General features: G+C 53.8%; 3 protein-coding genes across 4 annotated transcripts; all 3 read right to left on the bottom strand.

Annotated features, from left to right (window-relative positions):
- Positions 1 to 14959: 14959 nt before the first annotated feature.
- On the bottom strand, positions 14960 to 16319 carry LOC124512899 (somatotropin). Its single transcript, XM_047080539.1, has 4 exons — positions 16155 to 16319; positions 15827 to 15943; positions 15506 to 15667; positions 14960 to 15230 (listed from the first exon to the last, which is right to left on the bottom strand). The coding sequence occupies exons 1-4, from the start codon at positions 16236 to 16238 to the stop codon at positions 15030 to 15032; spliced, it is 564 nt and encodes a 187-aa protein (XP_046936495.1). The 5' UTR covers positions 16239 to 16319; the 3' UTR covers positions 14960 to 15029.
- Positions 16320 to 24797: 8478 nt separating this feature from the next.
- Positions 24798 to 28161, bottom strand: CD79B (CD79b molecule). Of its 2 annotated transcripts, none has more exons than XM_047081622.1 (6): positions 28036 to 28161; positions 27307 to 27354; positions 26167 to 26469; positions 25824 to 25942; positions 25509 to 25550; positions 24798 to 25397 (listed from the first exon to the last, which is right to left on the bottom strand). In XM_047081622.1, exons 1-6 carry the CDS (start codon positions 28100 to 28102, stop codon positions 25299 to 25301), a joined length of 678 nt encoding a protein of 225 aa, XP_046937578.1. In that variant the 5' UTR covers positions 28103 to 28161; the 3' UTR covers positions 24798 to 25298. The 2 variants fall into 2 exon arrangements, with proteins under 2 accessions (XP_046937578.1, XP_046937579.1); XM_047081623.1 differs by having other exon boundaries at positions 27307 to 27351; positions 28036 to 28159.
- A 6488-nt stretch (positions 28162 to 34649) lies between these two features.
- SCN4A (sodium voltage-gated channel alpha subunit 4) lies at positions 34650 to 60943 on the bottom strand. The gene is made up of 24 exons (XM_047080532.1): positions 60671 to 60943; positions 60462 to 60580; positions 60234 to 60323; positions 59823 to 59951; positions 59258 to 59349; positions 57373 to 57669; positions 56444 to 56507; positions 56062 to 56203; positions 55073 to 55282; positions 54304 to 54457; positions 52214 to 52452; positions 50302 to 50475; positions 49211 to 49567; positions 44223 to 44711; positions 42198 to 42330; positions 41405 to 41559; positions 40700 to 40873; positions 40453 to 40575; positions 38877 to 39155; positions 38553 to 38606; positions 38147 to 38284; positions 37543 to 37647; positions 36642 to 36912; positions 34650 to 35875 (listed from the first exon to the last, which is right to left on the bottom strand). Exons 1-24 carry the CDS (start codon positions 60941 to 60943, stop codon positions 34650 to 34652), a joined length of 5487 nt encoding a protein of 1828 aa, XP_046936488.1.
- Between the last annotated feature and the right edge of the window lie 7926 nt (positions 60944 to 68869).

Genomic DNA, 68869 nt, shown 5'->3' with positions numbered 1-68869 from the left:
CAGTCAACGCAAGGGACTTGCCCCTCAACAGTCACATTTCTTGGCTATGACTTTAGCCACCTTCGATGGGCAGAAGAAGAGCCAGAAGACTGACTTGTCTTATGTAGGGCAGGGTTGGCAGAAAGCTGACACAGTTGATTGGATGGTTTAAGAGTAACGGTCACCTCGTATCACCAGCTTTCTGTCCTATACCATTTCTTTCTGGAGAGGTGAGTAGCCTTCTCTCATCAAGCCCACCTTTTTCTCTTAAAGAGCCACCCGAGCAGGTGATCCTGGAGCTGCAGCCTGCATGGGTAGCCATGGATGAAGCCTTCACAGTGAAGTGCCATGTGCCCAGTGTAGCACCCCTGGAGAACCTCACCCTTACCCTTCTCCAGGGTAACCAGGAACTACACAGAAAGGACTTTATGAACTTGGCTGTGGCCTCCCAAAGAGCTGAGATCACCATCAATGTCAAAGCCCAAAGGGAAGATGATAGGTGCAATTTCTCCTGCCGTGCAGAACTGGACTTGAGTTCACATGGTGGAGGGCTCTTTCACAGTAGCTCAGCCATCAAGGTACTCCGGATCTTTGGTGAGTCAGAGCCCAGGTATGGAAGGATCCTGAGGCTCAGTTTCTTTATCTTACCTTGGCCTTTTGGGACTAAGTTCCCACAGAGTTTAGGATTAGGGTGTGAGAGTAATTGAGCCCCATCTTTACCTGGGCTCTAATCTTACCCTGGGGGACAGAGAGCTTTAAGCCACACTCCCTTCCTAAATTGTGGGGTCCTATATAGCACATGATTTATCATGGCTTTTCTCCTTTCTTTCCTTTTCTTCATTTTTTGGCAGAATTCTCTGAGAGTCCCCAAATCTGGGTCTCCTCACTTTTGGAGATTGGGATGGCAGAGGCTGTGAGCTGCGAGTTGGCTAGGGTGTTCCCCGCCAGAGAGGTAATGTTCCACATGTTCCTGGGAGACCAAGAGCTGAGCCTGTTTGTCTCCTGGAAGGGAGACACAGCATGGGCCAATGCCACAGTCCGGGCCATGGAGACTGGTGATCAGGAGCTGTCTTGCCTTGTATCTCTGGGTCCAATGGAACAGAAAACAAGAGAGCCAGTGCATGTCTATAGTAAGTGAGCTGCCTCTTCCCTTCCTCACGAGGGTTCTCTGCCACTGAAACTTCCACAGTAAATCCTTGGTGGTTCCACTGCAAATATCCCTGTTAACCTTTCCTCGGTACACTCTCATGTGATCTTTCTCTGATGAGTGCAGGCAGGTTGGAGACATGCATTGAGACAGTAGTTGTGTTCAGCCTTCACCGTTTCTTGTGGCCATCTTACTTACAGAGTGATTATAGGTCCTTCAGCTTGTTTCTGGGAACAACTTTTTGAGGTGGGGAGGAAATTTATAAGATGAAAACCCATCTTGCTGTCCTTGCCACAGAGGCAATAGCCAAATGTATGGACACTGCATTTGTCATAAGAAGAGCTCTCAAATTCCCAAATCTCACTGCTCTTGCCATTCAGCACAGAAGCAGTAGGGTATCCAAAGTTTTCCCTGTCTTATCTGCCTAGATACCATACCATCAGAAGCAAGAGTATAGAACTGGCTGAGAATTTTGAGAAATATGTTTGATTCTCTCTTTCCTTTTCTTATAGGCTTCCCTCCACCAATCCTAGAGATAGAAGAATTATACCCATTGGCAGGGACAGACATTAATGTGACCTGTTTGGGGCATGTGTTAACATCACCCAGCCCTACTCTTCGGCTTAAGGGAGCCCCAGATCTCCCTGCCCCTGGGGAACCTGCCTGGCTTTTACTTACCACCAGGGAGGAAGATAACGGCCGAAATTTCTCCTGTGAGGCCTCTTTGGAGGTTCAGGGTCAGCGGTTGAGCAAAACCACTGCGGTCCAGCTCCATGTCTTATGTGAGTAGAGGCCTGATCTTTCTTGTCAAAACAAGGATTATTATTAGTCTCTCATCTCCAGAGTTCTTGGCCAGCAACTTCATTATTAGAGTTGCTACATTTTTCTCATGAAAATAAAACATCAAAGGGTGAAATAAAATTAAAGCTCCCCAAGCTTACATTATCCCCAGGAAAGTAAGCTGAGAGAAACATGAGGGGGACCTGGGAACGGAAAAGAGAATGCAGGGTGATTAGCTGGTATTAGTTGAGGGTTGATGGCTGAGAACACAGGAAGTGATAGTTGGAGTTTGTGCTGAGGAGGGAAATTTTCATATAAAAATCTGTGTTTTTGAAAAGTAGAGAATCCCTCATCTCTGGGTTCGCCCCTACCCATCTCCTCACTCACTGAGAAGCAAAGATGGGAAGCAGGGAAGCCAGCATTGATAGGACAGGCCAGATCATTGAGTCTGAATCCATTAAGATGCCTTTGCTGCATCTCTGACTCCTTGCCCCTAGAAAATGGAAGACAGAAGAGTGCCCCAAAGCAGGCAACAGTGCTCCTTCCCTTGGGAAGTAAAGCTGTCAGGTGGGAGGGACACAGCTTTTGGATTAGGGGAGAGGAAGCTAAGCATCTCAGTGAGGAAGGAATGTGGCACACTGAGCTCAGCTCCTTGGGGGACTCTCTTTTCCAGACAAGCCCCGGTTAGAGGAATCTGACTGCCCTGGCAACCAGACGTGGGTGAAAGGGACAGAGCAGCTGCTTGCCTGCGTCCCAAAGGGAAACCCAGCTCCAACCTTGGTGTGTACCTGGAATGGAGTGATATTCAACTTTGAAGTGCCACGGAAAGCAACCCAGAACCACACAGGAACCTACTGCTGCACAGCCTCTAACCAACTGGGCTCTGTCAGCAAAGACATTGCTGTCATCGTTCGAGGTGACTGTGGCTTTCCTGCTGCCAGGCCTAGGATGGAAATGCCCAAGGGGTTTGGGATTCTTACCCAAATAGGGAAAGAAGAAAAATTTCAGTGGGTAGGGAAGGGTGAGACTGAGAGGTGGGCATGGTAAGCTGGAGAGGGGGGGATTCTCTTGCCCTCTTGACCCTCCCAATTCTCTGTCTTCTGTGCTTGGGCAGGACTGGATGAAGGAATCAGCTCCACCATCTTTGTCATCATTATTGTCGCTCTTGGAGTGGGTGTAATCACCATAGCACTGTATTTGAACTACCGGCCTTGCAAAATAGAGAGGCGGAAATTGCCCTATAGGCAGAAAGAGAAGAACAAAGAGGAGGAAAGCCAGTTTGCTGTTCAGCAAGCAGAAAAATGCAATGCACATAATTGTTAAATGGAAACAGCTATTTGTTTGAAAGCAACCTCTACTCCTGGGGTTTCCTAAGGGAGGAAAGTGGGGGAGGAAAAAGGAAGAGACATTACCCTTTGTGTTCTACAGTCCCATAAAACAGTGTTTCAGACCCCCATGTCCCTTGTATCTCATCCATCCACAAGCTCAGCTCCTCTGAGTTCATTCTAGTCACCAGAATTTCAGTCTCAGTGTCCAGCTAGTGAGAGGGCCTCTTGCTTCTTACTGTGTGCTGAATCAGTCCGCTCACTCCCAAAAGAAAGCCCTTTGCTTTCAACATCAGACTGAAGAGATAGAAATATCTCAGAAATGCAACTCATTTCTCATGGTTTCTTCATGACTAAGTGGGAACCAGTTTTTTAGTCCACAGAGGACTTCAAAGGGAGTACCAAACAAAGAGATAGGAATCAGAACCTATTCCTACCTACACATTCCCCTGATCCCCTAACCTGAGGTTCTGGAGTGCCGGCTCCCAGAGCTGAGTTTGATGACACCATTAGGGGTCAGTAGCTGGCTTCAACTCACTAGAGGAGTGTAAAAGTCATAAACTCCACATTGGGTCAGACAAGCAGCTTACCTAGCCCCAGAAGTGGAAGTTAGAGTTCTTCCATTAAATTGCCCTCATAGGTTAAGGGCTCCAAACATCTCTGAATTCATTTTCATAATCCATTATAAAGTGATCATCTGTGAGTTCACATTTGACATATTAATTTTTTTTCTCCATATAGGCTCTAAGGCTAGAGTTCCAATGGTTATTCTCCCTTCCCATAAAGAAGTACATATTTTTGTATGTCTGAAAACTATTTCCTTTAAGCTTTGGGACAACTCCTGCTGTGACAATGTTCACCATATGATTTCATGATTCAGCTTCCTTCTCTGTTCTTTGGAAAAAATATATTCACCCCACAGAAGACATGAAAAATCATAAAACCAGATCTTTTCTCCTAAATCAGTCATGTATGGGTCACTGAAATGTTGGATATGGTAAAAAAAAATAAAAGTGATTTTACAATATCTGAAAGTATTTCTTTTCTGTGTCATTTTTGAAAACTTTTATTAAGCCACATGGTTGCATTTTGAGTACAGTTTCTAAGAAAAGAATGTCAAGTCGGTAGCACAAACAACTAGCCCAGGGCAGGTGGTGTGTTGGCTCAGGGCAGCAGCCTATTTGACCTGCCCTTGAAACTAAAGTTCAGACCTCAAGATAGAGGTCTACAGCCTTCCAAATAGAAGACACTAGCTAGAAAGAATACAGCATCAGGCATCAAAGTAAAATTCTTTCCAGACCTTCTCTGAGTCTGCGTTATGGGTTAGGTATAAAAATAACACTTTGATTTCAACACATACAAGGCAGTGGAGATATAAGGGTGGACAAAACTGTGTCCCTGCCTTCTACAAGCTTACAGTCACTGAGGGAAGCCAGAGCAAGTCAACAGGAAGTCACAATTGCACCTTAACACTGGGAAAACAGGTCTTTATAAGAATGCCTAACTCAGGATCAAGGAAAAAAGCTTCTTGGGAGGAAACTGGAAGTAATTTGTTTGATTTTGCAAAAGAGCATCCCATCCCCCACCCCCTCCAAATGACCTCAGCCTCCATTTTTCCACTCAATACAGCAGCCATCACCCTCTCATCATGTAATATAACTTGCTCACTTTTCTGAATTGAACACTTAAGGAAATAAGGAAGTGGGTTTAAAAGCAAAGAGTATAGAGCAGCCTGATGCAGCAATCTCCAGCCATTTCAGTGTCTTGAGATCAGCTGCATCAGGCCTGTGGTTCTCTCACTGAGCAAACCCCACTTCAAGGCCCCCATGCCCTGAGGCACAGTGGAGGTTCCTGCCTTTGCTTCTTACTGCCACACGGTGTCACTGTTGACAGTCCCACACAGTCCATAAAACCTGGTGCTTCTGCAGATCCAGGTTCCCAGGTCCTCTACCATGGATCTTTCTAGGAGGATGATTTGCTTCCTCAGGACTTGGTGCAGGTAGGGGTGATTCTCTGCATGAACTTGCAGGGTTACAGAGCTCACTACTTTGGACTAGCCATCCAGGATGGGTCTTCAGATTTCGGTAGGCCCTTTCCTGGGAAGATTTGAAATCTCTGTTCTCTCCCTTTCCTTCCCCAAGGATGCTGAGGTCAGGGAGTCAATTCTCCTAGTCAATTCTTCTAAGGGTAGCTGCCTTGTCTTCAGGGGACCCCCACCCCCTAAAAGGTTTGTTCTTTTCCTGACAGTAGAGCAATCGGCTCACACTTAACTGCGGCTACCCTGATTATCTTCAGGGGAAGAGAACTACTTTTAATACTCCAAAAATTTATCCTCTTAGGAAAGTCAAGATGACTTTCTGGTGTCTTTCTTACAGACCCAAGAAAAAACAAGTTAAATCTTCAGTCAGGCTTCTTACTATAGGGAAAATAATACTATTTACCTATTATAGGATTATAGTTGGAAAGAAATGACATAGTACTTGTAAAAAACACTGGCATGGTATTGCACACATGTTCACAATATCAGCTTTTATTACACTAGCTGCTGGTGGTAATCATACCCATAATCATAATAAACTCAAAGGAAGAGTCAAAAAACCAGGTCACCCACGGAGGGCCGTCAAAAGCCACATACACCACTGACACTTCCTTTGTCTTTTCCATTGTGTTCTCTCTTCCTCTTCTATTCCTTTCCCTCTTCCTGTCTCTACTTTCCTCCTTTTTTGTTCCCTCAGATGTGGGACTACTAGTAGAATGACCAATTGTATCAGTTTGCACTGAGCTGAGGTGTTCTGAGACACTAAAATTAGGAAAGTCTCATGCTGATAGGGATGAGCTGATGACCCTCATACTGATATCTCTAAAAGTATTTCTCACATTTGATGGGGGGCCCTGAATGAAAAAAGGTGTGAGGCACAGTGTCATGTTTGTTTGACCCAGAAGGCCAGGTTCGTGTAATTCTGAGGCAGACTTGTGAAGAAAGGGGAAAGTGTCAGTTCTGCTCTCAAATGTGTATAAAAAAATAAAAACTCTGGGAATGCAAGCTGGTGCAGCCACTCTGGAAAACAGGATGGAGGTTCCTCAAAAAACTAAAAATAGAACTACCCTACGACCCAGCAATTGCACTACTAGGCATTTACCCAAGGGATACAGGGGTGCTGTTTCGAAGGGACACATGCACCCCCATGTTTATAGCAGCACTATCAACAATAGCCAAAGTATGGAAACAGCCCAAATGTCCATCGATGGATGAATGGATAAAGAAGATGTGGTGTATACATATATACAATGGAGTATTACTCAGCAATCAAAAAGAATGAAATCTTGCCATTTGCAACTACGTGGATGCAACTGGAGGGTATTATGCTAAGTGAAATTAGTCAGAGAAAGACAAATATCATAGGACTTCACTCATATGAGGACTTTAAGAGACAAAAACAGATGAACATAAGAGAAGGGAAACAAAAATAATATAAACACAGGGAGGGGGACAAAACAGAAGAGACTCATAAATATGGAGAACAAACAGAGGGTTACTGGAGGGGGTGTGGGAGGGGGGATGGGCTAAATGGGTAAGGAGCACTAAGGAATCCACTCCTGAAATCATTGTTGCACTAGATGCTAACTAATTTTAGATGTAAAATTTAAAAAATTAAATTAAAAAAAAGAATCAAAACTCAATATATTGTTTTGGCAATGCTGATGGAAATGTTAACCTTAAAAATAAAACTTCCAGGGGCGCCTGGGTAGCTCAGTTGGTTAAGCGTCCGACTTCGGCTCAGGTCATGATCTCACGGTCCGTGAGTTCGAGCCCCGCGTCGGGCTCTGTGCTGACAGCTCAGAGCCTGGAGCCTGTTTCAGATTCTGTGTCTCCCTCTCTCTCTGCCCCTCCCCTATTCATGCTCTGTCTCTCTCTGTCTCAAAAATAAATAAACGTTAAAAAAAAAAATAAATAAAACTTCCAGTTATTTTTACCAGCAAAAAATGGGTTTATTTGAGAACAGCTGAGAATTGTAATCCAGGACAAGTAATCTGTAGCAAAACTTATAGGCAAGTCTGCAGAACAAAGGAAAGGACCTGCTGCTTTACAGAGGAAAAGGGGGAGTCGGGAAGGCTGTTATCAACAAAAAGCCCATTAAAGTGAGAGTTGGAAATATAATGGTTTCTCATTGGCTGAGCTGTGACTGTTTCTCATTGGCTGGGCTGTTGCTGGGACAGGAGGAAAGCCTTTTTTTCTCCTGCTGGGCTGGGAAAGCAGCATCCAGGTATAAAGTCTGTCTCCTATTGGGTCTGCAATTGCAGTGGTAGTGTGTGAAAGCCCCCCTGCCAGCCTCCCAATTCTTTTTTTTTTTTTTTTAATATTTATTTATTTTGAGAGAGAGAGAGAGACAAAGTGAGAAAGAGAGAGCATGCCCGAGGGTGCGTGGGCGTGTGCGTGCGCGCGCGCACGCGCGCGCGCGCACACACACACACACACAAAGGAGGGACAGAGAGAGGGAGAGAGAATCCCAAGCAGGTTCCCTGCTGTCAGACTCAGGGCTTGAACTCATGATCCGTGAGATCATGACTTGAGCCAAAATCAGGAGTCAGATGCTTAAGTCACTGAGCCACCCAGGCACCCAATTCCTTTCTAAACAAGATTTCCTTTTACTAGTTTGCACATTTCCCTCTTATGATCAAGATCTTTCTTTGAAAGCGTCACTGATCAAGAGTCAGTTTCTCCACATTTAGTGGTTGTCTCAGTACCAGGAAGGACCTTTCCCAGTTGTCATGTCCTAAATAGGAGGGAAAGCGCCTAGCCGTTGGAAACCACTCAAACCACATTTGAGCAGCAAGGAAGATTAGGAGGGAGAGAACTGTCAGGTACTTCCTATCTGTAGTCCCTATCTATCAAGACTGTAATTACGCACTGGAGATCATCTCCAAGCACTGAGCCAGCATCACCTTATCGGGTACATCATTTTTAGAAGCCTGATAGGCAACAAAATACAAAACTCAAATGATTATACAAAGCAGAAAAAGTAACATAGCAATTCCATATTGTATGATGGTTCTAAACCAGGACTCCACGTCTCAAAGTAGCTAACTGAAATATTTATTTGTACTTATTCAGACTTAGGGGAGAAAGGCGCTCCCTATGAAGGCAAACCAGTAATCATGTGTGCCTTCTGGAAGTCTCCACTTAAAGCAACAATGAAAGAAGAGCAGTGGATACCAGAGGAGCACACGGAGAGAATTAACCAAGCACAATCGGGAAGATACAGTGCAGCTATAAATATAAAACAACAGCTGATGAACTTGCTGCAAAACAGAAAAATTTCAAAGATGTTTAAAAACAGTATTGTTATATCAAAAGAACTGCTTGAACCAAATGTGTTATTGACAATACAACCTCCTAAGGCTGCAAAGACCATAAAGTTCAGAGACCATGAATTTGGATAAGAATCTAAAGTCAGTTAATAGTCCAGAGGAAAGAAGCCTTTTGTGAATTCTGAACCTTCTAATCCTTCAGAAAAAGCAAGTGTAAGATTAATTTGTCCTGGGATCATGATGAGGCTGTTTCCAAAAGGCCGTAATCAAAAGGGGTTTCCCCCTTTTTCGAGGGCTTTGGGAATGCAGACAAGGGCATTATGTTTCCATAAAAAAAGAAGCAACAGTGAGAAAAAGGTAGACAGACCTGCCCAGACATCTTGGGAAAGTGGTCTCCTCAGATATCATCTGCTTCAATTCTGGGACATCTCTACTTTCAGGTCACCAGATGGCATGTGGGTCCAGTCAGCGTTTGGTGCTTTCTTTAGATGTATCATGTGAATCCACGAGTCTATTCTCTGGAGTTTGGTGGCATAAGGGTTGGTTAGAAGCTCCTGACAAAGGCCTTTCCAGCAAGGCTGAAGAGAGCATTTCTGGAGGTGTCTTTTCCAACCGATGAAATCTCTAGGTTTCAAGGTGTGAGGCTTAAGGTTGTCATCTCCTGGGAGTGTTCTGTGAAAAGACTGTTATTTTAACAGAAGCAGTTGGGCCTTTGCAATATTGAAGTATCTCTCTTTTTGTCAACCATGGGTCAGAGGAGGCAGGGGCCGAGTGTATCGGATGTGCTGTGACTACGTCAAAGGGTGAGCGTCTATGAGTACCAAAGAGCGTAGATCTGAGATTTCAGACTTAGGGCAGCTTTTGGCCAGAGTATTTGAGGGATTTCTTCAAATTTTGCCAATTGGGTCTTTTTTTTTTTAAATATTTTTTTAACGTTTTATTTATTTTTGAGACAGGGAGAGACAGAGCATGAACAGGGGAGGGTCAGAGAGAGGGAGACACAGAATCCGAAACAGGCTCCAGGCTCTGAGCTGTCAGCACAGAGCCCAACGCGGGGCTCGAACTCACGGACCCTCACGGACCACGAGATCATGACCTGAGCCGAAGTCGGCCGCTCAACCGACTGAGCCACCCAGGCGCCCCAGCCAATTGGGTCTTAATAGTGCCATGAGTCAGTGCAACTAACCCTGAGAATTGAGGATGGTGTGCACAATGAAGTGCTGGGAAATCAGCCAACAGCACAGACTTGTTGAAGCACTTGACTGGCAAAGCGTGTTCTCTCATCACTATGAAGTTCGAGAGGGGGTCCCCAGGTAGGGATAACTTTTTCTAATGGAATGTTAGCCACAGAAGCAGCATTGGCCTGTCTACAAGAGAACTCTTTGTACCAGTGAGAAACATACGAACCATGACTAAAACATTTATATCCATGAGAAAGGGAAGCTGTATGAAATCCATCTGTACAGTTTTCCCTGGATTATACTTTAGACAGGCGGAACAAGAGACATAGGTGCTTTTTGCGACCTTATTAATATTTCCCCACCAATATTGATTCATGAATGCTATTATTTTGTCAGTAGACCAATGGTTTAATGCATGTACGTGAGAAATTTAGAATTTTTGGTAGGGCTGGATTGTTATTTGGTCCAAACCAGAGGTCTCTCTTTTTATTAAGCCAACAATTATTGCATTTCCCATATTGTTTTGCCATCTCTGAGGCCAACGGGTGGGTATCTCTGGTCAATTTTTCCAAGTTACCATTTGGGAGAACATCACTTTGGAACATGACAGAGGTTTAGCTTTTGGTTTCCTTGGGAGCGGTGTGTTTAGCAGAAATATAAGCAAGGTGGTTTACTTTGGTCTCCAGGAAATTGAGTCTCAAGTGCCCAGGACCCTTAATAATAGCCAGAGCAGCCAGCAAAAGGATGGCATCTAATAAATTTTGGACATAGAAGCCATTTTTAATTTTATCCTCATCGGAGGTAAAGACAGCTTGCTGTTTCCATAATATTCCAGAGTCATGAGCTACACCCAGAGCATACTATCAGTATAAATGCTAAGTTTTATACTTAGCAAAGTTACATGCCCGAATAAGGGTGTATAATTCAGCCTGTTGGGCTGAATTAGTCAAGGGTAAAGCTGCTGTTTCAATGACTTCAAAAGGAGCTTCAGTAGCATACCCAGCACATTATTTACCATTTTCATCTTTCAAATAAGAACCATCAGTAAAGCATGAAAAATCTTCAATGGTTAGAGCCTCCTGTAACTTTCCATGGGGGGAGGGGTGCCAAAAGGTAATCTATCAGGGTTAAGCAGTTGTGAGGGGTTTTGTCCAGGTCTAAATGTAGTCCTTGTTTCAGGATTAGATGCCCTGGGTATTGAACTGAGTTTGAGCAAACGGCTTTTTTTTTTTTTTTTTTTTTTGAGACCTTATGTCCCTTTAAGGCCAAAAGTTCTAACAGGTGGATGCTGTCTCCTGTGAAGAGGCTTGAGAAGGGGAGCAGAGATATCAATCATATACAAATTGTAACAAAGTAGAGCCTACAGAAAACTTTCTTTCACCCAAATCAGCTTTTAAGAGTCATGAAAAGTAAGGAGGACTTGGCGTTGTAACCCTGGGGCTTACTGTCCAGGTGCATTTCCATTCTTCCCCAATGAAAGCAGAAAGGTATTGGCTATCCTTATGAAAGGAATGGTAAAAATGCACTGCATAGATCAATTACAGTGAAAAATTAGCTTTCAGTGAGAACAGACCTCAGGAGCATATGGGGCTTGGGAGCAACAGGTGCCAAGGGATAACAATGTTATTTTTTGCTCAGAGGTCCGGGATAAACCTCCATCTTCAGTATTGGGTTTTCTCACTGGTAAAATGTTGGTATTATAGGGACTAGTACAGGGGATAATGAGGCTCCAAGCCTTCTAATCTTCTATTCTGGTCTTGATGCCTTGAAGGGTTTCTTTATACAGTATTAATTCTGGGAAGGGTTTTTGAGGTATCTACTTGAATCCTGACCAGAGGTGTGCTGTGGATTCTGCCAATATCAGCTGAAGATGTTGCCCATGAAAAGGATGGTAGCTGATCCAAGAGGAACAAATGATATGGCCCCCAGATTCTGCTGTAGTGAGTCTGTTTTCTGTCAAACCCAAGGCCAATACACTTCCAGCAGGCACAATTGCACCAGGGGCAGTCTGGTTCCCAACAGGAGTCAAACTGAAGGCCAAGCAAACACTCTCAGATGGGATAAGGCCTTAAAACAGATCCTGAATAAAGTCTGGAGAACTCAAACACAAAGACAGCGGAGCTCAAAATCCAGGAGAAAACTTACCCTCAAACTCCGGGGTCCTCTAGCCAAGCCCAATTGGCTCTGTGGGTGCCAGCACCTGTTTGCTCAGCAGCCTTAGAGTTGGGGGCTCTTCTCTGGACTAATGTTAACCTTAAAAATAAAATGCCTGTTATCTTACTAGCAAAAATGGGTTTATATGGGAACATCAGAAAATCACAACTCAGAACAAGCAGACTGCAGTAAAGCCTTAGGCAAGTCCGTAGAATAAACGAGAGATTCCGCTCTCCATAATAGAGGAAAGGAGGAAGTTGGGGAGGCTGTTATAAACAAAAAATTCATTGGAGTAAAGTGAGAACTGGAAGTATGGTGGCTTCTCATTGGCTGAGCTGTGACTGTTTCTCACTGGCTGCGCTGTTGCCAGGGCAAGAGGAAAGACCTTCTTCCTCTCGCTGGGTTAGTAAAGTAGTTTCCACTTAAGGTCCCTCTCTTCCAGTTGGGTCTGCAATTGCCAAGTGGTAGGGCAGAGAGCTCCCCCTGCTGGGCGCCCAAACCCATTCTAAACTAGGTTTCCTTTTTTTAAATTTTCACAGAAGAAATTCAGGTGAGAGTAAATTTAGGTCATTTTAGATTACAGTAAATTTACAAGATCGCATGGAGTCAGACAAACATTATTGCTAGAAAATTTCACTAATCTTACTTTTGGGAAGAGTTTTCATTAGAAATTAAATTTTTTTTTCAATTGGGGTAAATGAGACATAACATAAAAATTACCATCTTAACCATTTTTTAAAAAAGCATTTTATGTTTAAGTAATCTCTACACCCAACGTGGGGTTCGAACTCAACCCTGAGATCAAGAGTTGCATGCTCTACCATCTGAGCCAGCCAGCCAGGTGCCCCCCCGCCCCCATTTTTTTTTTTTAACGTTTATTTATTTTTGAGACAGAGAGAGACAGAGCATGAACGGGGGAGGGGCAGAGAGAGAGGGAGACAGAATCAGAAACAGGCTCCAGGCTCTGAGCCATCAGCCCAGAGCTCCGCGCAGGGCTCGAACTCACGGACTGCGAGATCGGGACCCGGGCTGAAGTCGGACGCTTAACCGACTGAGCCACCCAGGCACCCCACCCCCATAGCGTCTGTAGGACCCTTCATTTTGCAAAATTCCACCCATTAAACAACAGCTCGTCATTCCCTCTTCTCCCAGCCCTGGTAACCACCATTCCACTTTCTGGTCTTTATGAATTGAAGTACCTTGCCGAGAGAAATCATACAGTAATTGCCTTTTCGTTACTTGCTTCTCAGAAATTTTTGGTTAGAATTAGAAACGGAGAGTACCGCAACTGACCCAGGTCTTCATTTCCGGTGGACCCGGCTGTCTCATCCTTGTAGTCCCTAACTCAGTGGTTCTCAACTGCGTTTGCGCATTAGACTCACCTGGGGAGCTTTACAAACCACTCCTTCCTGGATCCCTTCCAGACCAATTAAATCTGAATTGCAGGGAGTAGGAGCGCCTGGGTGGCTAGATCTCTTAAGTGTAGGACTTGGCTCAGGTCCTGATCTCACGGTTCGTCTGTTCGAGTCCTGCATCGGGCTCTCTGCTCTCAGCACAGAGACCCTTTTGGATCCTGTGTCCCCCTCTCTCTGTACCCCTTCTCCACTCTTGCATGTACACATGCTCTCTCTCTCTCTCAAAATAAATAAATGAATTTTAATAACAAGTATTTAAGCATTCCATCAGAAAACAGGGAACACCCCCAACATTCAGTGCAAAACAGCTGATTTCTTGAGTGCTGTAATGTGTCAAACACTTCAGAAACACCATTTTATCTAATCCTGACATTAGCCTTGTAAGGCAATTTATTACCATCTCATTTTATACACGAGGACCCTGGGTCCCCAAGAGGTTAAGTAATCTACTCGTGAGCGTAAATACAAGTCCAACTATTTCTGGTTCTTGCCCTTACAAGTTACCCCAATCCACTGTTCTCAGAAGAAATTGCTCAATGACAGCTTGAGGAGAAACTGTGTTTGGATTAATTTTTGTCCTTAAACATGTTTTCAATAGGGATTTGTCACCGATGTTTAAAAACTAGATTTCACATGTCCTGGGGTGCCTGGGTGGCTCAGTTAGTTAAGCAACTGGGTCTTGATTTCGGCTCAGGTCATGATCTCGCAGTTCCTGAGTTCGAGCCCCTCATCGGTGTCTGTGCTGATAGCATGGAACCTGCTTGGGATTCTCTCTCTCCCTCTCTCTCTACCCCTCCCTGGCTTGTGCTTGCTCTTTCTCTGTCTCTCAAAATAAATAAATAAACATTAAAAGGAAAAAGTCTGGACGTCCTGTCTGCCTCGAAAAATCAGAAGGTCTGGCAGCCCTTCGCACAGTCCTGAATGGCAACAAGGTTCGATAGGTCCCACCTGAGCTGGGTCCTGAGTTCTCTTGACTTCCCCGGTACCCACACGCTGGGATGTGTCCCTGACAAGGAAGTGGAGCGTCAGTTATGATTTATCCCTTCACACCAAGCCTTCATTACTTTCGTAATTGTCTACCTGGCACCTGCTGGCCCTGAATTTGCAACCCCAACTTAGAGTCTTTCTTCCACTTCCCTTGCCACCATCCAGATCCCAAACAGGCTGGTTCTGTTTGTCCCAAAGCCATTTTGCATTGTTCCCCTTTCCTAAGAGTAGGTGGGTCTAATGTGTGTTCGCCTTCAACTTTGTGCACAAAAGTAATTCTAGGATTTCTCTCATAATTTTCTCCCATGTCGGGATGTTTTGCCTCTGTACTTAATAGCTTATTTTGCTTTTCATTTTTTCCCTGCTCTTGGGGGCTAGATTTGGTGTTGTGGTGCCCGCGGGGGAGAAAGGAACACCTCCAGGTACTCGATGGGGGTGCTCCTGACCTATGACTGCCCAGAGAGCTGGGACCTCAGACCTGGGCAGGGACCCGATGTGTGATGGAGAGGAATAAATGTGTCGGTTTCTTTCTAGCCCAGGAGGAATCAGGTCAGGTATCATTCCCAGTCGGCCCCCACAGGATGCCTGCGGCTGTCTTCCCAGCCTGGACCTTGCCCCACATAATAGAATGACACCTACTCAGATGATACGATGCAACTTAATTTTATTAGGAAAGCACAGTGAGCACTGGAGCGGCACTTTCCAGGGTCAGGGGAGGCGCTGGGGAGGGGGCAACCGAGATGCCCAGCAACTAGAAGGCACAGCTGCTTTCCACGAAGCGGCGACACTTCATGACCCGCAGGTACGTCTCAGCCTTGTGCAGGTCCTTCTTGAAGCAGGACAGGAGCCCATAGTTCTTGAGCAGCGCGTCGTCACTGCGCAAGTTTGTGTCAAACTTGTCGTAGGTTTGCTTCAGGATCTGCCCGGCCCGGGGGCTGCCATCTTCCAGCTCCTGCAAAAAGGGAAGGAGGGACGGAGAGGCCCAGCCTTTGGCCACTGCTCCTTCCCTGTCCCTCTGTGGGTGGCCCTCCCCTCCAGGGCTCCAACAAGGGCACGGAGGATTCATGGTGGGGAAACGAGTAAGCTTTCTCAGGGGTCAAGGCTGGACTGTTTACTACAAAGAAAGGGGTGGCCTCTCCCAGTGCACGCAAGCCCCCACCCCTCAGTTAAGTCAGCCTGGCTGCCGCCAGGCACCAGGGAGGGGACCCGCAGCGCCGCGGTCCCCACCCGCATCAGGGCTTGGATGCCTTCCTCCAGGTCCTTGAGCTTCTCGTAGACCCGGTCCGAGGTGCCGAACACCAGGCTGTTGGTGAAGACCCTGCTGAGGAATTGCACGGGTCCGAGCCACGACTGGATGAGCAGCAGGGAGAAGCGGAGCAGCTCTATGTCCTGCGGATGGAGGGGGCGGTGGGCACGCCAGCCTCTGCCCGCGAGCCGCCCGCCTGCCTCCCTGCACACCCTCGGCCCCAGGGAGAAGTCTGCCCAGGGCCTGACTCCTGCAGACGAGGGAGGCCCCTGATCCTTGGCCGGGCGCCCCTGGCCACTCACGGATCTCTGCTGGGCCTCGTCCTTGCCCGTGGGGGCCGGGATGGTCTCCGAGAAGCAGAAGGCAGCCTGCGCGTTCTGGATGGAATACCTCTGTCCCTCCGGGATGTACGCCCGCTCCTGCAGAAAGAATGCCCGCCCGGGTCTCAGCTGCACGGTCCTCATCACTGCTTCATTCGGAAGCTCCCTCAGTTTGTGCTCAGCTGACAGCCTCTTCACTTGGATGAAATAACCCTGAGCTCCTCAGTTTCCTCCCGTTACGTCCCAGGGGTGATATTCACCCCTTCTTGCACCCCCTCCCCCAACCGGCGCCCGTTCCTGGGGAACTTACAAACTCTTTGTAGGTGTCGGCGGCCAGCTGGTGCAGGTGCTGGGCCCGGAGCACGGCGTTGGCAAACAGACTGGACAAAGGCATGGCTGGGAAGGCGCCCACCTCCTGGGGCCAGGGCAGGCAGAGCAGGGCAAACGCCAGGAGCACAGAGTTCCGAGGGCCTACAGAGAGGGAGGGCGAGGCCGTGGCCCAGACAGCAAGAGGTCTCTGTTTCCCGTCAGCCCTTCCCCTCCCCCCACCAGGGACGGAGAACATTTAAAACTTGGCCAAATGTCTGGGCATAGATGTCTCTGCTCACATTCAGCAGCCCCAAAGCCCAGGGTTAGTGTCCCCATCCACATGCCGGGCCACCGCCTTGTGCCTCAGTATACACTGAACCCAAAGGGATTTTAGGGGCACTTACCTGCAGCCATCACAGCTGGGGATGAGCCGTCCACAGGACCCTGAGCGGTTTGGGGAGCCGGGTGCTGGGATCCTGGAATCAGTCCCTTGCGGGCCCTTTTTATACCCTGGTCCCTTCTCTATCCCCCTCCGCCCCCACTTATTTTCTCTATACATTTATGCATCGGGCCACTGGCCGGCCTGTGCTGATGGATAATTTAGAGTCTCCTCCCTCTTGTCCTGTTCCCGCTCTTCTTGGGGTCATGTCCCCCAGGCCTTCCCTGCCATCTTCCCCTGTCCGCTGTCACCGGCCCTGAGGGTTGTGCACACAGGGTCTCAGCTTGAGAGAACATCCGATCTGTACTCATTTCAAGGGGGAGGCGGCAGAAGGGAGTAGCCTGAGTTCAGGTGCGTTCTGGCAGGTACCATCGGGGGGTTGTCCACTCGGGTGAGGAGGACCCACCCCGGCCCCCAAAAGGGGGGCTATGTCAGGCTGGATGTGCCGTGAGAGCTGGGCTACCTTCCCTCATTCTCTATTCCTATTTTACTCCCTGCACGGTTCCCCTCCATCTACCAGACAGAATGTGCGTCTGGGGAAAGGGAGCCCAGAACAGCCATGGATTCTGAGGTTTCTGGGCACAATTCAGTCCCAGATTGCCACCTTCGTCGCTGTCACCATCCCCCTACCCTTTACCACCATCTGACCACCTGGTCCGGCCCAAGGCAGCTGGTGCTGGCCTCGACCCCACACTGCCCTCCCATTTCTCTGCCGTGGGGGCTCCTCCAGGTGGCCGAGGCAGAGGACCAAAACCAGAGACATCACTCTGCTCCTCGAACCTGCTACAGAGATGCCAACCAAGAAGCAGAAGTCCCAGGAACAGACCCGGGCCACAAGAACTTCCCCCTGGCAACCCAGTCACCATCAGAGGGTCTCAAGATCAGAAGAGCCCATGCGGGCTTGGGTCTCATTCCCAGCACTGAAAGTCCAGGCACAGCACCCTGAAAGATGATCTCCCCAACCACCCTAGGCTCCTTTTAGTCTTTCTTCTACTTAAAAAAATTTTTCTAAAAATACTTACTTATTTTTAGAGAGGGAGAGAGGCAGAGAGAGAATCCCAAGCAGGCTCCGTGCTGTCACTGCACAGCCCGATGTGGGGCTCGAACTCATGAACCATGAGATCGTGAAGAGCAGAAACCAAGAGTCAGATGCTTAACCGACTGAGCCACCCAGGTGCCCCTTTCTTCTAATATTCACATAGAGCTGATGAGGGTGCGACAGCATGCCCATGCATTGTCACATTTGACCCTCGCGGCCATCTCGTGAAGGAGCTATTATTACCACCCCATTTTACAGAGGAGCTGACCAAGGCTCACTTGCACGAGCTGCCTCAGCCAAAGCCGACCTCCCAAACCTTGCTCTTCCCATGTTGCATCATCCCAAATCCTTTCTCCTGAGCAGACTGGGTGGGCCACTCAGTTATTTTATGTTCTAAATCCCTCTGAATCCAGGGATCCTGCCCCTAATCCCAAGGGTCCCTCTGCCTCATTTCGTCCTCCCCCTAAAAGGCAGATTGTTGCCCCTCATTTCCCAGGTGAGACTGGCTCAGAGACTCGGGGTGCATGTTGGAGACCAAGTGGTAGCGTGAGGCTGGGGCCGGGAGGGCTAGGTAGGACTGCTGCCCTCCAGCCTCCTGGTGCCCAGGGTTGGGGCCGTTGCAGCATCCACAAGTTACCAGCATCAGATCACCCCCGGGGCTCAGAGCGGGAAAGAACACATTTCCCCTCCCTTTAAACCTTCCACTCCTTGAGTCTAAGAACATTTAGCACTTGCCCTGTGGGAAAATAAACAAGTGAATGAGGAAACCCTCCTAGGGGCCGTTGGTTATGGTATTGGCAACTAACATTGAAAAGTCACACCCTCATGGCCCAGAAGGGGAGTGCTTGCGTCTTGCCACCTCCCATTTTTGGGATACAGCTTCCTTTTCATCCATCATTCTGGAGCCATTGTCCAACGGTGCCCTGATTCATTATCTGCTAGGGAAGGCACTGGGGCCCATGGAGCTGTTCTCCAGGCAGGACAGAGGAAGGATCAGAGTGGGCTGTCATTAAAGATATAGGCCTGGGGCACCTGGGTGACTCAGTCGGTTAAGAGTCTGACTTCAGCTCAGGTCATGATCTCAGAGTTCTAGAGTTTGAGCCCCACACTGGGCTCTCTGCTGTCAGCACAGAGCCTGCTTCGGATCCTCTGTCCCCCTCTCTTTTTGCCCATCCCCAACTCATTCTCTCTCTCTGAAAATAAACTTAAAAGAAAAATTATAGGCCTGAAGAAGAGGAGGAGCATGGAGAAGGCTTTCCTCTCCTCCTTGCAGCTCTACCAGAGAGGAGGGGCCAGGAGGGAAATGGAGGAAGCTCTCTGAGCCCCACACAGCTTTCTGCCTCCCCACCCCCATCTTTCCACCCTGTGGAGGGGAACTGATGTGGAACCCTTCATGACCAGTTTCTAGCTAATGAGACTTGTATGTGAACTGTGGACCAGGGGGGAAGCCTCAGACCTCCCCTAGGAGTGAGAGTACAGGAGCCCAAGTTGGGGACTGCTTGAGAGGCACACAAGGTGGGCACAGGTGAAAGGTGGCTGAGGCTCTGCATAGGCAGGGTACTGCTGACAATAGGTGGAACTAGCCAGATCCGGGGAGTGTCTTCTCTCACCAAACCAACTTCTGTTGACCCCAGAACTACATCGGCTCACAGGACTCTGGGGGTCCCTGGGGATACACCTTTACAGAAAGACTTACCATGGTGGCAGTCACTGGACCCAAGAGGCAGGCACTGAAGGCTATGGACTTGGGATTTTCCCTCCAGGGCTGGGGGGGTCACCCGTCCTTTCCTGGGGCACCACGGGTCCACCCCCCTGGCTTCTCCAGGTTCAGAGACTGTCCAACCACGGCCTCCGCATGGTGGCTGAAGGGAAGAGGCCATGATTAGCATCTCTGGGGGCAGCCAAAAAAGGCTCAGGATGAACTGCCCATTATCTTGGAATCTGTGAAATTCAGTGTGTTTGGAAGCCTTTCCTATTTCCAGAACTGAAATCTGGAGTTTTCTGTACCTGTTGTGGAAGCTCACAGATTTGCTTTTGATCTAAAAGCGGCCTCTTTCAGGGTTCAGGAGCCCCTCTGAGGTTCAATCCGCGGGGTGTGGGGCCAACTTTTTGGGGGTCTTACTTACCCTGGCTGTAGAAATAGCCTCAGAGGGACTGGTGGCCATTTTTTCCGTTCCCCCCCCACTCTGGTCACTTGACGTCCACTAACTCTGTGCTGCCTTCCTTGAGGCTGGAGGCTGGGATTGCCCCTGGGACATACTCCACCTTTTCTTTGCTTCCAGCATGAGTCTGAGCACCGGGTCGATCATTCAGTGTTGGGTCAAGGGCTCTAGAGAATATTATGTGGGGATTCCCAAAGGCTTCGTCAGGGGAGGTGGGGAAAGGATCACTATTCCTGAGTATGCCAGGCTCTGCACTGGCTGATAGGAGCTGGAGGCCCATTTCGTATGAGGACACGCTCAGACCCAGAGTGGTTTTCCCACGGTTTCTCTGCTCTAAGTGATAGCTGCTGAAGGCCCCTATCTCCGCCCCGTCCCCCCCCCCCCGTGCCCCCACCCCCCAGCACGAACTCTTTAGAACTCTCATCCAGGAGAGACAGTGGAGCTGTGGGGCGTGGACAGAACATTCCTCAGCACAAAGCTAGCAGAGTAAGGTCAAGTCCCCATTCAGAAGATGTTCAGTGAAGTTGGGGGGAATTGAACGGAAGGAACTTCACCCCAGAATGAGGTCCACGGACACCAAGAAAAGCGGCAGAAAAAACAACCCAATGTAGCCCGATTTAATGAACCAAATCACATCATCCTTCACATGTGTATTGCACGTTTCAGTGTACATCACGTTTTCACTTCCTTTATCTCATTGGACCCTTGGGTTTGCCAGAGGGCCCAAGCACGGAGGAAGGGCCTTGGAGGGCTTGGGGGTGGGGGGTCGAATGGGGGTGGGCACTCCTGTGGGTTGATAAGGTTGTTGTTTACACTGGTTGAGGATCTCTGAACCATCTAGAACAGCCTACATAACTGGACCTATTAAGTCATTTCCACTTTGGGGACTATTCCCCAGGGAGACAGTCCCATTGAAAAAGAAGCAGTAAGTACCCGGCTGTGTCCAGCAGCTGTGGGAAGTCTGGGGTGCTTTCCTGACCGGTGCCCTTCACTGGAAATCATTCTACTCTTTTTGCCTTATTCTATGCTTATTTGTGAACATCTTAGCCCCCTTATGAGACTGCAAACCCTTTGAAGCTGGGTTCATCCCTCTCATCCACTCGTTCGTTCACTGCCACTCTTCTTTGTGCATTACCTGGTTCTAGACGTAGTTGTCGCTTTTTCTGTATGCCAGATACTGTACCAGGCAGATGGGCATACGCTGATGAATGAAAGACATGATCCTTTCTTGGCTAAAGCTTATAGTACCCGGGGAAGAGAGACAATAGGAAACAAATAAAAACATAATGGTAAAATATATAAGGAAATTTCATCTTGTGAAAACTGCCATGAAAGAAATAGCCAAGACATAGAGACGAGAGAATAGCCTGGGGAGAGGGGGGCACTGACAGGGGGGACACAGCCCCAGACCCAGGAACTCAACAAGCATGTGCTAGGTGGATTTGAATGAATGCAAATGCAAGACAATGCCAAGGAAAGAACCCAAACGCCCACCCACCCAGAAACGGTAAGGTAGGCCACGTTGTGTCTCAATGTCCTCCTCATAGAATGAATTCAAATAACAAGTGCCAAAAATATAAATAAAAAGTACAAGATCTTGCAATGCACGGCACTACATCCATGAAAAAATTTAAATGAAAAAAAAAATAGGCAAGGCAGTATGCAGATGCTGATCACAAGTCCACACAAATATTCTGCACGGACTCATGACCTGCTGTGCCCGAGCCCTAAGCGGGTCCTCACGAGGTGTTTAGCACCGCCTCCCCCCGCCCCCCTGCCCCCCTGTTTTCGCCATCTGAGAAAGTGGTGTTAGGTGGGAGAGAAAGAGGTTTTTTTTTTTTTTTAATTTGAGAAATGCACTAGGATCCTTCTAAATGTGTTTTTAACACCCTGTACTCTATCTTCAGGATTTAATGCTAGCTAATTTTTGTTCTCTGTGGAGTCACCGACATTTCCAGGTGAAGGCTTTGGAGCTGGAGGAGCAGCTGAGGTATCCCAAGTGGGTTTGTTGCTTTTTTTTTGTTTTCTTAATTTTTTTATTAATGTTTATTTTTGAGACAGAGAGAGACAGAGTACGAGTGGGGGAGGGGCAGAGAAAGAGGGAGACACAGAATCTGAAGCAGGCTCCAGGCTCCAAGCTGTCATTGCAGAGCCTGATGCAGGGCTTGAACCGGCAAACCCTGAGATCCTGATCTGAGCCGAAGTCAGGCGCTTAACCAACTGAGCCACTCAGGTGCCCCTGTTGCTGTTCTGTTTTTGTTGGCAGCTGAGTCCCCAGCAGATTCGGAAGGTGCCAGAACCAGGAGCACTGTGGCGAGCCGGACACATCTGGTATTTCCACAGGGGTGGGCTCCGATTCCAGCCACTGGGGTCATCTAAAGAGCAGAACACTCGAGGACAGAATCTGGGAATCCCAAACCCCGTGTTCCAAGATGGCCTTTGAGGCCCTTCACAGAAGACCCAGACACCTGCTAAGGGACAAACACTACCTGCCAGTGACACTCAAACAGTGGCAGCTTTTCACATTTTGTTTTGTTTTTCTCTTACCTCTGATTCTGCTGGAAAAACACCCAAACCCTTGAGTCAGAGCACCCCAGGCCTAGCAGCACCTGCGTCGATAAAGGCCGGAAGTCAAGCTAGAACGAAGAAGGAACCAGCCTATGCTTACACCAGGGCCCCGAGGGACTGGGCTGGATTCCCCCAGTGGGCAGTGGGGCATGTGCCCACCGAGGCACCTTGGGGCTGTATTCTGGGGAGGGGGAGGCCTGGAGGAGCCGCCCAGAGCTGGCACCCTGGAAGGATGGCCCAATGGCGTGATCTCCAGCCCGGCTGGGAAGGGAGTGGGTCCTTCAGGGTGTTGAGACTTGTGAACAATGGGAAATATTTAAAGATGGCCAGAGTTGTCCCAGGATTCTCTCCTCCCTGGTTCTCCTCCTTCTTTACTTCCTCCTCGGTGTCTCAGTGCTGCAAAGTCCTCCGAGGGAGGCAGCTGTGATATAGCGGAAAGAATGCCGGGTTTGGAGTCAGAAGGTCTCTGTGTGATTTTGGCCAGTTGCGATCTTCCTGGGCCTTGATTTGCTCATTTACCAAATGGGGATAATGCTGCCTCCTTCCAGGCTCATGCTGGGGCTCACGCAAGGGTACATACATGAATATGGAGGTATTCAGTACAATCTCATTGGCATTTAAGAGGTGCTCATTATATAAGTATTTTGGGGGCCCAGTAAAAGATTTTGGTTCACGTCCCGTATCCCGATTACAGTGGTGGGGTTACACAAATCTGCACATGTGCTAAAATTCATCAAACTGTACGCTGAAAGAAAACATAGTCAATTTTACTACATGGCACAATTTTTTAAAAAAAAACAGCATCTGGCTCAACGCCCTTCTCTCAGACAAGTTCTGATGATTCCCATTCTACAGATGAAGCAACTGAGACCCGGGGTTTTCATCATCCCCACCAGGATCATCCAGCTTCATCTCCACTGCCTCAGTCAGTTCTGGGGGCCAGGGACCCATAAGATAGAGACGGCGATACCCATGGCACAAGCACCTAAGACAGAAAAACAGGCCAGGGAGGTCTTCTACATCATAACCATGAGGGCAGATACCTTTTAGGGGTGTCTGGGGAAAGAGGCAGGCCTTGCTGCTCGAATAGCTCCCTGCCAACAGTACTGCAAAGCATTACGGAAACTCAGTTATTCAGAACTATTAGTCTTTTCGTAAAGCCAGTGCCTCCCCAGACTCAGGGCAGCCCCAGGCTGGGGGAGACCCTGCTTGGGGGAGAAGTGAAGACTCCCTCCCACCCCCAGCCCGGCTGCCAGGGTCCCTCGTGGAGGTAGAAGGACAGAATTAGCGCCCCTATGCAAAGCAGCAGGAGAGGAAGGGCTCTGGCTCAGTGGAGGCAGATGCCAAAACAAACCAGTTTTCTCGGGCAGCCCAGAGACCAGGGAGGGAGAGGGCCCTACCTGGCCTGCCCAGCATGGCTTTGAGGGAGCACCACCGAGCGATGCAGAGAATGACTGTTGGAAGCCCCAGGGCCAGGTACCTCAGCCCCCTGCCCCACCTGGAGTTCCAGGGGGAAGCTAGTAAAAATTGATGGCTGCCCTTACTGGCCCCCACATGCTGGGCTTGGTTCTCCAGTTAAATTGGCAGCACCCTGGGGGCAGAGACTTCTCTGGCCTGAAGCCAAAGCATGAATGGCAAAGAGGTGTTTCAGGGTCCCCCCAAGGTCAACAGGAAGTGGAGCGAGGCCTGGCTTTGCACATAGAGGTTAATGGCACCTGAGATCCTAGCTGGGAGTTGTTCCCAGTCACTCCTGCAGCTGGCAGGTCGGGGCCCTAATTTGTAGGGCCCTAGGGATCATTTTGTGGGGAGCTTGGGGCCCTAGGGGACCTCTGATGTGGTGCTGGGAAAGGCTGAAGGAGTCACCTGATGAAGGACCCCCAAACTTCACCACCGCAAAGCATCCCTCTTTAGGAATCTCTCTCTTGCATGGCTCTGGGTCAAACTTAAAAACAAAATTTCCAGGCTTGGTAGGGATTCATTTATCTGGAGAACATGGCCAGCATGGGCAGCACAGGCCAGTAACAGGGCTGGGGCAGGGCCTGGGGATATTTGGGAGGGCTTCTTGTAGGTGGAGGGCATTAAAGGACAGTAGGATTGGGATGGGTGGGTGAGGGCAAGCTCCTCCAGGGCTGAGACCCCTGCCCTACAGAGCAGGACCCAAGCGCTGCTCGTGGGCTAAAGAGAAGGCAGGATGGGGGCATGCCCGCCAATAAGGGCTGTTAGCTTTTCTCCAGGCTGGGCCCAGCTAACGGAAGCTGGAAGTCATGTCCACAGATCCCAGCCAGGCCTTCAGAGAGAAGCCCGTGAGCACGGGAGAGGCCCGTGAGCCCTATGGCAGTCATCCTCTCCCGCACCCCATGGGCCCCCAGGGGCCCAAACATTTGTGCCCAGAGAGACTCTCACCCACTCCAAACCCATAGATGTCACAAGCCTGTGTGTAGTTTCACGACACACCGTTTATTCCATAGGAGAATGGGATCAAGGCTAGGAGCTCCCTGGGGTAGGAGAGGGCAGGAGAGAGTGGGAGAGGCAGGTGGCTCTCCCTGGCCCCTCTGTGGCCAAGTGGGATGGGCCACCACCTTTCCCAGGCTCTGCAGGAAGCTGGTCTGCTCTGAGTCCATTTGCAGGTTTCGGATAAGCCTCTGTCTTCCCCGTCCTGAACGTGGGATGGATCCCCACATAGCACCCCCAGAAGGCTGGGTCCAGTCTGTCCCCAGAGAACTCCTCACTCCACATCACCGCCCTGCACTCCTTCTACTCTGGTCTCCTCGGTAAGAGCTGGAGACCAGGGGCTAGAGGGGCAGGCAGATCTGGTGGGCCAGCTTCGGAGGCTGACCGAGGTCCGGGGAAGAGATGAGCTGGGAGCTGGCGGTGGCTCTGAAGCAGTCCACGAAGGCCCAGCTGGCTGGGCCCAGAGGCGTGGGGAGGGCCGGCCCCTCACTCTTGGCCTGGGTGCTCCCCCACTGACCACTTCACCTCTCCCGTCCGTAGAGTCACTATGTCCTCATAGGTGGCTGTCTGGTCAATGTTCAGGCCCTGGAGACATGGAACGGTGCTTAGGCCTTGGTTACTCCTTGACCACGCCAGTGGACGGTGCCATCAAGCACCCCACGGCCCCCAGCGCCGCGGGGTCCCCCCGTCCCTTACCTCGTAGGTGTGGTCTTCATCCATTCCGGGCTTGCTGTCATCCTGGCGGGGCGAGGGATCGAGAGCAGAGTGTTAGCTTCCCCCACCCCATCCACTGCTGGGCCAGGCTGGGGAGGGCCAGGGAGACGGGCCCGGGGGGAGGGGTTGGGGGTGAGGGGCGAGGGGTGAGGAGGTGAGGTGCCCTCTGCCAGAACAACCGAACGAATGAAGGAGACTTTGAACAGGTGTCAGTGGGCAGGCTATGGGGCTGGGGAGATGGAGACCCTGCCCACGTCTGGCCTGCCCCATGGCCGCCCCCCTGGTCCCCGTGGTCACCTTGTCCAACAGCAGGAAGATGGGCACGATGATGAAGAGGATGATGAGCAGGGTCTGGATCATGATGATGCCATCTTTCAGTGTGTTCCTCCTCTTCAACTGTGCTATGGTGCTGAATCCTGTGGGGAGGTGGCAGGGGGTGGTGAGGCTGGGGCCCCCTCTTTGGGCCTGCACCCCTCAGGACCTCCTCAGCGGCTCTCCTGGGTGTTCTGTGACCTTCACCATGTGGCCCCCCCACGGGCGGCAGGCCGGGCTGGGGCAGGGGTGAGGGTGGCTCAGTGAAGGCTCCGTGGCCCCGTCACCCCTTCTCCCCCCCTGGCTGGAGGGCAGGCCCCGAACACACCCATGACTCGCAGCTCAGTGCCACAGCCCGTGCTGAGGGACTCCTTCAAGCACTTCTGCTGGCAGAAGTAGATGCCGTTGTCCTGAAACTGGATGCCCTGGATGGTGAGGGTGGCAAAGGTGCCGTTCTGGCTCTCTAGGATGCGGGCGTCTTTCAGCAGTGGCTTGGGCTCCAAGTCCGTCTCCCGCTTCCGTAGCCAGCTCACCGCTCCCAGGTCCTTTGTGTAGCACCTGATCTCCACCATGGCTCCCCTTTTCCGGGCTATGAAACGTGGGTTCTGCCAGATCCGGGCACAAGTGCTTCCTGCGGGCACCGAGGCCGGGATCAAAATCCCGCTCTGCATCTTCCCGACTGCCAGCCCAACCACGGACCCCCACCCTTGTCTGTCCTTGCTTTTGGGTATAGGACGGTCGTGAGGCAGAGGTGTGGAGGAGCTGAGCCATGTGAGTGGCCGGAGGCCAAACCACCGGGTCCCGCCCCTTCCTGATTGCACCACCCCCCTGCGCCCCAGCATTTGATTTTCCTTTAGAAGGGCTCTGGAACCTTCCGATTCCTTTCCATACCTATACAGCAGCCTGATCTAGGCCTCTCCTGCTGGGGTCCAGAGGCCCATAGGACAGCCCCCCACCTGGCCTGGTGCTCTCCCTTCGTTTTTATCCCTAAATCTTCTTTTTCTCCCACATACCTACTCCAAGAAGCCTCCCTCCTGCCTCGTTCCCAGTAAGCGAACCGTAGGAATCCCTGAGGCCCTATGGCCTGTCAGAGCCCCTAAAGTTACAGACTCTTTCCCGGGCTGAGTCCGACCCCCCCCCACCCCGCTAGACAGACCCAGCCTGAGTCCCCAGTGGAACTCCCTCTGGCTCCCCGCCTCCCAGCCTGGGTTTAGTCACATCCCTTAGTCTCTGGGACTGGAACACTTATGTCTAATGAGGGTGACAGCTGGCAGGAGGGGTGCTGGGGGGCCCTCGGAGCCAGGCCTCTGAGATGGAGACCCTAAGGTAGCCTAGAGATGGGTGTACCGGCTGGGGAGATGCAGGGGCACAAGGGCACAAGAGGCAGCCATGGCACGGACCCTGGGACCGGGACCAGCATTGGACGCAGACACACTTGCCCCCAGAAGGGGCAGGGGAAGTGGCTGACCTTTGGGATCCTGGTACAGGTCTTCTGTTTTGGCTGCTGGCACACCTGCTGGGTGGGAGGAAGTAGGCGGGGCTGGGTCAGGGCTCTCCCCTGGAAAGTGGCTGCCCCACCCCGGGGCCCCCAGCATTCCTAGACCCACTTCCTCCTCTCAGGACATCAGCTTCGAGACCCCTCAGCCCCACCGTAGCAGCGCTCGCTCCGCAGAGACTGGAATGGAGCAGGGTCACCAGAAATCCACTTCCCGCCCCTCCTTCTGCCTTTGACCTGACCAACGGCCTTGAGCAGGCACCCTGGATGAGACCAGGAGGGAAGTCACAGCTGGATGGCTGTCCTGTCTTCCAGACCAGGGGACCATTTCTGGACCATGCACGTCCCAGGGTCTGGTCGGGGGCAGCCTCTCTCCTGTGTCGCCCCCACACAATGCCCTCAAGGGACTGGGGGTGAACCACGTCATGGACACCAACCCCTCACCTCACACCCAGCTCGGCCTGACGCCCTCCAAACAGGAGAGGGGCTGGGGCCACGGACCCCCTGAGCTCCTCAGCGTAGGTGATACGCCAGACCCAGGCCCCAGACCCAGGCCCCGGGGCAGTCAGAGGGAGACAGGAGGCCGAAAGTGTGAGAGACAGAAGGGGGAGGTTGGAGAGAGCAGGACACAGAGCAGTGGAAACAAGCAAACAGGCCGTGACAGAGAGCGAAACCACGGGTCTCGTTTCGGGGGTGCCGTACCTGACAGAAGCAGCAGCAACACCACCAGCCAGTTGCTGGGCATGGGAGACAGCACCAGCTCGGCCATGGTTACCACTCCGTCTCTCGCTCTGACCCCGAGCTGGTGACGAGGACAGAGGCTCCTGGGGGGGGAAACGTGTAACTGCCTGGGCTGCAGCCGGTCCCCTCCCCGCCTCTTCCCCACCAGGCCCCTTCCTGCCATGCAAATTGGGACCCAGGGGAGGCACCAGCTCTCCGGGGACCCTGGGGGAGGGCGGGGGAGGGAGGGCTTTCTTGTCAGCTGTGCTGCTAAGGCTCAAAGGGCATCACAGCTGGGGTCCACCACGGTGGGGGGGGACTCTGGGAGGCAGGAGCCCCTCAGTCTTCTGAGGGTAGCTTGTGCGTCCCTCCCCTTGTCCCCACCCCACTGATGGTCATGTCCTGGAGTCCCCTGGCCTCCTATTGTACAGTTCAGATTCCCAGGCACTTAGCTGAGTACACATGGGTCCTGTGGGTGAGTGTGAGCACAGCTCCTTGGCTCGGGCTCAACCTGCGCTCTGCAGGAAGAGAGGCACCAAGGGAGGATGGTACAGGGGTGTGGGGGGCAGCTGTGGGCCCAGGCCCGGCACCTGGAGAGGCCCAGAGTGCAGCCTCTTGGCTGGAGTGCAGGCAGCCATGTTGGGGGTTGACGTAGATTTGACCCTGTGGAGGAAGGGAGCCACAGAGGTTCTTGAGCAAGAGCCAGGTGTGACAGCCACCTGGGACAAGACATGGTCCAGACCCTGGCAAGAGGCCTCCCTTCCTCACCTGGTGAGAGAATTTGTTCTCCAAAAGGGGGTGAACTTAGGTAGGTAGAGACAGCTTAGAAAAAACCTACAACTCAGCTAATCAAGGGACTCCCAGGGATTTGTCCATAGCTCTCGGGTCTTGGGCAGGGGGACAGGAGGCTAGTGCTGGGGAATCTTCAGATTCTGAAACTAAGAGGCTCTCTGGCTTTATCTTGCCAGTCAGTAGAGTGGTGGATGAAACCATAGTGTTCTGGAACTAAGTTCAGTTTTGTGCCCCAATCCCTGGGTCATACACAACTTTTGCCCCTTGGGGGCCAGGGTGGCCCTCGTGCAGTGCACAACCTGCACGGCCACACATGGCAGACTTGCATACCTCAGTCCCGCAGCTGAGCCCATTCTGAGTTTTATGTCTCCTCCTTTTTCTCTCCTGTCCCCCCATTCCTTCTCTGCCCCGCCGCCCGACCTCCCCGTTTCAGGAGAGGAAGAAAGATGCTGAATTCTATGTGTCCGCTGTCTACATCTCGTTCTCCCCACCACCTTCCATTTTTCCAACAGCCTATGTTACTGGTGAATCTGTTTGGGTTTAGAGAGATGTGGAGCTGCCTCCCACGCCAGGGTTGACAATGAGAAAGGCAGGGATCTGGGTGGTACCCCCTTAGTCCCGGTGGGCATAGGCCCCTAGTAGGGGCTACACCCAAGGAGTGCCAGCCAGGACCAGAAAATGGGGACTGGAGAGTTAAGTTTTCATCCGAGGTACAGCTCGTTCCTGGCAGTCCCAGATGTTCTTGCTGTTCCCAGATGTTCCAGATGAAAAAAAACATTTCTCTGAAAAGGTGTCAGATGTTCAGTTCGCAGAACAAACAGCCCAGGAATATAAACATCACCTGAGGTCAGCCTGGGGACCACAGTCCCCTTGTGCTGGTGGCGGTGGTTGGAGACCCTCCAGAGGAATGGGGAGGGGGGGAATCCAGGGGTCTTTGCATTTAGTAAAGTACCTCCTCATAATGGAGGCCTTGGTTAGCTTTGGAGCTAGTGTCCCCCCGACGTTGGGAAGCTAATGGGGGAAGGCTTGGGGTACACACCTGTGTGTGCGCACGGGTGTATGCTCAAACGGGTGTGTTGCCTGGGCTGTGTGGTGAGGGCCCTGCTCAGGAGCTGGTCCCGGGGCCCAGGGTGGCCTCAGGGGGGATGGAGGCTGGGGGCAGTTGGCATCTTGCAAACACATCCACACATCCACGTCCCCCCGTGCGCAAGGATGCAGATGTGTCCTTTGGACTTCATTCCCATTCATGCCGGGCGGGGATCCGTTTTCAGGAGCGGGTGGAAGCCGTGCCCCCCTCCACCCGCCCCCTGCGCCTTCGGGGTTATTTGTCACAGTTGGGGCCGTGCTGTTCCCTCTCTGGTGACAACAGTACAGAGTTCTGTCTGGGGCTAGTGACGTCTTTTCTTTCCTGGAACAGGAGGCCTTATAAGCCCACTCCTGCCTCTGTCCCCGGCTTCCCTGGGCTGCAAAAGACCCTAACATCTGGCAGCCCCCACTTCACCTTTCCAGGAAGACAGCATCAAGACAAGAGATGGGGGCATGCGGAGAGGGGACGAGGGGCTTAGGAGTTTGAGGAGGCAAGAGGTCAGGGACCCCCCCGCCCCCAGCAACCCTGGGAAGGGTGGGAGAGGACACAACCTCAGTTTGGAAGGAGGGGTTCAGAGTTCTGCCCTCCCCTCGGCCCACTCTTCCTGGCTCTGTTCCGCTGGCTGTTTTGTGGAGGAGGCCTGCTGGCTAAGAAGGTTTGATTCCCGGCCCTGCCGTGTACCAGGTAGAAAGCCGCCCCACGTTCCCTGGTGCTTCTCAACAAGGGGTGATCCTGCCCCCTCCCCCCGCCCCCCACGGGAGCATTCGGAAAGGCACTGGGACCGTTTCAGTGGTCGCAGTGACCAATGGGCACCACTGGCCTTCACGGACCAGGGGTGCTGAATTCCCTGCAGCGGGAGGGACAGTGTCTCACAAAGCAGATTTCTTGCTCCACATGCCAACAGCACCCCAGTTACGCAACACCCATTCTTAACCCTCAGAGCCCAAGTTTCCTCATTCGTGTAAGACAGAAGTAATCGTAATAATCCATTCTTCACTTCGGGGCCATCATAAGCGTGGAAGGGAATCCAGTATCTGAGCATTTGGTGAGAAATCTGGGAGCACAGTTTACCTTCAGGAAGGTGGGGAGTAGCACTGATAACTGGCTCTCCAAACTGGATGATTTTGAAATTTTAGCTTATGTTTTTCATCCAGTATTTTGCCTCTTTTCCTCCACTATTCAAGGCTCAGGGGAAGGGTGGGTCAGGGCACTGCGCGAGATCTCCTGTCCTTGGAGCCGGACAGAGCCCCAGGCACGGTTTGCAGAAACTTACAGTGAGAAGGAGCCCCACCCCCACCTCACGGAGGGAGGTCAGCACCCTGGTGGGGGGCTCAGGACCCTGCAGGGATGCTGAGCCCCTCTCCCCACGCAAAGAGAACAGCAAGGTGGGAAGGGGCCTCAGGAAGACGGCTGAGGGATGTCAGGGTGGCCTGTGATGCCACGTAACCTCAGGACCCAGGAAAAGGGGGTGCAGGAATCTTGTAAAGGAGTGTTTACTAGTTTGAACACATACAGCCCTGGGAATCAGAAATCAAGTTGTAGAAAACAAAATTATATATGAAATTATATTTCACCCACCAGGACTGTGGACTCACCTCACTACATCATATATTACTCATTGTCACAGGTCCATAGGGACCCTGGGCTCTCTGAGGTCAGGGTTCAGAGACAGGGTCTTTAGGGGGGTAGTATCTCTGAGGAGAGGGAGGGGTCACACCATATGTCCCTCAGGCACCTCTGGGCCTTTGGCGGGGGTGGGGGGGTGGCGCACAGAGAAGTGAAGGGTCCAGAGAGGAGGGACTCGGGCCACTGGGTCCCAATACCATTTCCTGGGCACCATCACGGGTGGGGAGAGGGAGCGTGGTGCTGTTAGGGGTGGAGGGCCACGACCCATGACCTTACCTGGCCTCTTGGACTCCAGCTAAGAGGAGTTGTAACCTTAAAAATAAAACTGCCAGGTATTTTACCAGCAAAAGACAGGTTGATTCCGGAATGGCAGAAAATTGCAATGCCAAACAAGCAAGGAAGGCAAAACCGCGGGCATGTCCACAAAGGAGAGGACGCGCTCCTTTACAGAGGAAAGGGGGAACTTGGGAAGGCTGTTGTAAACAAAAGTCCATTGGTGTGAAGTGGGAGCTGGAAGTATGGTGGCTTCTCATTGGCTGAGCTGTGAGTGTCTCTCATTGGCTGGGCTGTTGCCAGGGCAGGAGGAAAGCTTTTCTTCTCAGCTTCAGCGATAGTAAATTGGTGTCCACCTGCAAGGTCATCTCTGTTGGGTCTACATTGATGATGAGTGGTGGAGCCTGAGCGCTTCCTCTGCTGAACCTCACGACTCCATTTTAGTGAGGTTCCCCTTTCTTAATTTTCAGAGTCCAAGCCTCCTTTTGGAGGGGGGCAAGAAAGAGCTGGACTGGGCCAGAGGGGGAATTGGGGCCCTCTCCCCACCCTGAGGCTCCCCGAGCCTTCCTCATTTGGCTTCAATCCCCACCAGCCCTTCTTGTCCTTGCAGCCCTCAGACCCTGTCAGTGTCCACATGCGGAGGTGCGGAAGGAAGAAGCTCGCACGTGAGAGGCACCAGGGGGAGGTTTATTATAAGAACTGTACAAAGGAGCCTGCCTGCCAGCCTGGCTTGGGCCTGTTCCCACCCAGAGTGGGAATGGATGTGGACATGTGGGGGAGGGGGCCACGGGCAGGGGAGGCTCTGCAATCTGGATGCAGTCCAATGGCAAGTATCCCGTCCAACAGATGCTGAGGCTCTTGGGGCCACCCTAGTTTGGGGCCTGAGGAGGGAAGGGGCATGGGCAGGGTGCTGGTCAGGGAGGAGGCTGCCCTCTGTAGGATTCACCTTCTGCAGGAAGAGACAGAACTTGTGCAGGAAGATGGAAGGAGTGGGGCCTCCTTCCACAGAGGACACAGGCAAGAGACAGGGAGCAGGGCTGGGACAAATGGGTGTGATAAAGAGACTAGGAGGAAGGGAGAGCGGGTGGCAAGGAGGCCAGCGAGCAGGGCAGACAGAAAGGAAGGCTCCAGCCACGGGAACGCACGAGCGTGCATGCGCGCGCGCGCGCGCACACACACACACACACATTGTTTTGGAGGTTTTGCTGCTTCCTGAGTTTTAATCAAACTGTTCACAAGAAACAAGAAGAAAGAGAAGAGGAACTTAAGGTCAACAGGGACTCAACGTGCAAACCTGCCCACACACGTTCACACTTATCCACATATAGCACAGGCACACCACACCAACAGGCCTGCACAGGAGACAGACACACACACACCAGTCAGACTACAGGGGCACGCTGACAAGGTACACACTTGCAGAGACAGGACGTAGCACTTCACGTACTTGAACGCACACGCACAGCTGTACACATAGGTGTGAGGCAGACACAAGGCACACACACAAGTGAATAAATCCAATGACACCTGTGCAGGTGTCTCCCTGCCTCCTCTGAGCTCCGGGAGCCAGCAGGGGCCTGGCTGGTTCTGCCATGCCCGGATCAGTGGTGCCAACAAAAATGGAAGTTGGAAGGTTGGGCCTGAGCCAGGAGAGCTGTGCATGTCCCAGTGTTGAAATCTCTAACACGGGAGCAACGACAACACTCTTAGGATCACTTTGAGGATGGGGAAGAAGAGGATGAGGAGGAAGGAAAAGAGAGATGTGGTGGGGGATGAGGGCATCTCAGGGCTTGGTGAGGCCACAAAGAGCCCTGTGGCACTAATGGAAGAGTGAAGAAGGGAGGGAGGGAACAGAAATCTACCTCCGGAGCTCCAGGGTCCCTGCCCCGCCCCAGGTCTGGGTGTTCAGGCCAAGAAAGCCTCCAGTGCAGTGATGCAGCTGACAACACCCAACCTATCCCAGCCATCCATGCTTCCTAGAAAAAGACAATTCTCAAGTGGAACCCTCCGTCCGCTCTTCCCCTAGGGGCCAGCCAGGGGAGCCAGGGGCCTGCACAATGGACAAAGCAGGAAATGGTTTCAGGGGCCACAACCCCAGCCAGATGCATTAGGATCCAGGGGCCAATCAGACTTGGGGAGACATTTCTGGACCAGTGACGTTTCCCTTCTCCAGGGAATCCATGAGCTGGCAGGATGAAGCTATGTCCCAGCTGGGGGGCGGGCTGGTAGGCCCCTGGGGTCAGGTGTCCACTCTCACTGAGGTTAAGACATCTTTATCCAGGGAGTGCCTGGCTGGCTCAGTCAGTGGAGCCTGCGACTCTTGATCTCGGAGTTGTGAGTTCGAGCCCCACGTGAGGTGTGGAGATTACTTAAAAATAAAATCTTTAAAATATATCTTTATCCAGGAGGGGTCGGGGGGGGGGGCTGAGCCACTTCCTGAGGAGAGGCCTATAGCCCTTAAGACTCTGGTGGCAGGAGGGCAGCTAACCCATCCATCGTAGGCTGGCTCCTCCCCAACGTGGGGGGCAGAGATTCTGGTGTTCTGACCTCCCCCCAAGAGGAGAGGCAGCAGGGCCCATGAGGAGGTGAGGACAACTTGAAATGAGAAATCATGGAAGCTGGGGCCTCAGGCCCAGTGTGGAGCCTCTGAGTGCAATTCCCATTTTCCATGGCCTGGGTGTCAGCCCCAGTGTAACCAGATCCTGTCCCCAACAGAGAGCCGATCAGTCGCAGACTCAAAGCCCTGCTCCCTCAGTGAGCAGGCACCATGAGGGAGCTTTGGGGCTGTGCCAGGCTCAGCTGGCCACCTCGTTACTGCCTAGACGAGAGATTCCTTGACCCCCGGGCGCACTGTCTGCCCTGGGGATGGGGAAGGAGGGAGGGCAGCGTCTGAGGGGCTGATGGGTGTGAGTCCTATGGAAGGTCCAGAGTCCCCTGTTGAGCCCTTTTCCTCACCTGTGCTCTGCACACTGCTGTTCCCATTCTCGTGGCCATACATCTTGCTCATGGTGTTGGCGATCAGGCCCTCCTTCTCAGGACCCCCATCCCCCCTGCCATCCTGGCTGTGGCGGTACATGTAGGATGCCTGCTTCACGGTGCGCTGGAGCAGGTGCCGGCGGTAGGCCCTCTGGATCTTGATGGCACACACCTCCTCATGCTTCCTCTTGAGGGTGGTGGTGATGGGCTCATAGGAGACTTTGGAGGGGTTGGCTGCCATGAACTTCTCCTCCATGGTCTCCTTGAGGGCGTCCATTTCCCCAGAGTCACCTAGGACTTCCTTGGTGAGGGCAAAGAGGATGTCCAGGCAGTGGATCTTGTCCCCTGGCACCATGGGCAGGTCCAGCGTGATGAGCTTGATCTTGTTGGGCTTGGCGATTCTCAGTGGCTCCTGCAGGGTGTCCACAAAGTCAGAGAGGCGGCTGTAGGCAATGAACTGCGTGGCGTCAGGGTCAAACTTCTCCCACGTTTCGTAGAACATCTCAAAGTCGTCCTCGCCAAGGGGCTCGCTGCTCTCCTCAGTGGCCACATTGAAGTTCTCCAGGATGATGGCAATGTACATGTTGACCACGATGAGGAAGGAGATGATGATGTAGCTGCAGAAGAAGCAGATGCCGATGGAGGGGTTGCCACAGTCGCCCCTGACACTGGTGCCCGGGTTTTCGAGTGTAGGGTCACAGTCAGGGGGCCCGCTGTTGAGGATGGGGTTGAGGAGCCCATCCCAGCCAGCCGACGTGGTGATCTCGAAGAGGCAGATGATGCTGTTGCCAAAGGTCTCAAAGTTGAACATGTCATCGATGCCCGACTCCTTCTTGACATAGGCAAAGTTGGACATGCCGAAGATGGAGTAGATAAACATGACCAGGAAGAGGAGGAGGCCGATGTTGAAGAGGGCAGGCAGGGACATCATGAGGGCAAAGAGCAGAGTCCGGATGCCCTTGGCCCCGCGGATCAGCCGCAGGACACGCCCGATCCGCGCCAGGCGGATCACTCGGAACAGTGTGGGTGACACGAAGTATTTCTGGATCAGATCGGAGAGCGCGAGTCCTGCAGGGAGGAAGTGGTGAGGACCACTGCCCTTGGGTAGGAGGCTGGGTCAGGGAGTGGGGGGCATGCAGGGCTCAAGGGGGCCTAGCCTGGTGTGCTCTTCCCCAGAAGGGAGAGGTAGAAGCATGGCCCGAATGGCCTGACCCATTAGGCCGGGCTCTTCCAGGGCCCTGGGGCCAGGGGCTACATCTCTGCCCTGACACAGCTAGATGGGGGTGGGATATGCCCAAGGTGATGGGGTGAGGGTACGGCTGACTCCCAAGGCTATTTGCACATGCCACAGATGAGACAGAAAGGGAGGACAGCTCTGTGTGTGACTCTGGGCATGACATTTAACTTGTTTGTGACTCAGTTTCCTCATCTGTAAAGCAGACGCGGCAACAGAACCTGCCTCCCAGGATAGCACAGTGTCAGGTGCGTAGTAAGTGATCAATAAATGGTAGCTAGTTGCTATCATAATTACACACACGTCTGCGCACTTCCCCTGTGTGTATGGATACTGGCACGATCTTATGTCTTCCACTTAGCACATGGGCACCTGAGTGTGCATCTACCGGTCAGGTAAATGTTTCTAGCTGTGCATTCACGTGTGTGCAGGTGACGGACTGCCCGTGAGCCCACCCTGGGTGCCTTTGTGAATGCCAGGTGCATGGACACACGTGTGGGTGTAAGTGTGTGTGTGAGCTTTCCAGGTGCACGAGCAGGTGCACGAGAACGGGAGCACCCGGTCCTCCTGGATGACTCAGCCCGGCCTGGCCCCGCTCACCCACAATGGACAGGATGACAACCACAAAGTCGAAGATGTTCCAGCCGACGGTGAAATAGTACTGGCGCAGGGCGAGCATCTTGAGCACACACTCCCCGGTGAAGATGATGATGAAGACCATGTTGATGTTGTACAGGATGTCCACTTTGAGCTGGCTCTGGTCGTCTGTCTCCACCATCATGGTGACCATGTTGAGGCAGATGAGGATCATGATCGTGATGTCGAACACCTGCTTAGTCACGCAGTCATACACCATGCCCTGGATCTTGTTCTGCAGCATGGGTAGGAGTGCAGGGGTGCACGTGGGTGGATGTGGGGGGGCAGTGGTAAGGACCCACACAGGATGTGGACAGGAGGGAGACACAAGATGACACAACAGCATGACAGAGAGACAGAGAGAGAGAGAGAGAGAGAGAGAAGAGGAGAAGAGGTGTGTCAGGGCTTGTGGCAGAGTCGGCCAGGGCAGTGGGGGGCTGGGATCCCTCAGAACAGATCATCCTGTGGGGTCTGTGGGTATCTTCCTCACTCTAGGACCGTTCCTCCCATAAAGGTCCCCCAGCAACCTCCCATCCTTCTCCCAAAGTCACTGCTCACTCAGGAGGGTCCTCTTCCTCCCACTTCTAGGGGCCCTTGCCCCTGAGGCCACCAGCTGGAGGGGTGGGCGGACACTGGGGGGCTGTGCAGGGCCAAGTGAGGGGTAAAGCAGTGACTGCCGCTCCCGCACGCGGTGCCTCTGTGCAGTTATAAAGAGGCCCCATTCCTCCTGGCTGGTGACCCCAGCTTCCCTGCAGGTGGACCCGGCCTCACACCAGCGACACAGCCTGGTGGGCAGAGTGCAGCCTGCATTTTGCCCTCATTGGTTCATAGAGGCTGCCAGAGGAGGGGCTCAGAAGGCTGGTACCTGGGGCCGGGGAATTGGCTTCTGAGGCTTCTTGGAGCCAAGCTTCTTCATGGCATTATAGTATTTCTTCTGTTCCTCCGTCATGAAGATGTCTTTCCCTCCAAAGTATAATGAGATGGGGCCTGTAAGGTTGGAGGTCCCTCTTCTCTGCCTCCAGGACCTCCCTACCTCAGGTACCACCCTTAAAGCAACCCCCACGCCAGGAGGGGGACCTGGAGGGGCCAGAGATGGGGGCTGAGGGAAGAAGTGAAGGGGGACTAAGGGGTCTGGAGAAGGGAGGGAGGGGAGTGAGGTGACAGAGGGGAGAGGATCAGCGCTGCCCCATAGCTTGTTTTGGGTCAGATGCTCTCCATCAGTATCGTGTTGGGTCCTCTGAATGGCCTAGCCAGGCAGGTAGCATCAACCTCATTTTTAAATAAGGTTCTTCGAGGTCAAATCACTTGTTCAAAGTCGCTGGGTAGGATGTGAACCCAGGCTTGCTGCCCCAATCACGCGGCCAGCCACAGCACAGCAGGTGCTGAGGTGGCATGAGTGAATATATGAAGGGACGGGTGAGCAGAGGGAGGGAGGACGGAGCCCCGGGATGGCCGGGCTGGATACTCATCTTCTTCTTCTGCTGGTTGAAGTTGTCGATGATGACGCCAATAAAGAGGTTGAGGGTGAAGAAGGACCCGAAGATGATGAAGATGACAAAATAGAGGTACATGTAGATGTTCACCTCATACTGTGGCTGTTCCTCCTTCTGCAGAGTCCACAGGACAGGACGGGATGGAATGGGGAGGTCTGGGGGGACATGCTGGCTGCCCCTTGCTTCCCATCTCACTGTGGGCAGGAAGGGCCTGGGGCCCAGGGGTGGACCCTTCCACCCCCCCCCCCAGGCTGCTGAGTTTGGGGGCTCCTGAGGAGGCGGCACGGGGGTGGGGATGGGCAGAATGTGCCGTTGTGTGTGTCTGGTCTGAGTCCTCTTCCCTGGCTGGCTCACCAGCCATACCTCAGGGAGCCCCACTCACCTCCCGGGAGTCCACAGCTGCATACATGATGTCCATCCAGCCCTTGAAGGTGGCCTGTGAGAGTGTGGTTGGGCGTGAGGGGAGGGGCTGCTTCCTGTTTCCACCATCCATAAGTCTCCCTCCTCACCCCTGTCTGGTCCTCCCCAGAGCCCCAAGGGGCAGGCATCAAATAGAGACCAGAGTGGTCTAGATAGTACGTCAGGGTCCCATAGCACCAGAAGCAGGGTGGGCGGCCTCCTAACAAGGAGCAGTGGGCTTAGGGACAATGACAGTCTAGGAGCACCTCCATGCCAGTTTCATGCAAGGGCAGCAGGTTACACTCACCACCTGCAGGAGGGAGAGGTAGCCTAGACCCACATTGTCATAGTTGACCTTGACGTTGAGCCAGCGGACCTGGCCCGTGTGCATCAGGCTCTCACACTCAGACTTGTTGTTGACCTCAGAGACGTCAAACCTCTCAGAGGTGGTGGTATTGATGCAGTAGTAGAACTTGCCGGCAAACAGGTTGACGCCCATGATGCTGAAGATGAGCCAGAAGATGAGGCAGACAAGCAGCACGTTCATGATGGAGGGGATGGCTCCCAAGAGGGCATTCACCACCACCTGGGGGGCCGGGGGAAGGGGTCATTGCCAGGTCTTCACCCAGTCCCCTTTAGGACAGGGCCCTCCACCTACACTAACAAGGGGACCAGACAGGGCTGGGCATTGTTATTCAGGGACAGCTTCCTGGAGGAGGGTTGATCTGAGCCAGGCCAGGGGGAGAAGTCTGCTGGGCTGTATGTTGGGGGTGGGGGTGGGTGATGGGGAACTGAAGAGTAGGGTTGGGGGTGCTGCTGGCCTAGTGGTTGAAGAGGGCTCTCTGCTTGGCTGGAGCCATCAGCCCAGAGTCAGGGCACTAGGCTTCTCTGGAAGCAGCCTGGCCACGGGTCACTAGGCAGGAGACAAACACTCCTTCCTCAGCCCCCATAGGAAACTCAGCCCCCGTGACCCGGCCCCCTGCTCATCTGCTCATAGCATTAGAGACACAGACACAGAAAAGAAGCCACTGGGGTCTTCAGAGCAGAAGGAACCTGAGACTGGAGCCCTGTGGCCAGGGCTGGCCACACAGGCCAACCTCACTATGTCAGGCTGGGCTAAATCTGAGAGCTGTCCTTTTTCAAGGAGAGGCTCTTTAGGACCTCCAGATAGAGTAGGTGGCACAAACCTGGTGATGCCTGGGGTAGCTCTATTCTTGGCTGCATGGCCATGGGCAGGCCATTTCCCCTCGGTGGGAAAGTGTCCCTGGTTTTGGTGGGGTGGGGGGTGGTTGGGGAGGTGTCCAGCATTGGCCAGCCCCTTGCATGAACAGGAGGGAGTCACTCGGGCTGAGTGCACTGCTGGCCTACAACCAGCTGCTTCACAGAAGTTTGTCCCTCTGAGTGGGTTTTATTCCCAACAGACCTCTCTTGGCTGGGGAAATCCCATTTGTCTTGGCCAAACCCTGTATTTACTGTCACTTCTATTCTCAAGGGCCTGAGGGAAGGACGGGCAGGCACAAGTACCTGCCGGCTCATCCAGGTCTCAGAGCCCTGGCAGGCCCCAGTCTGAGGCTGGGAGGGACACCTGTCCACCCCAGACCTGCTTTCCTTCTTCTCTCAGGCCTCGGTGCCCTCATGGCCCCTCCTGGGAGCTGATGCAGTCTCTGCTGCCTCCCAGTGATGGCAGAGATAAGCTACGGAGGGGCACTTGGGTGGTGTGGGATGTCTGGGGGCCCTCAAGTCTGGCCTTCAGCAGAGCCCAGAGCCCAAGGCCTCTCCTTCCCCAGTCGTGGCTGGAGTATAGACCTGCGCCCCCTGCACCTTGCCCTGCACTGGCTGCTCCCCCGATCCCTAGCCTACTCAGAGTCCCCCTCAGTACCCACCCTCATGCCCTCAAATCGGGACAGCGCCCTCAGGGGACGCAGGGCCCGCAGCGTCCTCAGGGATTTGATGGGTCCCAGCTCCGAGTAGCCCAGCCAGTTGGCCACCAGGCTGATGATGGAGACCTGCAAAGGGAGGGTGGGGTGATCAGGAGGTGCAGGGCCTCAGAGTCAGGGCTCCCTAAGGTCCTTGGCCACAGGAATGCTTCTGGATCTGGCCGCGGGGCTGGGGGGTGGGGGGCACACTCACATCCACAATGAGGAAGTCAAGCCAGCACCAGGCATTGGTGAAGTACACCTTGAAGCCGTAGGCCACCCACTTGAGCAGCATTTCCAGGATGAAGATGTAGGTGAAAACCTTGTCGGCATACTCCAAGATGGTGCGGATGGTCCGCCGCTGCTCGATGTAAATGTCCTCGAAGGCCTGGGGGCACCAGCACAGCCAGGGGTGGCCGGGGCGGGAGGCTGGGGCAACAGCCACGCCCCCCCCCAAATCTGCCCTATGCTGCTGCCTCCCAGCAGCACTGGGGGCCAGGCCAGGGGCAGGCTGCTGGCTTCTCGCAGACTCCCCGGGCCCACCGTGGGGGCAAGTGAGCTCTCCCACGGGGAGAAGCCCTTCAGCTCCCCTTCCCCAGGGGCAACACTCAGTCATCTGCTCGGAGGGACTTCACAGTGCCACATCTTCAACCCTGGCCCCCTCCCCCCACCTCAACATTCCCAGGGCCTTCCCGCCTCTGCGCTGGCTGGCACCTGTTGCTGGGGGTGCACCGGAGCTGGACCCCATCTGTCGCTATAAGAAAATTCACACATTCTACCTCATATCCTGCAACCACAGGTAGGTCATTTGAGGATTCTCTGGGTCCCAGACTGCCCAGGTCTCGTCCCTCCCACGGTGTGGAAAGGAGGGAGCCCTGGGAGGTCCTCTGCCCATGCCCGTCCCCAGGGCCGTGCCTACCAAGGCCCCGCTGCTGAGCAGGATCATGAAGACAATGAAGGTCTCGAACCAGTTATGCTCGACGATCTTGAAGCAGGCCCTGCGGAGGGTCCACCACATCTTCCCGCGGCCCTGGGAGATGTCCACGTAGAGGAAAGGGCAGCGTTGCACACAGGCTGGGGGAGGGAAGGGGGCAAGGGCGCCATGTCACAGGACTGGGGGCGGCCTCTGGACGCACAATCAGCGTGTTCCCACCACCTTCCCAGGTGCAGCCGTCCTCATCTTCTCCGCCTCTCCCAAGCAGCCTTAGGCTGCCCAGCCCAGCCCCAGTGTTTCTGCAGGGCTATCTCCTGAAGGGCTGGGCAGGCCTCTCCCCGGATGAGGCCAAGGAGGAGACCGGTCTTAAAGCACCCATTCCCAGGCACTTGCTTTGGGCTGGGTCACACTCAGAGCCCTGTGGAGATTCTGCAAGGCAGTCCTCAGGGGCTGCGTGTACTTGAGGTTCAGGGGATCAGGGGCTGGGAGGCATCCCAGGCTCTGACACCCCTCCTTGGGGTTGTATTCCCTCTGGGGTGTGTCAGAACAGGCAGCATCAGGTGTGGGGGGGGGGGAAGGCTCTGCATGGTTTCCGTGATGCACAGGATCCTGAGATGTCCTCAAGGGCACAATGGGCTGTGGCCGGGCCAGGGCTGTTGTCCACCACCCCCCCCCCCCCGCCCCAGGCCCCTGGCATGGCCTGTCCCTTCCAGGGGCTGCCGGGCTGGGGGAGGCACCAGGTGAGGTGGGGGGTGCATGCACACAGGCTTGTCCTCACCCTCTGTGAAGCACTCCTCAGGCTGCTCCCCTTCAGGGTTCTCTTCAGCCTGCTCCTCGGGGTCTTCCTCGGGGGGCTTATAGTCGGCGGTGCTGCAGACGGAGGAGTTCCCATCGAGGGGCTGCGGTGGCTGCTGCAGGGGCCACAGGGTCACATGACCCCTGGGTCCTCCCACCAGGTGCGCGGAGGAGGTCAGGATGGGAGACCAGGAGGCAGAGGAGAAAGAGGGGGTGGAGCAGACCTACTCATTCATTCATCATTCTTTCATTCATTCATTCACTCAACCCTGGATTATAGAGCCAGCACTGCGGCCCTTGCAGAAGAACCACAGTGACCATGGCACTCAGATGTGGATCAGGGCAGGGCTGAGGCCTGGGAAGGGATGGTGAAGGCACAAGGAGGCAGGGGAGGGCCTCAGGTAAGGGAGGAGGCTGGAGACAAGCAGGCCGGGGGGGTGGCTGAGCCAGGCTGGGGGTCCTAGGAGGCACAGGGTGGGATAGTAGAGGACTGAGAGGCCTGAAGGGACTTTTGAGGGAGCAAGAAAGGGGCCGGGATGGCACTGGGGCTGCCACAGCCTGCAGGTGTGAAGGTCTAAGGCTTCCCATTCCCAGGGTCTGTTGGGCTGAGGAATCCAGAAAGAAAGGAAAACTCTCCTCAGCTGAAGCTCCAGCCTGGGGCCAAAGGAACCTGGGGGTGGGAGTGGGGGGTGGGGAGGCTGGTGCTCTGGCCTGGCCAGGGCTCTGCCACATCCTGCTGGCACTGTCCCAGGCCAGGCTCCTAGCCCTAGGCTCCCTCATCAAGGCGACCCCTTCATGGCTGGAGGTGAGGCCTCTGAAGGCCCCTGCAGGCAGCTTGGGGGGCAGTTCTGGATCCAGAATGGTGACCAGAAAATTACAGAGGTCCTTGTGCCCAGTTGACAGAAAGAGAAACTGAGGCAGACATTAGTTCACGCACTGAGTCATTTGTCCTGCCTGTGTGTCCCAGCTGCCACAATCCCCCTTGGAGCCATGCTTGCCCCTCTCAGAGTCCCCAGAGCCTTGGCCCTCCAAGCTCTCCAGCACTCCCCCACCCCCGCTCCTCATACCGAGGTTGGTGCCACATTTCCCTGGGTATTTATAGCTTGGCAGGCATACGGCCCCCTGGTAAGTCAGCATGCCACATATTTAGGGGGAATAAGGAGTCAAGAGCTTTTAGGGCCAAGTTCTTTCAGGGTCCAGTACCCAGCCAGGCCCAAGGCCGATAGGGTGGGGGTGGGCAGGGGGCTCTGCCCTAGCTGATCTGCTAGCCCTTCCCCTGCCAGGCGAGGGGAAGCCTGGGGGCTCAGAACCAGCTCCCCGGGGAGGTCCAGGCAAGGCCCTAGCCTCAGCCTGAGCTTCTGGGGCATGACTACCAGTCCCTCTGTCACCCCTGCAGGGGAGGGGCAGGAGGAAGGGGCATCTCTTGGGTGGGTGGGTCAAGGCTCCTGCTGAGGCTGTGCCCAGCCCTCTGCTCTCCTTATACCCAACCTGATTGGCCCCCAACCCCCTCCACCCCTCAGACCCCAGACTCAGCACTTTAGCCCCCACTGGGAGATTGGGACTAGCCCCAGTGGGGACTAAACAGAAACACATGATAATGGCAAGGACTTCAAGCCCAGAGGGGGATTGAGAGAGGCCTCTGGGATCCCAATCCTGGAGCTAAGGTGTCACAGGTAAGAACAGCCTGTCCAAGAGCACCACCTGCTGGTGAGATGGGGCCCAGGTGGCATTGCGGAACGAAGGGACACTAGGGAAGGACAGTCAGGGCCCATCAGAATCACCATATTGACAGCAGTAACAGCAGTCACCAGGCACAGAGAGCGTACCATGTGCTTTATACACAGCATCTCACCAAATGCTCGCCGAGGTAGGTGCCATTACCCTCATTTTACAGATGGAGAAAGTGAGGCTCAGAGAAGAGTTGGGACTTGTCCAAGGTCACACAAAGTTTGAAGCCATATCTATCTCACCCCTGACCCCGTCAAGCCAGGCCCCGTGATGGGCTTACCTTGCCATCCTCAGGCTCTGAGAAAGTGTCAGTGTCCTCCTCTGTGGGCATCTCCAGGTCGGACTCCTCGGAAGCGATGGGCACGTGAATGGTCAGGTAGGGGTTGTTGATGAAGTTGAGGTGATCCAGCTCAATGCTGGGGGGAGAGCCGTCCACCAGGCCCACGTGGCTCAGGATGTGATTGTCCTTCTTCAGGTCCTTGTCATCCTCCTCGGGCGGCGGCTCCTTCTTCTCATCCTCTGAGGCACTCTCCCCAGCCTCCTCTGCCGCCCCGGCCTCCTCGGGCCCCCCGAGGCTGAGCATGATTTCCTTGGGGCTCAGGATCTTGCCGCGCAGCAGCCCCAGGAGAAAGGCTTTGGCAAAGCCGATGCCCCACTTGATGCGCCCAATGGCGATCTGCAGGTTGTTCATCTCGCCGTCCTCATCTGAGGCTGCCAGGCTGTCGGCGCTGAAGGAGCTGAGCAGCAGCGCCAAGAAGAGGTTCAGGACCTGGGGGGCAGAGGTTGGAGGAAGCTCAGCTCAACCCCTGGGCCCGTGAGGGTGCCGCCTTCGGCCAGCCTGAGGGGCCTCAGGCCTCCAGATCAGAACGGCCACATGCTGGGCGTTTAAAAGAATATTACCTAATGGGATTCTCACAGCTGCTTGGGGAAGTGAGGAGTGTTACTATCACCCCGCTTTGTAGATAAGGGAACTGAGGCTTAGGCGCACGATAGGATTCCGTAAGACCATGGCAGAGGCAGGATTTGGGGAGGCCCACTGGGTGACAGGGACTCTTTCCATGATCCTGTCTTCTAACTCCACTGCTGGGGAATGCAGAACAAAGAACAGAGCTCATGTCTCTGAGTTTCCAGGACTTATTGAGACCCTGAATCTGTTGAGCCTTCTTTTTTCTGTCTGGTTTATTTATTTATTTATTTATTTATTTATTTTTAATGTTTATTTACTTTTGAGAGACAGAGAGTCAGAGAGACAGAGTGCGGGTGGTGGAGGGGCAGAGAATCCGAAGCAGGTTCCAGGCTCCCAGCTGTCAGCACAGAGCCCAGCACAGGGCTTGAACCTGTGAACCGCAAGATCATGACCTGAGCCAAAGTCAGACACTTAACTGCCTGAGCCACCCAGGCACCCCTTTTTCCTGTCTGTTAATAGAGGCTGTGCTCCCTGGTGTTCATATCCCTGTACCCTATTGCTCTGGGAAGGGCATTTGACCTACTGTTATTCACCCCCTTCTCTTTCTTTGGGATTCCCTGCTCCACCTAATTTTCTTCCCATATTCCTATTGAAGGCCTTAAGAGGCGACTGGTCTACCCCTCTGGTCTCTAGCTTTATTTTTCAGGGACAGGCATGTGCTGAGTCTCTCCCACTGCGGTGTCGTGGCTCTCCAACCTAGTAGAGACAGACATTCGATCAGTGCCATGAAGACGATGCAGTGGGTTTTCATGGCAGTAGAGATGGGGCTGCACAGGCTTTGAAACCATGCTGCTTGGGGTAAAACCCCAGTTTACTAGATATGTGTCCTGAAGCAAATCATATCACTGCTCTGTACCTCGGTTTCCTCATCTGTATGATGGGGGTGATTCCAGTGCCCACTTCCCGGCATTGTTGTCAGGATTAAAAGATCAATAGAGCACACAGTAGGCACTCAAAACTTGTTGGCTGTTATGCGTGCAATGACAGAAGGTACAAGGTACACAGAAGACTATGGTTAACTCTGAGGCCAGCTCAGCATATTATTAATAAGGAGACTGAGTCCCAGAGTGGTGGAGTGACTTGCCCTACGACACACAACACAACCAGGACTAGACCCAGGCTTCCAGTCATTGCACATCTTTAGAGGACATCATTCGTTTAGGCTACAGTGTGAATGGTAACCTCAGAAGTTGCACAGTATGGGGTGGCCCTACCATCCACCACTCTATCCCCCCGCCCCCAGGGAATGAGGAGGAAGGTGAAGTTCAGCTGGGGTGGCAGGGCTGGGTCGTACCAGGGGCCTTGGGTCAGGGCTTGGTGTGTGAGTGGACACGAAAGAGTAGGGGAGCCTGTACATGTCCATCTGCCACCCTTGACCAACTTCGCCATGTGTCTCTCACTGCCTGGCTTTCACCAGGTCCTCCAAGGTCTTTTTATCATTGCCTTAAAAATCATGTTAGGATATCTTTAAAGTGTGTGTGTGTGTGTGTGTGTGTGTGTGTACATATATAACTCTCTTGGGGAGAACATGCGAGGGGGATTCCTCCCCATCTCTATACTCCCTAGAGACTTTTCTGCTTCTGCCCCCAACCAAAATTTATTGGTCTTTCTTTCCCTTTGTCGGGGGGAAGCATCCAGTTGCCAGAAACACATCTGAGATGGGAATTAGCTGCTCTCTGGGTCAGCAGGGTTTGCACACGGCTCCTTCCTGGGACAGAAATAGCTGCCTCGGGCAAGGCGTGGGGAGGAGGGCTGGAGGGAAGGGGGATGGACACCATGTTCCCCCCAGGGGCTCTGAGGGGTGGGTTACCTATGACCTCGGTCATTTCCTCTTCTTCACAGTAACCCAGAGGAAGTGCTCAAGCGCCATGATGCAGGGGACATGGGTCCCCACACTCTCTGGCAGGATGCCGCAGTGTCCTCTGGCAGACATCACCTCCCATGAGGCTGGGGGGGGGGCAGTGGGCGGGGACAGTGCCGCCTCCCTGGGCCGCTCCACTCCCTCTGAGCAGAGTGAGAGAGCCACAGAGCTGGGCTGGAAAAGGGTATCAGTGGCGTGTGTGCATGTGTGTGTGTGCATGTGTGTGCATGTGTGTGTGGTGGGGGTGAGAGTGACATGCACACAAAGGCAGTGCAGTGGTTCCAGACTCTGGAGCCACACTGCTTGGGTTCAAATCCTGTGCAGGTTCCTAGCTTACCTCCCTGAGCCTTTGCTTCCCCATCTACAAGACAGAGATAAAACAGCATGTCCCCATCGGGCGGTGGCGAGCATTTAGACAGATACACAGAAAGCGCTCAGAATGCTAGACAAATGTAAATAGAGGTCAGTCGTCACCGTTGTTATTGATGGTATTGACACCATCATTCTTACCACTGCTGCTATTACTGATGTTGTTGGCATGACATAGGCCCAGGTTCCAGTCTGGGCTCAGTTTCACACTAGCTGTGTGGTTCCAGGCTGTGCCTCCTCGGAGCACAGCACCAACGTTACCTGCCTCCCAGGGTTGTGGAGAGCATTAGGGATAATGCATGTAAAGCCCTTTGTGCAGGGACCGGCACATGGTAGGAGCCTAATACTTGGGGGTGTGATGCCAACGGCGGGTACCTAAACCACCACTCCCTCTTCCCCCACAGGCCTGTAACGTTTGGACTCCCCTGGCCTTGTAGACCATGCGCTTTGGTGAGCACTCAGACCATCCTGTGAAATAGGTCATCACCATCATCGACCCCATTTTCCAGATGAGAAAAACTGAGGCCAGAGAGAGGTTAAATAATTTGCTCAAGGTCTCCTAGTCAGTAAGTGGCAAAGCAGGGGCTTGGAATGTTTTTGAGTTTACACACATTCAGACAGAAACCCACAGCAGACCCTTTTGGTCACCCTAGCCTCTTAAACTTACCTTCACAAACTTCTCAGACCCAGCTACCCCCTCCCCAATCCTGCCTCGAAGTTCTGATGGGGCACCTTCTGTCTCTCTGCAAGCCCTCGACAGCCAGCCTGGGTTCTCCTGCCTAGCTCTCCCTGGGGGCTCAGGACCTCGTCCCATGGTCTCTTCCCCAGTGGAGGTGACACCCCTCCCCATCGGTCTACCCCTGCCCCCAGACAGAGCTCAGCGATATCTGAGAAGCGCTGACCCAGCAGCCCAAGGATTCCTCAAGACTTTGCGGAACGTGGGGACGTGTGGCTTCCTACCCCGGTTGCCCAGGGCAGTGTCGGCCGCTGCAGGGGGCAGCCAGACCTGGCAGGAACACCACCCACCCCGACTAGGGGAGGAGTTGTGGGTGTCAGGACGAGGAGACACGCCTTCCAGGCCCTCCCACAGAAATGTTGGTCACGGTCCCCACCCTTGTGCCTCGTGGCCTCCTGCAGCTCCTCCCCTGTGCCAGCCCCACAGGCCAAGCCCTGAGCCACAGAAAGTGGCAGGATGGAGGCAGTTTATGCCATCTCTGGATTCTCCCTGCTCCAGGGTGATTCCAGGAACAGAGAGGGGTGAGCCGGTGGGAGAAGGACAGGAGGCCCAGAAGTTCTGGTGCCAACCCTACGTGGCGCCTTCCTGCACACTGTCACAGTCAAGCCTCGCAGCCTCCCCGTGAGGTGCCCGCCATTTTTCTTCCATGTGAAGTCAGAGAAACCAGCTGACCAGAGAGCAGTAACTTATTCAAGGTCACACAGATGACAACGGAGCTGGGACTGGAGCGTGGGTCTGACTCCAGTTATCATGTTACTTTGTCCCAAACACTAAGTTTCAACAGTACTATTCACAGTGTGGTCTCTGCACCGGCAGCAGCCGCATTTGTTAGAAATGCAGATTCCCAGGCCCTGGCTCAGAGCTGCTGAATCACTCTGCGGGAGTGGGGCCAGGCATCTGGGTTTTAAGAAACTCCCAGGTGATCCTCAAGCAGGTCAAAATTAGAGAGCCACTGGGTTAAACCATATAAAATTGCCTTCTTGGGTGGGAGAGGTAGGACACAGGCAAGTATTAGGGATTTCATACAGTGTGACCACATGGGGAAAAAAAGTCCTTGAAGGACAGCCCAATTAAAGGAAATAAAGCGTGGGGGGTGTTAAGAGTCTGACTCTTGATTTTGGCTCAGGTCATGACCTCACAGTTCATGAGCTCGAGCCCCATGTCGGGCTCTGTGCTGCCAGCGCAGAGCCTGCTTGGGATTCTCTTTCCCTCTCTCTCTGCCTTTCCCCTGCTTGCTCTGTCTCTCAAAAATAAATTTAAAAAAAATAAAGGAAAAGGATATGCGCGGGTTTCCCCGGGTTGGGGTGGGGGAGCCACCCAGTGGGCGTAACTCACCACTAGGTTGCCGATGACCATGACCATGAGGAAGACGGTGAGGCACATGGCCTGGCCGGCCACCTCCATGCAGTCCCACATGGTCTCGATCCACTCCCCGCACAGGATGCGGAAGACGATGAGGAAGGAGTGGAAGAAGTCGTACATGTGCCAGCGGGGCAGGCTACAGTCCGTGGCGATCTTGCACACACACTCCTTGTAGCTCTTGCCGAACAGCTGCATGCCCACGACGGCAAAGATGAACACGATGATGGCCAGCACCAGCGTCAGGTTGCCCAGCGCGCCCACTGAGTTGCCGATGATCTTGATGAGCATGTTCAGCGTTGGCCACGACTTGGCCAGCTTAAAGACACGCAGCTGCCGGGCAGGGGGAGGGCAGGGGGCAATGAGGCCCAGGGACCCCCGGCCCAACCGGAGGGAGCTGCATCTTTAGGAGAAAGAACTCTCCCATGAGTGATCTGAGGCCTCAGTCTGCCTCTCTATTAAATGGGAATACTCCTATCCGATCACCTCATCCTCTTTATGTGTTCAAAAGAAAGAGTCCCTCATCTCTTAAAGATACAGACTGAAGTATTTACAAGTGACATTGTGTCAGGAGTTGCTTTCACCTACTTCCCCTCCCCCCCCCCGAAGTGGGGGACGGATGGAACATGAATGACAGAAGGTTAATGGCCATTGGAGTAGGTGACAGGTACACAGAGGTTCATTATACTCTATACGTTTGTGCATGAACGAAAGGCCCCCTAATGAAGTTAAAAAAATACAGAAGCACTCCTATAGGGTGGTGGACAGGATACTAAATTGGACTCCCAGTTCCACTACTGATGCTTCCTGAGTCCCAGGCTTCAGGTCTGCAATATGGTCCCTGCTCCACTGTCACCCAAGGTCACTAGGGGTCAGCTCCTGGGGCTGTCATTTCGGCCCCCGGCAGCCATCTGTGATAAGGGGGGGTGCTCTCTTTCTCCCCATTTCTAGTAAGAGAGGTTCCTAGTGTTCTGAGAAGCACAAGTGGCTTCTTGGGGATCTCTCCTCTGACCCTCCTGGCACCCCCACCCCACCCCTCCTCAGCCTGGCCCTGGGGCCTCACGCACCAGCCGAAAGGAGCGGAGCACGGACAGTCCCTGCACGTTGGCCAGGCCCAGCTCCACCAGGCTGAGGGTGACGATGATACTGTCGAAGATGTTCCAGCCCTGCTGGAAGTACTCGTAGGGGTCCAGGGCGATGAGCTTCAGTACCATCTCTGCTGTGAAGATGCCTGTGAAAACCTGTGGGGTGGGGTGCCATCCGCGTCACAGAGCCTCAGGGAGCCCGGGGCTTTGGAGTCTCCCCGTGACTTCCACCTCCTGGCAGAGCCAGCGGGGCCTGAGGGGGGCGGTCCAGAGCCCTGAGTGGGGGGGGGGGGGCAGGCAGCAGAACCCACCGCTCACGTGTGTGCGGATGTGAGTGAAGAGTGCAATGGCCAGGCCACAGAGCAGAGACAGACCCGAACCCATGCACTTCTGGCCTTGTGACCATGGGCCAGTCACTTAACTTCTCGGGGCCGACCTCCACCACAGTACTTAGAACTCATAGAGCACTCTGTGGTTCACATCATGACCTCACTGGTGTGCCGCTCCCTACGCAGTTGGCACTGACTGTCACTTGTCCCAGAGATGAGAACGTTGAGGGCTCAGAGAGAGAAACAGCAAGTGCTCGCTCCTGCCACCCATCCGGGAACGAGTCAGATCTCAAAGTCAGGTGTTGGGGTGCTTAGTTCAGTCTTCCTGTCTCTACACCCTACCCTCTCTACCCTGACTGGCAGGGGTCCCAGAACTCAGCAAATCTCAGTGGACTCAGAAGTCTACGGTAGGGGCCAAAAGGGGGCGAGGTCAGGGAACCATGGGAAGACCAGAGCTGCTCCCCACAAACCTGGCACAGGGGTGCACGGGCTGCCTAGCCTCTGAAAGCTCCCTGGGCATGGCCCCCTCCTGCCGGGCACCAGCTGCCCTGGTCCACAGCCTGCCTGTGCACATGCTGAGCCCCTCCCAGTAGCTGTCCCTGGCCGTGGCAGGTGCCCAGACGGCAACAGAGTGTGGGCAGGGGGTGAGCAGGCAGCGGGCGAGGCCCATCACGCACACCCCAGCAGCTGCACACCCAGAGCACGCCCTTGCCCCTCCAGCCCAGCCTGGCATGGCTGCCACAGGCATCTCCATGGGATAGAAGTGCCCGCCTCGCACAGGCTGGGAAGTCTAGGGTCTGATGCCCATGCCACCCACACAGTCCTCCTACTGCTGCTGGCCCCCAAATTTTATTCTCCCTGGGCTCCCCGCACCCTCGGGGTGGGGAGAACATCTTGCCCATCTGCCATCTGGAAAAATGTCTAAGGGAATTGGGAAGGGCGGGGCAGGGCTGGAGGATGAGGCGGCTTTTTCCCTTTGTCAGGCTCCACGGAGGCTGGAAACGAGGTGATAATGCTCCTAATGGGCAGGGATAAGCGGGCGGATCAGTGTGTGTCAACAATAGCGGGGCAGGAAAGGCCGGAGGGGAGCTGGCCTGACCATGCTGGAGAAATGGTAGTGGGCAGGGGGTTAGGGTTGGGGTACTATTCCCTGGGGCCTCTTGGGCCTGGGTGCCCATGGCTATACGCCCCCACTTTCAGGTCTCTTGGTCCCTCTTAGGCCCACAACAACCTCTGAAAGTGGAGACCTGTCAACCATTCCCCCACCTCTGCCTCTAGGGCATGACCTAGACCCCAGATCCCCTGACTCTGGGTCCTAAAATGTCTAGCACTTCATCCCTACTCTCTCTGCCTGCAAATACCCTAAAACCCAAACTCCACGTCCCATGGATCACCCCATATATCTCCCTGTACATCAGCTCATGCCCCCCCATGCTGGGAAAATGACCCTTGTATGCCCCCCAATAGTGCCACATATTTCCAAATAGCCCAGCTGGCCCCATAGGGCCCTGTGGCCCCTCTCCTGTCCTGCGTGGGAGAGATACCTCTCCCTGTCCCCTCCCTACCAGGTTGCCCACGGTTAGCACGTTGTCAAACTCCTCTGTCATGGGGTAATGCTCCATGGCCATGAAGAGGGTGTTGAGCACGATGCAGATGGTGATGCCCAGGTCCACAAAGGGGTCCATGACAATCAGGTGGATGATGTTCTTGAACTTCACCCATGGGGTGCAGCAGTTCCATATGAGCACTTTGTGGGCACACTTGTACCACCATGGTGGGCACTTCTGGTGGGCCTCTTCCAGCTCTGGGAACAGGGTAGAAACACACCTGATGAGGATCCCACCCATGTCCTCCTTCCCAGGCCTGTATCTTAGGTCCCACCTTCTAGGCCTGCCCCTTGAACTCCACCCCTCCAACCCATAGCCTTCAGCCAGGCCTACACCAAGCCCCTCTCTCACCCAGTCACCCTCAAGACCTGCCCCTGCAGGCCCCGCCCACAGGGTCCAACCCCCAAAGCCCTGCCCATTTGCTCTGACCCTCAAAACTCCACCCCTTTAGCCAGGCTTGTCTGAAGCCCCTTCTCTTAAGGTTCCACCTGCAGCTGCTCCTTCTCGGGGCCCCCACTGCACAAAGCCTGCCCCTCAATGACTCTCACTCCCTGACGGAGGTCTGGAGCTGTGATCTCTGGCTGGGCGCGAGGGTCCCGAGGGAGAGGTGGGAGGCCACTGTAGAGGGCTGGGTCCCATTCCACCTGCTACTGGCCAGGGCCACTCAGGAGCAGACCGAGGTTCCCCCTGAGGGCTCTCCCTCCCATTCCCAGTAAAGCTGACACCACCAGAGTGTCTCCAGCCAGTCTGTCCTTTCCCACCACAGTGGCTTTCTGGAATCACTGTCTATTCTTGCCACCTTAGCACTAGAACGCTGTTAGGCCCATGGATAAAGCTGCCCTTCCTCCTGGCCTTCAAGGCCTCCGTTGCCTGTGGGTGTCCTCAGCCTAGGCATGATCTCACTTTGTTACCACCAGAAGTTTATGAGCCAATAAACTCGTAGATGAGGAAAGGGGACTGGAGGGGGGGGCAGTCCCATGGGGACCTGGGTTTGACAGTATGACTGGGACACCCCAGGGAATTAGCAGGGAATTGGACCTCTCAAAGGCTGCAGATTCTAGTCTGATGGTAACATCCCTACCCCCAAGCTGGGTGCTAGGGCAGGTGCCTCAAACAATGTCTGACACCCAGAACTTCTCACAAGGGTCCCAGCAAGGGCAGTGTTGAGTGATCTCCTCAGCCAGTGATGCTGAGCATCTCCTGGGGCATTCTCTGACAGAGCACAGATTCCTGGATGCCTGTCACACAAAATCAGGTGAGATGGTGCCCTCCAGAGGTCTGCAAAGTTCTCGGCCCTCCAAGTCCTTCCTGGCACAAGGAAGGGGAGGGGGACATGGGAAGGGGACCAGATCTCTTCTTTGTCAGATTTCCTTTATTCTTCCTTCTCTTGCTTCCTCCTTCCCTTCCCTTCACTCCCTCCCCTTTTCCCTCCCTCCCCCCTTTCCTTTCATCTATCCATACACTTATGTCTCTTCGCATTCATTAACCTTTAGCCCATCCATATATCTATTCATCCATCCATCCATCCATCCATCTATCCAACCTTCCATCCATCATCCATCCATCCATCTATCCATGTTGTGTCTATCCACCCTGCCCTTGTTACCGTATCCTGTTCTTTCCCTGAGACTTATAAGGGCAGTACAGGGATTTAGTATGGAGAATCTGTGACACTACCCGGGCAGAGTTTGATCTTTGACCTTTAACTTTCACCCAGAAGACGCCGAGGAGCAGGATTTCCAGTTAGCAGAACACTGGGCCTTGCTGGTTAGTATTATTATCCTGTCCTTCCCCATTGCCTTGGCAGCCCCCCAGGCTCTCCTGGAAAGTCCCAGTTCCCACAGCAGCCTGGCATTGCAGTCAGGACTGGGCCAAGCTAAGCCAGCACTATATTTATCACAGCCATTTCTTCCACACCTGTATAAAGTACTGTCCTCCCAATGCTGGGCCCAGCCAGGTCCCCATGTGCACCCCCCTACCAGGAGCCCGAGTGGCCTGATGGGCAGGACAGGCAGAACAGGATGTCTACAGGGGTGTTGAGCACTCACCTTCCATAGCATCAGAGATACCGCTGTCTGCGCTGCAGCTCTGCCTTGGAGGCCCCTTCTCCCCCAGTGATGTGTCTAGGCTGCCATTGCAGTCTTTACCGTGGGCTGGGTCCCCATCTGCCTCCCCGCCTTCCAGAGCCTGGGCGGCCTTGGCCTGTGGGTCAGCAAGGGTGGTGCGCATGGAGTCCATCTCTGAGCCCGGTGGATGGACTGACTCTCAGAGTTTCTTTCCAAGTGCTTTAGGATGGGGGCCCCTCTTCTTTTCCTGCACTGAGCCCGGTGCAGTTTGGGGGGCAATCTCTGCGGCAGTGGGGCTGACAGGGTAGGGGCCAAAGTGACTGAAGACCTTCATCCCCAAAGACCCTCCATTCTCTGAAGCTTTGATTGACCCTACACTTGATGAGATGGTAAGAAATGGGCAGCTGCTCCCTGGGGCCTCATCAGGACCCACCTCTCCCTCAGCACAGATCCATTTCCTGCCCCCAAAAGAATCACAAAACCATAGATATTGGAGCTGGAAGGCTACTTCAGGTTTAACTGCTCCAGATCCCTGTTGTTCATGGGGAAACAGAGGCACAAAGCTGCAAACTACTCTTTCTACTGCCTAGACCTCCCATCCCACCAAAGCCCCCAGCCTGGGGCCTAGCGCTCGCCCTGCCTTGCAGCCTCTACCCCATGCCTCTCCCTCACCCTCCGCCTGCTCGGGAGAACCCAGGCTGAGGGGCAGGGAGCTCCCTGGATCCTCGGCCTCCTCTCCCTGAGTTCAGACCTTCTCCAGCTCCTCCTGCTGCTTTTTGAATTTCTCCAGCATCTGCTGAAACTCTTCTTCTTTCTCCTGATCCTCAGCCAGGGTGGCCTCGTTCTGCTCTGCGTATGCCATGGCCACCACTGCCAGGATCAGATTGATGAGGTAGAAGGAGCCCAGGAAAATGATGACCACGAAGAAGATCATGTAGGTCTTCCCAGCTGCTCGGAGGGTCTAAGAGGCGGGGGGGAGGAAGAGAGGGGTTGTCACGTGGTACCCTGCCGGATTTCACCCACCACCCCTCTCCACATACCCATTGCCCAGATAGGTAAACAGGTCCCTCACAGAGCCTGGCGATTTGAGGACCTTGAGGCAGGGTATGGTCATCTTTGGCAGGCTAAGCCACATTCTGGGGAGCTTCAAAATATATACTTGGGATCCAGACTTCCCTGGTCTCCTGGCTCAGAGATCCCTGAGGACCTGAGATAGATATCTTGAGATCAGAGAGCCAGGATTTAAAAAATGGTGAACATGAGCTTTGGGGCCAGCTTGAATCCTACAGTTCTGCAGTTCCTGGCAGCTAGTAAGAGCTCAACAAATAGTAGTTGTCATTATTACTATCGTTAATATCGTCAGTGGTAGAAACATCAGTGGCCAGAAGGCATTGTTGCTCTAGACTCAACCTGCCTTCCATGCAAACAGTAGAAGCTAAATAACTGTGTAAGAGCAGAGTTGAATTTCTAAGCGGCCCGACTGCTTCCTGTGAGGCCTGGGGGTCTGTGCCAGGCCCAGATCTCAGTACTTAAGGCAAAACTGGTAAAGGGAGAAAAGGCTGTGGCTCGGATGTGGGTGGGTCCCCAGTGTCAGAGGGCTCCAAGAACCTGTGTGTGGGGGCACTGAGGGGAGTCTCAGGGAGGAGGTGGCCTTGCTCTGGGTCCCGCCAAGCCCTGAGAAGACTGTAGGGATGGGAGAGGTGGCCGTAGGGCTGAGAGGCAGGGTGGGGGCAGTTGTACCAGCTGGAAGAGGTTCTCCCAATAATCCTGTGTCATGAGGCGGAAGAGAGCCAGGAAGGCCCAGCTGAAGGTGTCATAGCTGGTGTAGCCATAGTTGGGGTTCCGCCCAGCCTTGATACACTCGTAACCCTCGGGGCAGTGCCTGGGGATAAAATGGGGTGCTGGCTTTAGGGAGGGAAGAGAATACTAGCTGAGGGACAGATGGGGGAGCCCAAGGGAAAAAAATCCTATAGTTCTGTCTGTATCCCCCAAACAGGGAAGTGTTTCAGTCATGTCCATGGGTCTTCCTCAAATTCCCACCACCCCCACGTTCCTGTCCCTAATCAGCTCCCATCTTCCAACACCCCTGGGACAGTTTTTCCCACTCCCCAGTATCACTCACCCAGCATCGCTGCTGTTCCCACAAAGCAGGGCGTCATTGGCACCCTCCAGGAAATAGAAGTTCCCTTTGGGAGTCAGAGGCCACAAAGGAAACATGTCACCCACGTGGACACACTGTGGACACATGCACCCATTGCACTCCTGTGGACACATCTGTGTGGACCACATACACCAAATGGATGCTCTCTGGGTGCCCCTCCCCCTCCTTTAAGGTCTCTGGGTAGATGCACTATAGGGATCTCGGCCGCAAGCAGTCAGCTCAGTGCCCTGCTGTGGTTGTGGCTGGGCAGTCAGGATACAGCAGGGGCACAGAGAGGCGGCAGGATCATACATGCAATGCGCATGCCTGGGGCCACCACGCACCTGCGCAGGGCCCCTGACTGAGGGGTGAGCAGGCCGGGGGTGGGGGGTGGGGCGGGGGAGCTAGAATCCGGGGGCCAGATTGAAGAAGGGGTACCTTTCTCTAATTTGCTAGAAGGCATTGTGTAGACTAAGTGTGGCTGGCGAGACTGTGTGGCTTGCGCGTGTGTGCCCGTGAAGTATGGCATGTGAATAGGCGAGCGTGTGGGTGCCTGGTGGTGACCCTGCCAGGGTGCCAGCACATAGTGTTATGGAGAAAAACAAGGAACGTGTAGGTTAGGGAATAGGGACTATGGGCCGCTGCTTTTCATAGCAGAAGCTTTAGGATTTTCAGAGCAATTGGCCATTTACTGTCCCGCTCACCCTTTGAGAAAGGTATTGTTGTCTCAGTTTCATAGGGGAGGGTACTGAGGGTTAGGGAGACCGAGGGACGTGTCAGCAGATACCCAAGCTGGTAAGTGATGGATTTAAGCTCAGGTCTCCCCTGCTGCTTATCTCACAAGGGGCTGCCCTAGGGGCTGGGGCAGATCCCACCGGCCTCCCCCCCCCCCCCCCCCCCGCATTCCTTACCTTTATCATTGATGTAGGCGTCCCAGTCAAAGGTATAGTTGCTGGCCCAGCTCTCGTGGCCGGTCCACGTCTCATTACCATACCACGTCTCATTACCATACCACGTATCGTTGCCGTACCACGTGGTGTTGGTGTCGTTGAAGGGTGGGGGCCAGCGCACGCACTTGTGCCGCAGGTTTCCCATGAAGAGCTGCAGCCCGACCAGGGCAAAGACACTCAGGCAGAAGACGGTGAGGATCATCACATCCGACAGCTTTTTCACCGACTGGATCAGGGCCCCCACGATCGTCTTCAGCCCTGACCATAGGGAGGAGGGTAAGAGAAGGGGGTGGGCGGGGTGATAACTCACTCCGCTATCCTCTGGAGCCTCTGCCTACTGCATCTCTCCTTCAAGGCTTGAGTTACTAGGGGCACCACTTCCTTGAAGCCTTCCCAGATTAACCCCACCCTCCTCCAATCACATCCTTGATGTGGAGCCTTCGAATGGCCACAGGACCTCGGCCACCAGAAGAATGCACTTTACATAAGGACTTTCCAGGCTGTTGCCTGACTCGTAGAGTAACACACGGGCACACGGTGGAGTTGCATGAATGTCACTAGGTCAACACTCCCAAAGTGTGTTCTACACAGCACTGATCTCCCAAGCTGTGCCCTTAAAAGAAGGGGTTCAATCATGTTTGGGAAGGGCTCAGCTCTAGATTTTGCTCTTGGAGAGTCACTGTAAATTATCCCATCAAAGGCTCTGACAAGTCCTACAGAAACAAGCAAAAACTTTCATACCATGTTTCCTTAACTTACTTGACAACAGAACCCCCTTTCTTTTTTCATTTTTTAAATGTTTGTTTATTTTTGAGAGAGTGAACAAGAGTGAGTGGGGGAGGGCCAGAGAGAGAGGGAGACAGAGGATCTGAAGCAGGCTCTGTGCTGAGAGCCGAGAGAGCGATGTGGGGCTCGAACTCACGACCTGTGAGATCATGACCTGAGCCGAAGTCGGACCCTCAACCACTGAGCCACTCAGGTGCCCCAGAACCCCTTTTCTTATTAACATCTAAGGAACAGCAGGATTCACTCTGAGAAGCTCTAGACTGAGTTGGAGATAATACTATCTATATATAATATAGATATAATATATATCTATATATAATAATATCTATATATAATAATAATAACATCTCCAAACCTGCCTCTTTGGGCAAAGGCATAAAACATCTTACAGAATTCCAGGGACAGATTCCCATCATTTATAGAAGAGCCATAACTTCTTTGGGCCTAATCAGAGTGTCTCTCGCTTCCATATTAGTTCATTTCCTTATCTTAGCCTGTTGGGAAAACAGGTGCTCAACCGCCCTCTTATCAAAACACTCTGAGCTCTGAGGATGCTGGAAGCTGGCGTCGAGGAAAGGCACGGTGGCTTCCCTCGGTGGCCAGCGAGCAGTATGGCCTTTGGTAGGCACTTCCCCTCCCAGGGTCTCTCAGGGTCTCACCTTCCTCAGCCACAGTTTGAGGGGGTTGGACTAGGGGAGAACATGCCCATGTAACCCTCCTAACAACCCAATGAGTGGTGCCATTATTATCCATATTTTACAGGGGAGGAAACTGAGGCATAGACAGGTGAAACCACTTGCGTAAAGCCCAAGTTAGCTAGTGAGACTTGAGCTCAGGCAGTCTGGCTCAGAGTCTGTGCTGGGCTTCCTCTCAAGTGCCCATCTTCCAGCCTCTGGCCCCTTCTCTTCCCTGGCAGTGGGGGCCTCCCTGTGTATCCAGGTTTTGGTGTGAGAGTGTTATGACCCTAGGTCAGCCTCCTGGAGCTGTGTGTCAGGTTCCAGGCCTGGGCATGGGGCGAGGCCTGCTGGCCCAGGCAGGGGGTCCCCCAGCTCTCCAGTACCTGGGATGACTGTGATGGTTTTCAGGGCCCGCAGCACCCGGAAGGTTCTCAGGGCTGAGATATTGCCCAAGTCCACAAACTCTGTCAGGTACCTGGGCAGGGGGGATGAGGTGAAGGCTGTGTCAGAGTCAGAAGTGGGTGTTAGGGCAGAAATCGCAGCTTCTCCAGGCCCAGAATGAGGATTCCCATGGAATCCTTGGGGTTGGGTTACCACAGGGGTTGGGGGAAAGGCCAGGTCAGACACCCCAAGGTTCCTGTCGGGGCCCGAGAGCTGGGAAAGACAGTGCAGGAACTTTGCTGGGCATAGCCCAGCTGTCCCAGTGTTGGAGGGCCTGTGGGACTGGGGTCCAGGGCTGCCATGTGTGTTTGCACATGCGCTGGGAGAGCCTCCAAGTCAGACTCCAGAAATGGCAGCTCCTGGAATTGGACAGCTCACTGCACACTTGCCTGTGATCCCCACGGTTCACCCCTCCCAAAGGGTCAGCCCACTCAGCTGCCCTCTTTGAAGCCTGGCCCCCTCCCCTCCCCCTCCTCAGCCTTGGGACGCCCTCTGGGCCCCGCTCACGCCATCATGATGACACTGAAGTCCAGCCAGTTCCAGGGGTCCCGGAGGAATGTGAAGTCGTCAATGCAGAAGCCTCGGGCCAGCATCTTGATGAGGGACTCAAAGGTATAGATCCCTGTGAATGTGTACCTGGTGGGGAGAGGGCAGGCAGGGGCAGGTGTGGCAACGACAGACCTCCCAGGAGGGAGGTCACAAAAATGAAATATGCCACCCAGGGGGTTGAGGATATTGGTGAGAGGGACAATGTGCACCACCCCGAGGGCTTACGGTGTTGATGGGGTGACAGTTATAGAGTGCGTGTCCTCCTGGAAGACAAGAGCAGTATCCTCAAAGTACAGCCCCCCGGGGTGAGCTGTGTCCCAGGCCTGGGGTTGGGTTGGGGGGGGGTGCTCCGAGAAGGGGAAGACTTACTCCACATGCTTGGACCAGGAAGGCGGGTCGCTCATGGTCATGAATACACAGTTGGTCAGGATGGTGATCATGATGAACATGCTGAACAGCGTCAGGGGGAGGGTCAAGGAAAGTGAGGGAGCAGGTGGGGAGGGGAGGTGGATGGAGGGCCTCCTCACCCACAGCACCTGGCTTTGCCCGTCCCCAACCCCTTCGTGCCCCTGCTCTCGCTCCATTTGGGCAGGATATGAGTGAATGAGCACCTTGATGGCACCACGTCTGATGATGCTGAAAGGGCTCAGCATGTAGAGAGCTGGTGTAGCGGAGAAGCGAAAGATGGCCTTGCCCTTGTTAAGCACGATGAAGGTCTGAGGCAGAGAGAGAGCTGTGAGCTGTACGGACAGGCAGACAGACGGATGATGGACAGACGGGTAGAGGGAACCCTCCTAGGCCCAGACCTTCTTGTCGCTGTAGTAGGGGTCCAGGTCCTCCAGGGGGATGCCGATGACCTCCGGTGGGGGGTCCCCATAAATAAGGGGCAGGCTCTTGCCAGCCTCCAGGTCGCTGCGTGGCTTCCTTTCAGGCTCCTCAATCTCCATCTGCTTGTTCCGCTGCTGCCGGGCCTCCTCCTCCACTGCCCGGCGTTCTATGGCTGCCAGGGACTCCCGGGTGAAGGGGCGCAGGCTCTCAGGGCCCAGAGGCACCAGAGTGGGCAGAGATGAGCTGGCCATCCTCGCATCCTGGGCTCAGCGGCCAGGAGGGTGGCAGGTAGCCGGGAAAGCTGCTGTGCGCAGCCCCCCGGGGAACTGGGCGGCTACCCCGCCCTGGGCCTGCTGTCCGCTACTCACCTCCTGCCTGCCCCGGAGGCCAGGCCGGAGAGGTCGGCGTGCAAGCCTTGTCGGGACTGGGAGATGTGCCTGCAAGGCCTGGGTGCTGCTGCCGCACAGGTGCTGGACGTAAGCGCATCACCCCCAGCCCTGCACCACACTCTCCCCAGCAGGGGGTTGGCTGCCCTCGGGACTGACAGCAGACCAACCTCTTCGGTCTTGAGGACTTGGGGCCAATGCCCCAGTGCCCTCAACCACTTCCTGGGTCCACGCTCCGGAACTGGGTGGCTTCAGCCTATGGGGACAGAGAGAACCACAGCTGGCCATGCTTAAGAGTGGCCTCTATTGTGTAGGGAGGTGGAAAGGAGTCAGATGTGAATGTGCAGGTGGGCCCAGAGGATGCACCAAGATGAAGGGCCTGTTTGGGAGGAGCCTAAAGCAGGAAGGGCAAATGAATTTCATCTTGAGGGCTGACCTGGATCAGCTGCTATTGGCTGCCTGGAGATGCGGGCAGATACCATCGAGGTTGCGGCCAGACTTGGTGCAAAAAGACTGCCATGATTGATTAGTGATGTCTGCCAGGGCACGAGAAAGGAGAATGTAGTGAATCTGCCTGTATTTGCCATTCCTGGCCTGGAGGGAAGGGGAGAGAAAGATGTAGGGTGTGGACTACCTTGTCCTGAGGTTTGGGGAAGCAGGGGAGGGATCCCGGCTCCACAGAGGGTTCCGACAGCCCCCTCCGATGGAACCTGTGGGATCTAACCCACGGGCAAGCAGGGGAGCTGGAACAGGAAGATGCAAGGTGTGTGCATGGGGCCACATCAGGAGAGCCTGCAGATACTAACGTGGAAGAGGAGGGTACAAAGGAAAGGTTATGGGGACAAAGTCAAGGACAGTTTCAATGGTGGGGGCAGGGCTAGTGCTCCCAGAGACGGTTTTTGGCTGGTGGTCCCCGTACGGACCGGGTGGATGAAGGGGCACCCATCCGGAGCCTTAGAGGCCTGTGGAAACTGTGTGGACTGTCCTTTGGCCTCTCCTGGCAGCCTCGCTCCTGCCCAGCCTTCCCTGTGGAAGGGAGGTGGTAGGTCACTTATCAAAATGGCCCTGGGGAATGACCCACATCCAAAGGCAGGCCCAGGGAGACCTCTGCGGTCCGGTCACACAAATCATGCAAGGTCTGCACAGATAGACACCCCAGAGCCACGTCTCCACCCAGAGGGCTTGGACAGACCCCCCCAGAGACATCCAGAGCTACACTGGAGGGCAGCTCTTTTTCAGAGGGTGCAGATGCCTCTGCAGTGCCCCTGCTCTGGCCGGCGCACTTCCTCAGGCTTGGTCAACAGGTGGGGAGGGCGGCCCAGGGAGAGGCCAGAGCCATTGGGCAGAGCCAGCCACGCCCCCGGGCCTGGCTGCCCAGCTGCTCCCTACCATCACCCAGGGAGTCGTGTTTCCACGGGGATGACTCTGCTCATCCCTGCTGACCCCGTCCCTCAGCTGCTCATCGGCCCCATCGTGTGCATGGGAGCGCGTGTGTGAGCACACACATGGGCACACACACGCGCGCACACACCCCACAGTCATACCCTACCATTTGCTACACACCTTCCCGCCTTCAGCCCGTCGCTGCCCTACAGACACGCCCACACAGAAGACACTGACCTGCCGGATGGCCCTGGAGAGAGACCCCATGGCTGCTGGGCTCCCTCCCAGTTCACAGGCCACGCCCGGCAACAGTCCTCTGGCCTGATGCTGTCCACTCTGCCCTTCACAGGGGCCCAAGCGGGACGACAGAGAACCAGAGACAGTCTGGCTCCGCCCCAGCATTCGTGGAAACTACACTCACTGGAGTCCCTGGAGGCCCCCAGAGGACAGACCCAGCGGTGTCTCCTCAGCTGGCCCTCCTGGTCCCCCTCAGGCACCTCACACTGCCACTGCCTTTCTTCCTGAGAGGAGGGCCTGTCCTGTCCCTCTGGCCACTGTCTCCACCTCAGCTTTGTGAACTCCTCCTTCCCACTCCTGGAAAACACTGCTTCTCCAGGGCCTGGTCTGTAGCCCCGTTTTCCTTTTGACAGCACGGACCCCTCCTCGTTGTGTCCATCCCTGCCCCGGGGGGGGGTAGCCGCCACCCACCTCCTTTCCATGGTCACTATGGCTTTGCCGCATCTGTTCCCACTTCCCCAGTGGCCCCAGACCGGTCAGGTCAGAGCTTGGTGCAGCCAGAGGCTTCAAAGCTCTAAGATAAATGGTAATTGGTGCCCTGCCTATGTGATTGCCTGGTGGTATCCGTCTCCCCCACCAGACTCCTCACAGCCTGGGGTTTGGGGTCACCACTGATTCTGGTGCCTGGCACATTGGTACGGGTCTGTTTAACGACTGCCGCCCGGTCCCCGCCTCTCTTCGCTCGCCTGGGCTCAACCCTGGGCTCCAGACCCACAGATGGCACAGCCAGCCTAGCACCTCCTCCCGCTGATCCCAGCGGCCCCAGACGGACTCCTTGTCTCTCCCTTCAAAATCTGCACTTCACCCTAAATTTCTCTCCTGCCCTCTTCACCAGCCCTGGAGCCCCTTCACATCTGGATGTCTTGGTATGTGAGAGGGAAAGTGCCCTCCCTGGCTAGGCCAGTTGAGGCACAGTTTTGGTTGGTGTATACCTGCTCCGTTCCCAGGCCCAGCACCCACGAGGCTCTCCATCCTCCAGGCTCCATCACCCCTCACCTGCTCCATCCAAACCCCCCACCTGCCTCCCTACTCCCCACTGGGCTCCCCTGCAATCCACGATCCGCACTGCCAAAGCCACAAATCTGATCAAACCCACCTCCTCCTTCAGTGGCTTCTCACTGCTTAGTAGTGTGTCCACACCCTTCCACCTGGCTCCCCAGGCTTGCCACGATCCAGTCCCTACCTGACCCCCTCCTCCTGCCCCACACGCGCCCATCCTCTGGCCATGCTACGTCTGTCCTCACAAAGGGGCCAAGCTGTTTCACACCCACCCCCACACCTTTGCTTATGGTCTGCTTGCCTCCTGGAACACCGCTTCTTTTCGTCACCCCAGAGAACTTTAATTTGTCTTTCTAGACTCAACCTCCCTGGGCACCCTGGCTGAATGGATTGCTTCTTTGTACCACCAAAGTGCCTAATACGGAGCAAAAAGGTTATTGAATGAGTCAGTGAATGAATGAGTGAGTGAATGAATGAATGAATGAATTCGAGGAGCCCTCCACCTTTGCCCCTTTCTCCTGTAAGCACACCCTGTACCTAAATCATGACCAGAGACCACATCTCCTCTGATATCCCCTCCCCCACCTCCTTCCTCGGTTCACCCTCAGGTGCAAGTGCCCCTTGTCACTGTGATCCTTGGGCTGCTTCCTGCCCTCACGCCTTTTCTCTGCATTTTCTCCCTCTCCGACAGAGCCCTCTGACCTCACTTCCTTACGTGTTGTCTCAATGACAAGAGCCATCCTTATAAACCCTCCTCGAAAATACCTTCGACTCTTGCCTTCTCTCTCCTTCCATTCCACTCACCTGGGGAAACCCCAGCCCCCCTCTCCCAGCTGTGTTTCTGAATCAGGCCCTGGGCAGCCGGATGTTGCCAGAGCAAAGACCAGGCCTGGCTGGGTTCACAGGTGACTTTGTGATTACAAACTCTACCTTTATCCTCACTTCTGCCCTGGGGAGTGCAGGTTTCTCTGATGGTCTCACCTCACTTTTCCACTTAAAAAAAATTTTTTTTGAGGGTGGGTGATGGGTATTGAGGAGGGCACCTTTTGGGATGAGCACTGGGTGTTGTATGGAAACCAATTTAACAATACATTTCATATATTGAAAAAAAAAGAAAAAAAATAAAAGCCCACATAAGTAATAGTGAAAAAAAAATTTTTTTAATGTTTATTTTTGAGAGAGACAGTGAGTGGGGAGGGGTAAAGAAAGAGGGAGACACGGAATCTGAAGCAGGCTCCAGGCTCTGAGCTATCAGCACAGAGCCTGACACAGGACTCGAACTCATGAGCTGTGAAATCGTGACCTGAGCTGAAGTTGGCTGCTTACCTGACTGGGCCACCCGGGCGCCCCTTGCTTTTCCACTTTTTGAGAAAACTATTCCATGCCTTCTCTTCTTTCCTCTAATCCACCACCCCTCTCCCCGTGATGCTCTCAGCTGGTGACTTTGCCTCAGTCTTCGATGAGAACATAGCATCGCATCCTATCTAACCAACAAAACCATCTTCATGCCCCGCCCCTTGCCTTCACCATCCCGCAAAACTGGAAGAAGAATCACCAAAGGCGAGGCCTTCCACATGGGCTCAGCCCCGACCCCTCTTGCCTTCCCAAGGACCTCATTCTCTAGCTATCTTCTCTCTACCACTGTGAACCTCCTCCTGGCTATGACCAGGATCTCCCATCTTGAAAATAATGGCAGTGGTGACAAAAGCTCTCCTGGTCTCATGCCCCTTCATCCGTTGCCCTATTTTTCTATTTCCTTTCATGGAGAAGCTTCTTAGAAAGTGTCTACACCAGCTGTCTTTACTTCCTTACCTTTTGTTTGCTCTCTAACCCATTCCAACCTGGCTTCCATTTCCCCCACTCAACTGAAATGGCTTTTGTCAAGTCACTAGCACCCTCTCTGCTGCCAAGTCTGCTGAACACTTTTCTGTCTTCACCTCCCTCAACCTCTCAGAAGCATTCAACCCAGTTGGCTGCAGCCCCCTTCTGGAAAGGCTCTACTCGCTCAGCCTCCATGAGAGCATAGCCACGGCTTCCCTCCTACCTCTCTGGCTGCTCCTTCTCAATTTCTTTGCTTGTTCCTCTTCCTCCCTTCAGTCTCTAAAGCTTCTCAGGGCCCAGTCTGGGTCTGGATGGCATCGTTCTTAGGACTGTAAATTGTGTCACAGGAATATCGTAACATCTCCTTTGAACTCCAGACTGATATAACCAACTGCCTACTGAACCACTCTTGTGTGGATAGCTAACAGGCATCCCAACCTATGATATCTGGAATGAAACATTTGCCTTCCTCAACTGTTCCAACCCGCAGGCTTCCCCAACCCAGAAAACATCTATCCATCCATCTGGTTCCTCCAAATATCAGGGTGCCTCTTTGAATGCTCTTTTTTTCCTCGCCTTCTACATCCAGCCCATCCAAGGTTCCATTAATACCATCTCCAAAATATACACGTCCTCCACCTTTTCCCCTTGGACCATATCACAATAAGCTCTCACAATAACCTGTTTCCTGATAACTGCTTTTGCCCTGCCCCCCTGCAAACCTGCTCCATAGAGCAGTTAGTGATCTTTTAAGAATAAGAAACTAATCATGTTGTTTCTCCTGCTTAAATTTCTCCAGCAACTTCCTGTTGTGCTTAGAACAAGACCTAAATGCCTTATGGTGGCCTACAAGGCCCTGGGGATCCAGCCCCTGTCTCCCTCTCCACCCTGTCTCCTGATTCCTCCCTGCTCCCTCTGCCCCAGTCCCACTGGCCTCCTTCCAGCTCCTGGACCACTGGGCTTATGCTTGCCTTTGGCTTTTACCTGGCCCTGTGCTCCCCTCCCTGTTCACATGGCTCTTCCATCTTATCCCCCCCCCCACCCCCACCCCAGTCTAGGCTCAAATGTCTCTTCTCCAAGTGGCTTTCTCCTTCTCTACTCTCTATCACAGTCCTCTGTATTTTCCTTGACATCATATGTCATAATTGGTAATTACTTAAACAAGTAACTTGCCTAATTTATTTGTCTGGACTGAAATGCCAAGAGGACAGGAACTGTCTGTCTAGGTCACCATGCCCAGTCCCAGGATTGGGCACAGAGTAGGCACTCAGTACATGTTTGCTGAAAGAATGAGCGGATGAAAACTTGGATGCAGACCTTCCCATGGTTAAAATGGATTCCAATATGTTTCATTGTTTCATCCATTTGTTCATTTATTTATCCATCCATCCATCCTGTTAATAAGCCAGAAGCTAAGCTAGCCCCGAACAGGACTTGAAGATGCACCAGTTGGGCATCTTGCTTTCTGAGAGCTGGTAGTTAGGGGAAAGGGGACACGGGGACATATAACTATGACATGAGAAATCAATGCTTACTCTAAACAGGGGAGGTCGTCGTGCTATGGAAGTTCAGGTGAATGAATGGCTACTTCCAGGTCAGAGAAGGAAAGATGTGGCTTTTCAGTTGGACCTCAAAGGATGCTTCCGTTATAAACACAGAGGAATGGAGGGGAATAGTACTCCAGGGAGAGGGAGCAGCCAGAACAAAGACAGAAGCAGGACATAGGGAGATGCATTCGTGTCAGTCTTTGTGGGGCACAGAATCTATTCAGGGATTGGGGGAAGGTGGGTTGGGCAGCTGGCTGGCTATAGCGGGCCTGGGCGTCTGGACTTCACGCTGCAACCCTGGAGAGCCCCTCACATGGGGCAGTGTGTCCACCCTTTCGATATGTGTAGAGTAGACAGGACAAGCTGTGCTATTTGCAGTGGACACCGGTGGAGGAATGAAAGGTTTCCTGGGATGTGTGCACGATGGCTTCCTGGCAGGGACAATCACAACAATGCCCCATAGCATGGGTTGGGTGTCATGCTGGCCCATCTCCACGTGGCTCTTCCAGCTACAACCTGGAGTAAACGGGGCCAACATGACAGCTTAAATCTTCCTTCCACCAGCCAGAGATTAGACTCTGGTCTCCACCCCAGTCTGTTCCCGAGATGTGACAGCTAAGGGCCTGCAGGGGGCTCTATGAAACCTCTTCCCACGGAATTTAAGAACCTTGGTGCAAGGACCCAAGAGATCAAGGAGTCCAGCTTCCTCATTTTACAGATGGAGAACCTGAGGCCCAGAGAGGAGCAGCAACCCCCCACCCCCACCCTAGATCATGCATTTATTCATTCAACAAACATTTCTTGAGCATCTGCTCTGTGCTGGGCTCGCGCTAGGAGCCAGAATGTAACAATGGCAAACTCCCTGTCCTCATTGAGCTTGCATTCCAGAGGGAGGAGGCAGATAATAAATAGGGAAGCAAATAAGATAATTTTAGAGAGTGATAAATGAGAGGCCATGCCAAGAATAAAACCCAGCTCCCTGAGTGCCAGGGCTAGAGCCCGTTTGGCAAGTGAGAAGCCCCAACGGAACCTGCACTGAAACGGAAGTTTGGGCGGAAGTGGTGAGTAAAGTCAGGCCATCTTGGGGGCCTGGAGATGGTGAGCAGACAGGGGTGAGGGTGGGGAAAGAAGGGTGAGGAGTCGGGGAGCCAGGCTGGGGCCAGCTGTCCATAGGCAGGGAGCCGAGAGTAAGGACGCTAGAGGGTGAGGCGGCCCTTCTCTGGAGCAGGTCCAGCCCAGCATTGTCTTTCTCTGTGGGGCTGCCAGATTGGAACACTCAATTCCAGATATAGTCTGACCACAGAGAGAGAGGCCTTTTCTCCCCAGCCTAGACACCCTTTGTATTCATTCATCCCAAGATGGCATTCTTTAGCCACCTCCTCATAAGGTGGCATTTACAGTCACTCCTGATCTTCTCATGAACTGTAGTCAGATTAGATCTTCCCCCATCCTATAAGTTGTGCAATTGATTTTTCTCTTTTAAATCCAGGTGGACCCCAAACAAAATATTAGCAAGTCAAATCCAACAGTGTATAAAAAGAAGTATACACTACAACCAAGTGGGATTTATCCCAAGTGTGCAAGCACGTTCAACATTAGAAAATCAGTTGGGGCACCTGGGTGCCCCGGTCAGTTGAGTGTCTGACTTTGGTTCAGGTCATGATCTCGCAGTTCGTGAGTTTGAGCCCCACATCAGGCTCACTGATGTCAGCGCAGAGCCAGCTTCAGATCCTCTGTCCTCCCC

The sequence above is a fragment of the Lynx rufus genome, unplaced genomic scaffold (genome assembly GCF_022079265.1).
Source record: "Lynx rufus isolate CCGP_SWC_20201006 ecotype Redwood Valley unplaced genomic scaffold, mLynRuf1.p SCAF_18, whole genome shotgun sequence".
Classification (NCBI taxonomy): Eukaryota; Metazoa; Chordata; class Mammalia; order Carnivora; family Felidae; genus Lynx; species Lynx rufus.
The sequence above is the reverse complement of the archived record's forward strand: the minus strand, read 5'-3'. Positions and strand labels throughout refer to the sequence as shown.

What these genes read in the sequence shown, in the direction of transcription:
- LOC124512899 (XM_047080539.1), bottom strand. Translation starts at nt 16,238, where the DNA reads ATGCCTTTGTCCAGTCTGTTTGCCAACGCCGTGCTCCGGGCCCAGCAC. An exon ending in CCGACACCTACAAAGAGTTT is followed by an intron (nt 15,944 to 16,154) that starts GTAAGTTCCCCA and finishes TTCTTTCTGCAG; the next exon opens with GAGCGGGCGTACATCCCGGA. An exon ending in GCATCCAAGCCCTGATGCGG is followed by an intron (nt 15,231 to 15,505) that starts GTGGGGACCGCG and finishes CCCTTTTTGCAG; the next exon opens with GAGCTGGAAGATGGCAGCCC.
- CD79B (XM_047081622.1), bottom strand. Translation starts at nt 28,102, where the DNA reads ATGGCCGAGCTGGTGCTGTCTCCCATGCCCAGCAACTGGCTGGTGGTG. An exon ending in GTTGCTGCTGCTTCTGTCAG is followed by an intron (nt 27,355 to 28,035) that starts GTACGGCACCCC and finishes CCTCCCACCCAG; the next exon opens with CAGGTGTGCCAGCAGCCAAA. An exon ending in CCTGTACCAGGATCCCAAAG is followed by an intron (nt 26,470 to 27,306) that starts GTCAGCCACTTC and finishes CGGTGCCCGCAG; the next exon opens with GAAGCACTTGTGCCCGGATC.
- SCN4A (XM_047080532.1), bottom strand. Translation starts at nt 60,943, where the DNA reads ATGGCCAGCTCATCTCTGCCCACTCTGGTGCCTCTGGGCCCTGAGAGC. An exon ending in ATCAAGGTGCTCATTCACTC is followed by an intron (nt 60,324 to 60,461) that starts ATATCCTGCCCA and finishes CCTCCCCCTGAC; the next exon opens with GCTGTTCAGCATGTTCATCA. An exon ending in TGCTCCGCTCCTTTCGGCTG is followed by an intron (nt 49,568 to 50,301) that starts GTGCGTGAGGCC and finishes CCTGCCCGGCAG; the next exon opens with CTGCGTGTCTTTAAGCTGGC.